General features: G+C 43.7%; 1 long non-coding RNA gene across 3 annotated transcripts; it reads right to left on the bottom strand.

Moving 5' to 3' along the window:
* Positions 1 to 23,581: 23,581 nt before the first annotated feature.
* On the bottom strand, positions 23,582 to 43,815 carry LOC139040020 (uncharacterized). Of its 3 annotated transcripts, none has more exons than XR_011493665.1 (3): positions 43,209 to 43,815; positions 42,916 to 43,075; positions 23,582 to 26,923 (listed from the first exon to the last, which is right to left on the bottom strand). It is a non-coding gene; the product is annotated as an uncharacterized lncRNA (long non-coding RNA). The 3 variants fall into 3 exon arrangements; XR_011493649.1 differs by having other exon boundaries at positions 23,582 to 26,845; positions 43,209 to 43,812; XR_011493655.1 differs by lacking the exon at positions 23,582 to 26,923 and adding an exon at positions 31,847 to 33,236 and having other exon boundaries at positions 43,209 to 43,812.
* Positions 43,816 to 72,089: the final 28,274 nt, after the last annotated feature.

Genomic DNA, 72,089 nt, shown 5'->3' with positions numbered 1-72,089 from the left:
GTATTATTCTTGCAACTTTTCCATCATTTCAAATCACGGAAATCATTTCAAACAATGGAGTATCATTTCAAAAATCATTTCATTTCAAAAAATGGAGTAAAAATAAAACCAAAAGAAACCAAACAAATTCTGAGGCTTCACTCTCAATTCGTGAGCTGAATCAACACAAATGTCCACTCTCAGTTCCTTTTTAAAGAAGTTGCCACAAGCAACATCACACCCAAAAGGCAAGTTACAAAACAATCACCTGTGTTATGCACTTCTTACACGTCATTATTGTCAATCGTCCTTCGCAAAGCCTTGTCTTGTTGCCATGACTAAACTGGGTACTTTCCAAGTCTCTGTCAGTGAGAGGCTAACAAATCCTCTCTTTAGGTAGGGAGCTTCTGCAGACGCTCAACCAAAAAGAAAAAAAAATTGAGAATTAACAAAGCTATATTGTAAAAGAGAAACCAAATTTACTGATAGCTCACTAGAAGACAAGGTATGTATTAGCCTAATGTTGCCAAAAATATTCCATAACCAATCTGTAAATCAAAATTGGGGTGAGTTTATTATGAGCCAGATCTGAGAACTAGCCGTGGCCTTCCTTCCCCAAGGAAGGAAGGGCACCAAAGAAGTAGGGTGTACGGAGTGGTTATATACCGTCTTGGAACAAAGAGCAGACATCACATATGATAGGAATGTCCCTTTTACAATACTCACAAGACTGCCTAGCTGGCACAGCTATTCTCACAGCAGGATAGCAGGTCTTCTGTCTCAAGCTGGTTGGTCACAGGGTGGGCACAGCAATCAATTCCTAGCCTAGGGAGAGATGCTCATGCTTAAGGAAATGCCCAAGTAGGGGAAGTCGTATCTTTATCTTAAGGCTATTTGTTCTTGTCTTTGGGACACAGCAAGGAAAGAAGGGCACAAAGCAGTGGGGTGTACAGAGTGGTTATATACTGTCTTGGAACAAAGAGCACACATCACGTATGACAGGAATGCCCCTTTTACAATAGTCACGAGATGCTTAGCTGGCACAACAGGTCTGTGGTCAGCAGGTCAGTGGTCACAAAGAGAGCACAGCTGGTCAGTAATTAATCCTCAGTTTCCAGGAAGAGATGCTTATCCTTAAAGAAATGCTGATATGGGAGGAAGTTATATCCCTATCTTTAAGGGCATCATTCTTGTCTTTGGGACATAGTAAATATTTAAAGCAGATGCGCAACACATGCTCAACAGGCTATGTCTGGCCCTTTTGGAAAAACAAGGTCAGGCCAAATTGATTTTGTACCAAATGGCTTCCTCATATACTCCAATATATCCTATTGCTTTTCATTTATTTATCACCTATGATCCAGGAGCAGCCACTTCTTGGAAAGAGCAGGCTGTGAAGGCAAGGCACCTCTGCCAGTGGAATCCCACATACTGTCACACAAACAGGAGAAAGGGTACCGGCTGAATTTCCTGATGTTCTACAAACCACACCACACAGGGCACTATCTACTGCACATTCCTCCCAAGCACGCAGAGCGCAGGGCTGCACCTGCTCAAAACGAGCTAGAGCCCCAGCTCACTGTTAGCACCAAGTCCAAAGGGCGCACTGCAGCTGGGGATGCGTGGGAACCCTGCGCATGCTCACGCCATCTCCATGCGCCTGTGCTTCCGGCCCCAGCAACGCATGGTGGTTGACAGAGGAGCATGGCACTTCTCCAGCTGCACCTTACGTCTTCAGGAGGCCCTTCAGAGCCTCCAGATGGTCTGAGTCTCACCATTTTTGTTTTCTCCACTCCTCTCCCCAGCAAAAGAGACAAAGATGCCAGCCAGAGGCACTGCTGCTGCCACTAGTGTCCCCTAGAGTGCCATGCTCCCTGGTCGCTGGCCCAATGGCCCTGCCAAGGCCTCTGGTGCCCAGTGCAGAAAGGGCTGGGTGTGGGCTCAGGGCACATCCTCAGGCCTGGACCGGGGGCTGGACCACAGCATCCGTGACACACACAAGGCGAGTAACAAGCTGTGGTCAATGCAGCCCATCGCTCCAGAGGGGCCTGTTGTCGCCAAACCTTTCGCTCCTTTCTTAGGATGAGTCTTTGCTGAGGACTTTTCCTGGTTGCTCAGTGAGCTGTCCTTGCTGGACTCCAGACCCATCCAGGCACAGACTCCTGAGTGAAAACAGCTCTTATGCCAAGCTGATTAAATTTCCCACCATGTCAGGACCTGGGCATGAGCTCCTGAAGCCATCGGCCAGCTCAGAACTCTGGGAATGAGAAGTGAAGTGAGCAAATACAGAGACTTCAAACACTTGCGTCCGGGAATGGAGGGCGCTCACTCCACCAGCCATGACCCAGGTGGACAGAACATCGGAATGTGCGAAGGTGTTGGGAGCTGGATAAGCTGACCTGGGCGAGGCAGCTCCCAAGAGTACATTTATGAGGCTACTTTCGCAGTCTAGGACCCTCTCTTTGGGGGCCTTCTTGGCCCCAGGCGGGAGTCAGTGTTCCCAGTCAGAGCAGGGCCTGCTAAAGACTTTCAGGAGGATGCCAGACCCATTTGTGTGCTCCTTTTTCCTTTAGGAAAGCAGACTCTTCTGGAATAACTAAGCCAACGTGAGCTCCTGCTCCACCCTCCCGAGTCTGGCCAGGCAGCCCGAGCCCATTGCCCACAGTGCACTCCTTGACCATTACCTCATCCCCAAACACCGTGGGCTGGGCCTCCCTGAGTGAGCACAGCGGGGATGGAAAGAAGCAAAGTTTCTGGAAAGACTTCACATGGGGCCCAGTTCAAGTATGCTCTCCTCCCCCGTGGGGCCCTCCAGGATGTCGTGCCCTGTCCCATCCTTCAGAGAGAGGCTCTCCAGGCTTAAGCACCCTCGTGCCCTGGCCTGGACAGCAGCAGGGCTGCCCTGACATGCCACAGCAGAGAGTGCCTGCCTGGGTGCACCAGAGCACCCCAGAATATTTCCATAATGTAGATGCCTGGTCACCTGCTGCCAGCTGGACTGAATCCTAACCTTCAGGGGAGTGACAGGGGTGGAGGAGAAGGCATGCACCTTTTTTAGAAGCCCCTCAGGTGACTTTAGAAGCTCCCCTGTCTTCCGGGTCAAGGGCTTCTGTGCTGTGGTGTAGATCGTCTGTGGAATGCGAACAGACACACCTCTGCCCTCACAGACCTCCCAGCCCCTCTTGTGCCTCCTGTCCACACCACCTCACCCATAATGAGGCCTCCTCAGAAGCCTTCTGGGAGGGGGAGAAAGGTGGGGCTGGGGCTTAGCCCAGCTGTGGGCGGGTGGATGGCACAGCTGAGTGTGGTCCGGAGGAGATGGAGGTGTAGCCGTGATGCAGAGTTGCCAAGGGAGACGAGGCTTCTTTCAGGTTGGACAAGGGACCCAGGGAGCCTCTGAGTTTTGGGGCATCTGCTTTCTAGGAGAAAGGTTATAGCTAGACAGATGACAGGGGCCATCCCAGCAGTTGACAGGTAGGACCAGACTTTGCTTTCAGTGAAGGCAGCAGGGAGCCTGTGTGACACACATCCCAGGCACATGGCAGTGGGGCCTTGGAGTCTCAAGGTTCACCCACTTGGCCCAGCTCAGACCTCTCCCTCATTACCTGCCTCAACCACCACCATCAGCACCAGGCACCATGGTCCCTGCCAACTAAAGTCAGACTGCTCTTCACCTTGGCCCGGCTCCATCTCAGCTGCTACAGGTCATGGGGGCTTGAGAGGAGATAAGGAGCTTCTGGGGGCCGGCCTTTTCCTGGAGCCCTCTTTCTGCTCCTTCTAGTCCTTATTAATAAACTAATCCTAAATCTTCTGCTTCTTCCAGAACTCCCAATCCTCCTCTTCCCGGCTAAGAGGTAAAACTAATCAGAATCCTTAGAAGGGACAGTTTTATTCTGGCCACATAAGCAGACAAGTCTGATAATTCTGAGATTGCGCTGGATCCCATCTATACTCGAATCGTAGCTATCGTCTTCAGGCCTTTGCGTGTGCTGACCGCCTGAAGACTCGTAGCAACTACTTGCCACGGTAGAAGAATCATTACTGTTTCAAGGAGAAAGAGACAGGGGTCAGAATTCTCAGCTGTAACAAGGCTCATAAAATCTCGCTTCATAATGTTTAGAAAATTAAATGAGATGGAAAGAGGGATGAATACTGGAGTAAGGGGATGTTTAGAGCAGAGAAGCTATTCTTTATGATACTGTTACACCGTTGTCTAAATCTATGGAAGTGCACAACACAGAGCATGAACCCTAATGGAAACTCTGCACTTCAGTTAATAATAATGTATCCATATAGGCTCATCAGTTGTAACAAATGCAACACACTAGTGCAAGATGTCAATCACAGGAAACTGTGGGGGGAGGGGCGGTGGTATATGGGAACTCTGTACTTTATACTCAACTTTTCAGTAAACCTAAAACTGCTCTAAAAAATAAAATGTAATTTTAAAAAATTAAATGAGATAACATCCCTAAAGCATTTTCAAGGTGCCTGACATATTAGCTACTATAGTTATCACCATTTTGCCTAGAGCCCAGGACTTGAATACGTTTTCCCGCGTGGCACCCAGGTGATGCAGTATAGCCCCACCCAGACTTTATAGCCCATAAGGATGTGTCCTTGCGTCTGCCATCCTCAGGGGCAGCCCTCCCTTTAGATACTGCTGAAATTATGTGTGCATGGCAGACCAATGTAGGAAATTGCTAAGTATTCACCAGACACCCTGTTTTTCTTGCCTACCAGCCATGCTGCCCGGTGAGTCGTTAAGAGATTTATTTTAAAGAATTGGCCTTTGCGATTGTGGGGGCTGACAAGCCTGAGATTTGTAGGGCAAACAGCAGGCTGGAAACTCAGACAGGGTTTCGGTGTTGCAGCCGTGAGGCAGAATTCCTTCACCTTAGGGAAACTTCAGTTTTTGCTCTTAAACTCTTAAGGCCTTCAATTGATCCGATGAGGCCCACCCACATTGTGAGTAATCTCCTTTACTTAAAGTCAATAGTACCATAGATGTTAATCACATCTACAAAATACCTTCACAGCAACATCTAGACTCATGTTTGGCAAAGCAGCTGGGCACCTGAGCCTAGCTAAGTTGACATATAAAATTTAACCATTGCAACTACTTTCCTAAACAAATGAGCAGTTGGAAAAGGATGTGTTTGGAAATGTTTGCATTTCAAGTGCTGTTAAAGAGATGCACAGCAGAATGTTGCCATCTGACTGCTGGGCTGATGAGTGGACTCTTTTGCACCCATCTTCGCTACCTCTGGGAAAAAGGACTTTGCCCTCTTGGGCGGCCTGCATCACCACACCACATGTGCATGAGGTTTTGGTGGTGGAGGATGCAGCACCCCCATTTAAGAACCTGCTCGCTTGGTGCAGAAACACACTTGCCTGTATGCATTATTTTGGACATTCCTTGCAGCAGCCAATCAGAGTTCTGTCCAGTTGCCCCAGTTGACTTATACAAGAACCTCTTCCCACCCAGACCCTGAACAACTAAAGTGTCCTGCCTTGAAGGGGGAAGAGAGCTAGCAGTCAATCCTAGTGTCCCAGGGCCAGGAGACACTGAGAGGACATAGTCTTTCCCATTGAGCACTTGGTCCTGGAACTCTCAGAACTGGTCAAGCAGGACAGAGAGAGTCTCTCCCTTTTGCTGCCCAGTGTGAGCTGCAACAGAGCAACTCTACAGAGACGAGGCAGAAAATCAAACTTGAAGCATGGAGAAAGATGATTAGGTCATTCTATGATGATGTTCTTTGTACTATGCCCTGGAAGAATGATGAGTGATCAGGAGTTGCTGGAACATGGCCTGAGAGCTAGGTGGGATTTAGGGGGTCAGCACTATCCAAACTTTCTGAGGATGCTCAGCCAAGACGGAGCATCTTTGTCTATAGGGCCATCCATAGGTGAACAAGAGAACCAGCAAAGATGGGAGCCCAGACAGAGATTGTTCTCAGGGGATCAAAACTAATCAGGGGTGGGGCTGGCCCCATGGCCTAGTGGCTAAGCTTGGCACACGCCACTTCAGGTTCACAGGTTCGGATCCCAGGTTTGGACCTACACCAATCATCAGCCATGTTGTGGCGGTGACCCATATATAAGGTGGAGGAAGATTGACACAGATGTTAGCTCAGGGCTAATCTTCCTCAGCAAAAATTAATAATAATAATAATCAGGGGTTCTGCCACTAACTGAGGCTTCCTACTCAGTCTCAAGCAGGCTAACATCCCTTGCCTCCAGCACAGCAGGGTCCCCTCCCAGAGGAAGCCTCTACTTGGTGACCTCTGAGGACGTTCCATCAGAGGGCGGCTCTTTGTACATATAGGTCTTGTTGGGTTGGCATACCACTTTCTGCTCCTGTCCCACTGCGGTGCCCACCAGACAAGCTCTGGATGCAAATCCCCACACCCGGAGCCAGAGGATGCTGACTATGAGTGTCCAAGGAGTCCTGGCACTTTGAGAGCCAATATGGCGTCCCCTTCAAAGAGTTGAAAACAAGAGCTCTCAGACCAGGTTAACCACAAAGGTCAACCTTTCTAAACCTGTTTCCTCACCTACCTGCCTACCTCAGTGTGAGGTTTGGAGGGTGAAACAAAAACCGCATCGATGGTGATGTTGGGAAGATGAAAATGTGTGTGGGAGAACCCTGAGATGCTAATGCAGGCAACACGGGCTACCAGTGAATTATCATCTTAACTAGACAGGGTAGGTTTAGGGCAACTGGATAATCTTTTTCCTAAAAAGAGAAAAATTGATCCAGACAATCATTGAGAACACAAAAGCTATCTGGGCTCATAGTTGCACGTATTTCATACGTTTTTCAATGCCATTAACTGAGGGTCTGCGACACAACTGACTGGCTCCTCCCCAGCTCGCCGTCTGTAGGCACTATTGTATAAATTCCTCTCCTCTGCTGGGCCAGTGACCTCACTCCTTCTTCTGAAGATGTGTTTAAACCTCTTGTCTACTGTTTTCTCTCCTCTGGCATTCTTTGTACTCAAAGCTTTTTAGGTTTGGGGGCTGGTTCCGTGGCCAAGAGCTTAAGTTGACCTACTCCACTTCCACAGCTTTTCACTGGTTCGGACCCCGGGCACGGACCTACACACCACTCATCAAGTCATGCTGTGGCGGCATGCCACATATAAGAACTAGAAGGACTTACAACTAGGATATACAGCTATGTAGTGGGGCTTTGTGCAGGGGGGAGAGGAAGATTGGCAACAGATGTTAGCTCAAGGCCAATCTTCCTCACCAAAAAGCATACCTTTAAAAAAAAAAGTTTTGTAGGTTTTTCCTATCCTTTTAGGAGGGTTTCAGTAGGAAGCGGGGTATATTCATGTAGCTTATCTGCCACATTTAAGTAAATATTGCATGAGTCTGTTACACCTGATTTCTGATCCCATGGTGCAGGTTTGATTATTCTGTGAATTTTCAGGGAATTTCTGCTGGTGGAAGTAAGAGGCATCTCAGGAAATTTTGAGGAACCATCTGCATTCTCTCACCCAGGGGAAGATCGTTCCAGAAAACTCCTGTTTCAGGCAACACAATCAAGACAATCTTACCTCTGAGGCAAGAAGGCAATGCTGGAGCAGGGGAAATGGAGACGCTTGGGGACATTTCCATCCCCACTAACCTGCACCACTCAGCAAAATATCCCCCAAGCAGTCATTCACACCAATCACTTACTCCATCATCACTGATTCAGACAAGCATTTGTCCCCAGAACCCCTTTTCCTGATTCATTGGTTGTTCCATTTATTCAGTGAACTTTTACCAAGTACTTCCTATGTGGCATGAATTGTGCAATGGACGATGGACACAAAAATGATTCAGATGGGATATTTGTTGCCATGGAACAAATATTGTAGCTGGAGAGACAGACATGTCAATGCATAATTTGCCCTTGTGGGAGCATAGTGGTTAGAAAGGTTAGTGCCACCTGGAATGGCTGAAGAAGCCGTCAAAGAAAAATGTCCTTGAAGAATGAGTCAGATAGGATCAGACAAGGCCAAGGAGTAGGGGGCAGAGGCAGCGTGTAGAAAAAAGCAAAGACCCCTGAAAGAAGTGACTTATATTAAGTCACCTTGGTGGGAATTACGATGAATAGTTTAATAAGTTAGATCCAGAAAGGGGCTTAGGATGTAGAATATCTACATATCAATAAAAATGATACACAGAAAGAGAAAACAGGAAGCATTGCATTTTTATATTTGGTAAAGAATATAGTTGACAGATGGCCAACAGGCACATAAAAGGATGTTCAACATCATTAACTATCAGGGAAATGCAAATCAAAACTACAATGAGATATCATCACTCTCGTCAGAATGGCTATAATTAACAAGACAGGAAACAAGTGTTGGAGAGAATGTGGAGAGAAGGGAACCCTCTTACACAGCTGGTGGGAGTGCAAACTGGTGCAGCCACTATGGAAAACGGTATGGAGATTCCTCAAAAAATTAAGAATAGATCTACCATATGATCCAGCTATTCCACCGCTGGGTATTTATTCAAAGAACTTGAAAACACAAATGCATAAAGATACATGCTCCCCTATGTTCATTGCAGCCTTGTTCACAATAGCCAAGACTTGGAAGCAACCTAGGTGCCCATCAAGGGATGAATGGATAAATAAGATGTGGTATTTATACACAATGAAATACTACTCATCCATAAGAAATGATGAAGTCAGGCCATTTGTGACAACATGGATGGACCTTGAGGGTATTATGCTAAACGAACTAAGTCAGAGGGAGAAAGTCAAATGCCATATGATCTCACTCATAAGTAGAAGATAAAAACAACAACAAACAAACACACAGAGACAGAGATTGGATTGGTGGTTACCATAGGGGAAAGGGGGGAGGGAGGAGGGCGAAAGGGGTGATTAGGGGTGTGTGTGGTGATGGATGGTAATTAGTCTCTGGGTGGTGAACATGATGTAATCTACACAGGAATTGAAATATAATGATGTACATCTGAAATTTATTTACAATTTTATAAACCAATGTTAATGCAATAAAAAAAGAATATAGTTGAAGACAGAAGCTACAAATTGCAAATCTCGAGAGAATGAGAAAGCAATTAACACAAGTATTATGAGAATACAGTAGTCCCCCCTGTATCTGTGTTTCACTTTTTGTGGTTTCAGTTACCTGTTGTCTAACGCAGTTCAAAAATGTTAAATGAAAAATTCCAGAAATAAACAATACATAAGTTTTAAATTGTGTGCTGTTCTGAGTAGTGTGATAAAATCTCACGCAGCCACATTCCATCCCACCCAGGAAGTAAATCATCCCTTTGTCCAATGTATCCACACCGTATACACTATCTGCTCAGTAGTCACTTAATAGCCATCTCGGTTATCAGATCGACTGTCAAAGATTCAGTACTATCTACTGGGGGTCTTGGAACAAATCCTTGCAGATAAGGGGGAACTGCTGTACACTGAGCTCATTGTTACATCTTACTACAAACTTACAGCAGGAGGTCGAGAATATTTATAAGTCAAACACCTCAAAGACACTCAAGGATATAAATACTAACTGGTTTGACAATTCTTATTCTGTATCTTGTTAAACTGAGTCTGGGCTAATTCGTTTATAAGAAATTCTCCTGCGATATTTCATTTTTAAGTTCTAAAAGCCTTATTATTGTCTCTTCTGGAATGTAACCCTTAATCTCTAGGCTATACTTGCTTTGTATGGTTGTTATGGAGAATTTCATTTCCCTGCTATTTTGTTTTAGGAAACTGTAATTGTTAGAAGACATTTATTGCAAGACATTAGTTTACTCATCTAAATTATAATGTGCACATCACCACTGTGGTAATTAACACACTGTCACGACCTCACTAACTTTCTTCTGGAAAGTTCATCTGTATGTAAGTGGCTTGACTTTACTTATGAATCAGAAAGCATCAAGAGTTTATCTTGGCTTCCACTCTACTGGCTGGTTTGAGAAATAAACTAGACTCTGATCAGATTCTTGCCTTTGAAAAAAATGCAAAGTGAATTTTCCACAATACAAACACATGAAAAGTTCAGAAGAGTAATGCTAGAGACAAATTTCACAAGCAACTCTGAATTGCATAGGCTTCTTCCTGACTGTGAGCCCCTTTTTCTACATCATACAGCCTTGCCCAGTGCTCCTGAGGGGTGCTTGGTTGGCCCTTAGTTGCGTCTGGATTAACCTGAGAAGGGGGACAGAGTTGTTTCTGGAGGTCTTCCTTTGCCCATCACCAACTGCTCAACTAGAGCAGAGAAAAATGGTAGTTCTCAGCATCTCCAGGCAACACACTCCATGGGCCGCAACCATGCCCATCTTACTACCTCTGTATTCCCAACATCGGTAGCAGTGGCTGGCACATAGAAAGTGTGCCATAAATATTTGTTGCATGAATGAACTTGAATGAGTAAACTAATTCCAACCTTCATTTCCTGTGGCATGTATTGAGCTGTAGAATATGTCTGTTTCTTTTTTTTCCCATGATTCACACAACCACAGTCTACCATGTTGAAGAAGGCATTGTATAATGGAGCTACCTTCTCACTGGGGGAAGTGGAAACTTAGACAATCATAAAGTATCATAGTTGTAACTGGTTATCTCCCTCATTTTACTGATGGTGCCACACAGCCCCAGCGAGAAGACACAGTTGCCTCTGGCTTTCTTTTTCACCACTCATGGAACACCTGTTATGAACTGGACAGTAAGCCCAATGCCGGGACTGGGCAGGGGGATAGATGAGGCTCTTCCCTCACAGAGCTCACTGTCCAGCAAGTGCAGAGGTTCCCAAGCACTGGTCCTCAGACCAGCCCACGCAGGACATGCCAGAATCCCCTGAAAGCCTTACTAAAGGTAGAAAGTCTCTATTAATGAATTCAGAAGCCAGTGGGTGCTAGTGGTTGAGATTACCAGAACTAATATTGTCTCAAAGTCTCTCTCCAAAAGATACTTATTAATTACAAAGGGGAAAATCTGTTTACAGTGGAGAAACTGGGCAGGGACCACCTTAACCAATGACCAAAGTTACCACTGCCAAGAATGGAGCTAATCAAGTGTGGGGGCCTCTGGACCTGATGTTCAGAGACACATCATCACGCCTGTGGTATGATGGATGGCCCCAAGGGCATACCCTGAATCCAATCATGGAATCATCAGACACACCCAAACTGAGGGACATGTTGCAAAATCACTGACCTGTACTCTTCAAAGTGCCAATGTCATAAAAAGTAAACAAACCTCAGGAACTGTTCCAGATTAAGAAAAACTAACAAGACATGACAGTGGAATGCAAGGCCTTGGATTTACTTTTTCTATAGAGAACATTCTTGTTGGAAGGTTGGCAAAATCTGTACAAAGCTTTTAAGTTAAATAACAGTATTGTATTAATGCTCCTTTCCTGATTTTGATAATTATATTGCGTATTATAGGGTAAGCCCTGTTTTTCAAGAAACAGGGATATTTAAGGGGAAAGGGGCATCATGTCCCATGTCTGTAACTTTCTCTTTAAATGGTTCAGAAAAAAATTTACACACACATAACCATAAACACACATATACGTGTGTGTGCATGCATGGAGAGAGAGAATGGAAAAGAGTGCAAATATAGTAAAATGCCAACACTGAGTTCATCTAGGTGAGGTTATTCAGGAATTCTTTGTATGATTCTTGCATCTTCTCTGTGCCTTTTAAATTATGCCAAAATTTTAAAACTTTAAATAGAGATATTTGGGCTCTCCTCTGGAAAATTTTGATTCAGCAGACCTAGGATGAGCAGGTGTTTTTATTTTTAATAAGCACCCAAGTAATTCCGATGCAGCTTGCCCACACCAAAGGATTTGGGAAACAATGTACTGAGATTTGCCTGTGATCACACAGCTAGTCAGGGCCCAAGCCACAATCAGAACTTCTCTTCCTCTTTCATCCAGGGCTCCTCCCACCACATCACATGATTTATTAAAGTAAAATTAAGCACATTTTAAAGATGATCTTCAGTCAGCAGGTATCAAAATTGCAAAAGAAGAAGAAGTAGAAGGAGAAGGAGGAGAAGGAGAAGAAGAAATGACCCCATTCGGGTCAAATCTACTCAACGTTAGTGCCAAAACTGAACTTTTCATCCTCTACTAAAACCTGCCCCAGTCTCCCGTGTTTCCCACTGAGTCATCACTGCCATCATCTACCCACTCACCTGGGCTAGACACCTGGGAGAAACCTGAGCCTCCTCTTCTCGGTCAGCCTTGGAACCCTCCTGTCCTCAGAGCTCACACTCTGTCTTCCATCCCCCCTAACCCCACCCCCTTATTTCAGGGCTGGTTTGGTTTCTCACCAGAACAACCACAAGAGGTTCTGAGTGGTCTTCCTGCCTCCACTCTCCCCCTGCCCCTCATCCTCCATTGACTGACAGAGCAAGCTTCTAAAATTCAAGCCTAGCCAGGCTGGCATGTCAGGAGCCTGGAAGTCATCACTCTGTCCTAACATGAAGTAAAAAGATGAACAGACTAAAATCAACAACTCTTCTCAGATTCATGCGAGAATCGAGGTCACAGAGCAAACTGCTGCCCCCAACATTGGAGAGACAGATGAGAAGATTGAGAAAATTACAACTTTCCAGAGCAGAAACCCACAAACAGAAACCTCTGCGGGAATTGGTACTGGATACATGATGTCCAGCTTTCAACAAAAATTACAAGGCACTCTTAAAGGCAAAAATATAGTTTGAACAGGCAAAGCAAGCATCAGAACCAACTCAGAAATGGCAGAGATGTTGGAATTATCAGACTGGGAATTTAAAATAACTATGACTAATAGGATTAGGGCTCTAATGGAAAAAAATAGACAACATGCAAGAACAGATGGGTAATGTAAGCAGAGAAATGGAAATTCTAAGAAAAAAATCAAAAAGAAATGCTTAGAAATCAAAAACAATGTAACAGAAATGAAGAATGCCTCTGACAGGCTCATTAGTAGAATGGACAGGACTAAGGAAAGAATCAGTGAACTGGAAAATAGATCAATAAGAAATTCCAAAACTGAAAAGTAAAGAAAAAAAGACTGAAAGAAACCCCCAAAACACAGAATATCAAATGCATGACCATGCCACTGGCCACTGACCTCTGCCAATAGTCCTTTGTAACAATTTCAGAGCAAATTCAAACTCTAGTCCACAAAACCTTCCTGTTTTGACTCTTTATCCTCTTTCTACCTTCTTCTTCCCCTACTTCACACACACTGTTCACGGCAGCCTGATGGAACTTCTACAGCTAATGAGAAAAGCAATTGAGAAAGATCAATGCTCTTTTCTGGTTTGCATTTTTTTTTTGGATGTTCCCTCCCCCCATTAGCTCAAAGGCATCTCAAATTAAACATTTCCAAGCCACCTGGAAGAACATTTGTTGAGAGAGAAAAAGAGCAGCCATTTGGAGACTCCTCCCCTATTTTGATCCGAGATTTCTCTCTGTAGCTTTTATTCCAAATCAATGGCATTCTTGAAATGCTATATTTCTGTAAAGCTGAAGTTTTGTCTTGGAAATAGCAAAAGGTCAAAAGTACCTATTTTGAGTGTTTGACTTTTTTTCTCGTTGCTATTATTGCTATTGTTGTGATTTGGTTTATTTGTTTATTTTAGAGGAAAGGAATTTGCAAACCTTGAATTTATCATTAGGTCATTTTCTCTCAGCAATCAACAAGCAAACAGAATCCAATTTTGAGGGAATGTTGATTGTCTTTGAATTCAAAGTTTAACATGAATCTAAAACTCAAAGAATCTAAAAGAGAACCAGAACTTCAGACAAAGCCTAAGGTTCATAATCCATAAATTTCATCTATTGGCTTCTTCTCTGCTTATATTTTTCTTTATTCCATGATTCTAGGTATTCTTCAACAATCCACAATTTCACCAATATCTTCAGAATATTTCAGACATTCAGGTTTATGGGGTCAGCTTTCCTTGAAAAATAGGATCCATCCTGGCTGTCATTTCCCACCCTACAAAGGAGAACTAAATTTGTTCTTGTTAAAAAAAATATATCCTTTGACAGAAATATTGCTCCTACTGCATAGGAAGAAGTTATGAGAACGTCTTACTAACTTGGTTCACCAGCAGTGTCCCCAGAAGCTGTTCCCCTCCACTTGAACACTTGCGGTTCCTTGAGCTTCTTGGATCTGTAGGTTTATAGTTTTCTCAAATCTGGGAAAGTTTTGGTCATGTTTCTTTAACTACTTTGTTGTCTTCCCTTCTCTCTCCTCTCCTTCAGGAACTCCAAGTGCATATATAGAGGTCCACGTAAAGTTGTCCCACAGCTTGCTGATGCTCTCTTCATTTTATTGCCAGACTCCTTCTCTGTGTGTTTCATTTTGCTATGTGAAGTTCATCAATCTTTCCTCCTGTGGTGTCTAATCTGCTGTTAGTCCCATCCAATGAATTTTTCATCTGAGATAATGTATTTTTCATCTTTAGATGTTCAGTTTGGGTTTTCTATATATCTTTCATGTCTCTATTAAATATGCTCAAGTATTCTTCTAGATTCTTAAATATAAGGAATACAATTACAATAACTGTTTTGATATCCTTGTCTACTAATTGAAATGTATTATCTGTGTCATTCTCAGGTTTGCTTCTGTGGACTGACTGTCTTTTCATTATGTGTTGTGCTTTCCTGCTTCTTTGTAGTTTGATTTTTTTTATTAGATAACAAATCATGTGAATTTTATCTTGCTGAGTGCTGTATATTTTTAAATTTCTGTAAATACTCTAGAGCTTTGTTCTGGGATGCAGTTACATTCCTTTGAAGTAGCCCAATCCTTTGAGGCTTGCTCTTAAACTTTGTTGAGAGAGATCAGAGCAGCCTCCAGTCTTGGGCTAGTTTCCGCCCCCCACTACTGAGTCAAAACTCTTCTGTGTAGTCTACCCCATGTCCCATGAATTCCAAAGCTCTTCCTCTCTTGCTGGAAGGAACACAAGTTATTCCTGCCCCTGGATGAGCTCTGTCACTTCTTCCTTCTGCTCCTTTCCAGTGGTTCTTTCCCCAGGCACTTGGTAGAGTGATGCTTGGGAAAATTTGTTTGATGATGGAACCTTGCATTACCTGTCAAATCCCAACACAGAGCAATGTCCAACTCCCTCCCAGGGAAGGGACAATCCTGGATAAACTAGCCCCTCACAATGTGGGCCTGCTAAGCTCAGGAGTTGGGCTGCAGGGTTATGTATTCTATTTCTGATGCCTCACCAATGAAAGTTCTTCAGAATGCACGGAGGTCAGAGCTCACACATACGAACTGCCAGGACTAACCACTGCTAGTGAGCCAGGGGTTGCAGGACCCCACATGCACCTATGAGGTCACATTTGCTCTGCCACAGTTATTTTCCCAGTGATCTGTTGGGTAAACTGGCTCTGTGTGGGTATGTGTGTGTGCACGTGTGTACACGTGTGTGTCTGCACCAGGAAGCTTTGTATCCAGAAACATCACTATGTACTTGGCCTGAACAAGACAGAGCAGCCCAACAAGCTCATTGTTTCGACCCCAAACTCCGGGGTTCACAGTTCACCAAAAAAAAAAAAAAAAAGGAAAAGATTGAAGTCTCATTGACCCCACGAGGGCTCTGGCTCCGTCTGTATTACATACGATGCAAAGATCATTAGAATCTTAAATTCTTAGAATTGGAGGCTCTTTCTGAAAGAACCTAGCCCCAAACCTCACCAATTTTTATAAACAGAGCCATTCTGGAATCGATAAATTTCTCAGTCATAAAGTTGAGTAGATGAATGTTCTAACATCAACCCTGCCCAATGTGATCTCAAATGCAACTTGCTAGAAGAAAACACAAACTAGCCATTGACAAACTAATAAGATGTTTTCCTCATCCTAAAAAAAGAGGACTGTGATTGTTTTTGAACTTGGGTATCCCAACCAGAATTGATTCAATTTCTGTAAAGTCAATTTATGGCCAGCGATGACAAGTGAAAGAGAGGACAATGAGGGTTTGAAGAAGAAATAGAAAAAACAAGTGATTTCCCTGGAGAGAAAGGAGGCAAGATGACTTGATGGGGAGTTCTTATTTCCTTATGAGCAGACACTTTCCTTTTGGAGACCAGAGGGATAAGAAGAGCGGTGTCCCATCACGCTGGTCTGTGAGAATGAGTGGGGGACATGGGGCACCTGCCTCTGGTCTGGGAAATCAGGAAATCGAGCATCGCGCTTCTGGTGCCAGATGGAAAAAGCACAGCCACTAGCATTTCCCCCACCTACTTCTAGTCATCCTCCGATCCCAATAACCTCCAATGCAGGAAAAGAGCAAAGAAGCAAGCACAAAACCTTGTTTAACTGCCTGGGTCATAAATTTCATTGAGAAAAAGCTCAGCTGGTAATGCATGCATCACAGAAAATGCAGGGACAATGGCCTCGACTGGAGCCAATGGACAAACAGCAATCGCCATGGAAGGGCCGAGTGAAAATACCCCAGTCTGGAGTGACCTTCCACTGTGCCCACTGAGGACAGGTGACCTGCCCTGACTTTCAGGGCTTTGCAGACATCAGTGAAAAGCTGGCTACCCTCGGACCCTCGCCCCAGAGGCCTGCGTGAAATCATCACTATTATTCTCGTTTTCAAAGGGAAAATTCCCTCTCCAGCATGGGGATCTTTGCCAGATTGCTTAGTTACCAAGTGTGTGTTTGCAGTTATATTTACAAACTCCGTCCCTCCCTTCTCTGTGTTAATCACCAGAAACCCTGCTGGTTTACCTCTGGGCAGGCTTCGAGATCAGGCTGCCAGGGACAATCTTGTCTGAGAGCCGCTCCAGGAGGGCTGCTCCTCTGCCGCAGGCCATTGTTTCCTTCGGCAGCCAAGGACATTTATCTCAAGCTGTGCGTCCATCACCTCTCTCCCTCCATCTCTCCCATAGACTTATATTGAGCACCTACTGCATGCCAGACACTCTGCTATGCATCTGGGGACACCTAAACAGCACGAAGTAGGCTCTTACTGTATACGAGGCTCAGCTCCAGTGACTTCACACTTCTTAATTTCTTTAATCCTCACAGTAACCACACGGAGAAGACATTAATGCTCCCATTTTACAGAAGAGCAAATGGAGGCACAGAGCACTTTAAGTAATGGGACCAATGTCACACTTTTCTTAAGTGCTGGAGCCAAGATTTGACCCAGGAATTCTGATCACAGGCCCAGGCTCTCCACCACTGCACTGTGATAAGACCTCACAGTGCAGGAGTGGAACAGCCCACGGATCACTAGCACATCACAGCACGCTGGGTGATGTCCCAGAGATGGGCTCCAGGAACCAAGGGGCACGGTGGGGCCACCTTACGCGGGGTCCTCTGCATTGAAGAAACAACATCCCCAATTTGTCTTACTGGCCTTTGAGCCCAGAACCATCATAGCAAGGTCTCAGACGTGCCCCGGGGTTCAAGGTCAACTTACGGAATAAAGTTGTGAGTGATTGAATGATAAATGGCCTCCACTCTGTGTGCTTTGTGGACAGAAGCATTGATTTGGCTGCTGCTCTGGGCGTTGGTTCAATGCCTGAACAGCCCCCTTCCTGCTGCAGTGGAGGGAACACACCCTCTAGAACCAATGCCATTGAAGGCTGCACCCCATTGAAGGCTGCACCCCAGCCCCACCCCACCACTCCCGAGGAGCTTGCAGGCCTGGCTCCCTTAGTACTAGAATTTTCTCATCTCATCCTGTTGCTGAATCTTGCCCTGGGTCCTGCCCTTGCTCCCCACCTACTCTCTTAATTACAGCACCTGCGGCTGTGGACACACAGCATTCACTCAGCAGACATTTATTAACCAGGCACTGGTCCAGGCGCTGGCAGTACTGCAGTAAACAAAAGAGGAGAAGTAACTGCCCTCATGAAGATGGTGGAGGAGAGATAACAAACAAAATTAGTGGGCAAAATTCACCTCTTGCTGAAGCCACTTCCTTGGTTCAGAGAGCAAGGCTCAGATCCTGAGGAACGCCTGGGTGTGGAGTGTTGGTGATGATAAACATTATGCAGAGATGCAAAGCAAAGAAGGGTGAGGGGTATGCAGGGTGGGGTCGGGCTGCAATTATAAACGGTCTTAAAAGGCTTCACTGAGAAGAAGATCCTTGAGTAAAGGACGAATCGAGCCATGCAAATAACTATGGGAAGCGTATTCTAGGCAGAGGGAACCACAAGTGCAAAGGTCCTGAGGCAGGCATGTATCTGACATGCCAAATGTTCGAAGGCTCTGCAGAACCATACGACTTCCCCCTGTGAGCACATCATCCCAGAATTTGAGCAACAGAACAGCTTTGTGGTCCAAAAGAGTTGGGTCTGAAGACTTGCTCTTCCGCATACCAACCATGCAAACCTGAACAAATTGCTTAATTTTTCTGAGTCTTTTCCCAGCCTGCCAAATGGGAAGCTCTCATATATAAAGTCACAGCACAGAGTTGGAGTAAAATAAATGGTAGTCATGTATGTGATTGAGGGAAAAGGAGAATGTCACTTTATTCTAGTGTACCACTTTCAGGGAGCGGGGGGCGATTTAGAAGCAGGACTCCAGAAGACCTGGCTTTCCTCTTCATGCTGTTATAAACCTGGGCACACCTGCTGCCTGGTGGTAATAATGATGAAGACCATCACCAACACCAGAAGAAGGATTTCCAGGCAACTAAGCGATGCCATCCCTGCTGCCTTGTTGGGACATCCCAGCAGCCTTCTAAGATTGGTAGCAGATGATCTTTACTTGCACATAAAGATGCTTGAAATGCAGAAAAGGGAAGCGACTTAGCTAGATAGTGACAGAATGGGGAAACCAAGGCCATAAGCTTGGATTTATTTGAGGGCACCCAAGGATACTTGGCCATCTGCCAAACACGGAGCTTGTTTCTATGTTGTTCCTGCTCAGGCAAGAGGTGAGAGGGGATGCACGCCTCTCTGATTGTCAATCTACCACCTTTTACCTCCTGGGAATGGACAGAGATGTCCTGGGTCTCCAGGAATCAGAGAAGCCTGGGCGGGAAGAAGGTGGAGCCCCAGGGTCCGGCTCCCTCTTGGGGGGCTCTATAGGGTCTTGGGAGCCACAGCGGGGAGCAGCTTGAGAGTATGGAGTAGCTGGTGGGGATGTTCAGGGCAGCAGGGCTCCAACAGAAAGGGTAGAGAGCAAACAAAATAAAAATAAAACAACTTCTTTCCCAATTTAGCTAAAGGTCAACCCCATCTGTAGTCAACTGAGATTCTTCCAATTTTGTGGCTTGTCTTGTTTTCATCCCCTTTTTACTTTATTCTCAGATTGCCTGCCTGGGGCTATGAATTCTATCTATAGAGTCAGGGAAAGCAGAATTTCCAAGTTAGAAAGGATGTTTGAGATCACTCAGGCCAACACCCCCAACTCACAGATGACGATGCCAACGCCCAAGGAGGTTTGATGACAAATTCAAGGTGACTGTCTACCAATGTGGAGCAGGAATTAATACACCTCTGCTGTCTTGCAGGTTGAACTTGTACTTTTGGAAGTACCTTCTACTTCCCAAACACTCAAGAATCTATTACCTAATGTCATGGCTATTTCTGTCCTAGACGTCGTATGCCCAGAGACAAATTTCTGACAAGGCTACACTTAGTTCAGTAATTTTAATCAAAACCTCCCATTGTTTTCTGCCTTTCTAAGAATGGTTTCTCTATCCACTTCTGTGACTCCTTCACCCTTGCATATTTTTTACTGCCTTTTATTCTCATTCTATCATTCAAGAGTTCCATCTATTTCTAAATGTGCCTTCTGTCTTTGACAGCTTCCATCGCCAACCATCCTGTGATCAGAGAGTCCACAGTGCCACCACTGGACTGCAGTATGTGTCAAGAGGGCTTATGGCATCGACTTTCATAGCGACTTGAGGGAGGAGCTGAGTTGAGAAGAAAATAATCATGATTACATATATTTGATTAGCCTTCCTTGCTCATTTGCTAAGAATCATGTTGAACTAGAATCTTCTAGTTTGGGAAGTTGCTTGCGAATGAAGCTTGGCATCACGCTTTTGAACATTCCTCTCCCAGCACTCACAGATGCATGCAACTTTCTACCTCAGTGACTGATGATGAATCATAGGGTAAAGGAAGTGCGGTCCAACCAAAGAGAGATCTGAGGACCCGCAGATCTAAAGTCTTCTGTTTGGCCCCGCTGCCAACAAATCCAAAGGAACGTGGTCCAATCACTGCAGGTTCTTCATTAAGAAGGACAGAAAGAATTCTTTTTCCTTTGTAAGCAGTTATATAAGAGCAAGCCTGTCATTATTTGGAAGGATTGCTAGGTATTCAACAGCTGCACCATTTTCTTTGTTCTAAAGACTTAGAGAGGGTGCAAAGAACTTGGCCAAGAGAGTGAGGATGGTGCGAGAAAAGACAGGACCCAGGAAGGCTTCCAGAGGGAGTTGGGTCTTGAAGAATGAGGAGGCATTCCCCAGGCAGAGAGTGAGGGACTGGGGTGTTCCAGACAGAAGCAGGCCACCGGGCAGCCGTGGGAACATGAAACAGTGCTGGGTGATAGGAGACTGCCCAGGTCTGGTGGGGCTGGAGCACAATGCTTGAGGCTGGGAGGGAGGGAAAGGAGGCAGGTCGGCAGACACAGGCTGGATCGTGACCATCTTTCCCTACCAAGCGAAGTGACTTGAGCCTGCAGACCAGGACATCTTAACCCAGGGTCCAGAAAGAGAGCTCCTTGGAATCTTGTGATTGTTTCCGCAATGTCTGTGTCTGTATATTTGTCGTAAACTTTTCAAAGACATATGTGATCCCCAAATATTTTCAAATCAACTGCTGGAGAGGATGAGAAGCCATTGGAAGATTTTTAAGGATGACAGCAACCTGGTTAGGTTTTTTCAGATGTCTCTAGCGACAACGTGGAGAACAGAACCCAGGGGAGAAGGGCTGGTGGCAGGAGACCAGCGAGAAGAATTATGAGGGAATTCAGGGGCGAGAGGACGAGCACCAAGCCAGACACAGCCTGGACGGTGGAGAGCAGCGGGATGGGTGGGAACGTTAGGAGGTTATGGTAGAAGAGTTTAGAAGTTGACTGGATATGGGAAGTGGGGGAAAGAGAAGAATCTGGCATGATCCCCTAGATTTCTAGCTTGAGTAAGTCACATGACCATGTCACCTAACGAAGCAGGGACTACAGGAGGAGGAGAACCCATTTTGAAGGGAAGATGGTGAATTCAGCTTTAAACTCTTTGTACTTAAGTTTTCTATGGAGAAAGATGCTCAGAGATGGTTAAAATGCATCCAAAGCTTGTGGGGTGATCAGGAATTTAGAAAGAAAATGCCATTGACGTTTATTTAGGTACCAGTTCAAGTGATGACAGGAAATAAGGTCATCTAAGGAGAAAACATGGCGGGAGAGTAGAGACAGGTAGGAGACAAAAGCCTGTGATAGACCAACATCTAACGAGTGGAGGGACGAGGAGGTGGTCATGAAGGAGGTGAAGGAGGAAATGATCCAGGAGGCTGAAGGAAGATCAAGAGGGTGCGAAAGAATTTGGTCAAGTAAGACGAGGCCTAGAAACTATCACTGGGTTCTACAAGTGAAAAGTAACAGGTTACCTTAGCTGGAACAGTTCCACCATCTTGATTCAGATGGAAGGAAAATGGTTATGGGTTTTTAAACGTTTGAAAGGTAATGAAGAGGAAACAGTGAGTATCTTAGTCCATTTGGGACTAACAAATTTACAACAAAATACCACCAACTGGGTGGCTTATAAACAATAGAAATTTCTTTCTCACAGTTCGGGAGGCTGGAAGTCCAAGATCAAGGCACTGGCAGATTCGGTGTCTGGTGAGAGCCCATTTCCAATTGCAGACTGCTGACTTTTCAGTGTCCTCACGTGGTGGAAAGGGTAAGGGAGCTCTCTGGGGTCTCTTTTATATGGCACTAATCCCATTCCTGAGGGCCCCACCCTCACGACCTAATCACCTTTCAAAGGCCCCACCTCCTAACACCATCACATTGGGGGTTAGGTTTCAACATTTGAGTTGAGGGGGAGCGGGACACAAACGTTCAGACCACAGCAGTGAGTGTAAACACCGCGTGGAGAACGTGAGGTCAAAAAGAGAGAGAGTGGTAGCTAGAGATCATGCAGAATCTAGGCAGACTTCTTTGGGTTTGCTTTCCACATGGAGACTGGAGCGTGTTTACACCTGAGAGGGGACAGTGAGAAGAGAGAGAAAGGGGGCAAATAAGGGAAAGAGGGTGAAGCCTGAAGACACGAGGCCTCTGAGGAGACCGTCACGTTTGTGATGCAGGTCAGTTTTCTTTCTCTTTTTCGTTTTGCATATATTTAAAGTGTGCAACATGATACGGATTCAATATCTGTGTACTCTGTGGAATAAGCATTACAGTCAACCTAAGTAACACATCACCACCTCACATAGTTACCGTGTGTGTGTGTGTGTGTGTGTGTGGCGAGAACACCCGGGTTCTACCCTCTTAGCAAATTTCAAGTATACGGGACACTCTTGTAACCTATAGTCACCAGGCTGTCCGTTAGATCTCCAGAGCGTATTCATTCTGCATCCCTGAAACTTTGTACCCTTTAACCAGTATCTTCCATTTCCCCTGCCCGCAGTCCTGGTAACCACCACTCTAGTTTTGGCTCCTATGAGGTCAGCTTTTTTCGATTTCACATATAAGTGAGATCATACGGTGTTTGACTTTCTGTGTCTGACTTATTTCACTTAGGATAATATCCTCCAGGTCTTTCCAAGTTGTCACAAATAGCAAGAGTTTTTTTCTTTTTCTAGGCTGACTAATATTCCCTTGTCTGTACATACCACTTTTTTTTTTTAAGATTTTATTTTTTTTCCTTTTTCTCCCCAAAGCCCCCCGGTACATAGTTGTATATTCTTTGTTGTGGGTCCTTCTAGTTGTGGCATGTGGGATGCTGCCTCAGCGTGGTTGGATGAGCAGTGCCATGTCTGCACCCAGGATCTGAACCAACGAAACACTGGGCTGCCTGCAGCAGAGCACAGAAACTTAACCACCTGGTCACGGGGCCAGCCCCATACCACATTTTTTTTAATCAACTGAGTAAATTTATTTCTCCTTCTTTTTGTTTATTTAGTTTTTTGAGACTGGCACCTGAGCTAACAATGGTTGCCAATCTTGTTTTTTTTTTCCTGCTTTTTCTCCCCAAATCCCTCCAGTACATAGTTGTATATTTTAGTTGTGGGTCCTTCTAGTTGTGTCATTGGGATGCTGCCTCAGCATGGCCTGATGAGCGGTGCCATGTCCACGCCCAGGATCCGAACCGGTGAAACCCTGGGCTGCCAAAGTGGAGCACACAAACTTAATCACTTGGTCATGGGGCCAGCCCCCCATACCACATTTTCTTTATCCATTCACCTGTCAATGGACACTTGGGCTGTTTCTGTATCTTGGCTATTGTGAATAGTGCTGCAGTGAATGTGGGAGTGCAGCTATCTCTTCAAGATCCTCATCAATTCTTTTAAATGAATACCCAAGAGAAGGATTGCTGGGTCATACGGTGCTATCTTTAATTTTTTGAAGACCCTCCACACTGTTTTCCATAATGGCTGTACCAATGTACATCCCTACCATGTGTGCAAGAGTTCCAGTTCCTCCACGTTCTTGTCAACGCTAGTTATCTTTTGGTTTTTTAATAATAGCCATCCTAACAGGTGTGAGGTGATATCTCACTGTGGTTTTGATTTGCATTTCCCTGATGATTAGTGATATCGAGCACCTTTTTGTATACCTGTTGGTCAACGTACATCTTTTGAAAAATGGGTCAGTTCTCAGCAGGAACTGAGGAGCTTTAGAACCAGGGAGAACTTCAGAGTAAAGCTGCCCAAGCCCTTCAATTGATGAGTGCAGCTAAGGCATAGAAAGGATCTGAGCTGCCCAAATAAACTAAGACATCGTTTTCAGGAAAAGCTCTTTTTCCTTCAATTGGAAAGAATTGCTGTTCCAACTCTGGTTCTTATGCTCCTGAAAATAAGCATCTGATTTGCTGATGGCAGCTTTCATGGGGCTGTAGTTGGCTGATAATCATACACCTTTGCATCCAAAGCTGAGTTATCCACGCATGGCTCATGATCGCTCCCCGGAGAACATGGCCAGCTACTTCTGCCAGCGGTCAGCCCACAATTAATGTGGTGTCATCTCATCGTCATTGGCCTGGAAGAAGGAATAAAGGATACACCCATCTAGCTTGGTGGATGCTGCCCAGGGAGGCAGGGGAGCTAACATCTTGGAAGAGAGATGCAGAATTCAGTCACTTGGATGAGTTACACAAATGGTTCAAAATGGGGGGAAAATGAAGTTGGCTAGAAATTAGGTTAAAAAATAGCACCACATATGCACAAAGGAAAAAGACTCAACAGGTATAGCTCAGCAGGAAGAAATGCAACTATGAGAAGAGGGCTGCTTTCAAAAGCCAGAAAATCATGTTTCCATTACCCTCAGTTTTGGCCTTATAATTCCTATAGCATTAGATCTAACTTAGGTCTTTGTATTTTTTAGAAACTGAGCTAAAAAGAGTCAAGAAAGAGAAAAAAAAATGGAAGGAAGATGGAAAATATACCTTACATAGGAAAGGTAAGTAATAGAAGGACAAAAAGGTTTGAAAACTAGTGTGACCATCCCAAAATATTTTTACAAAGTACTGTTTTATCATATTCAAAGAAGAAGTATGAAGGATATTGACTTGTTCTTCACTTCTTAAAAGAATTAATGAGGCCAACAGCCAGGTGGAACTCAGCTTAGCTACAAAGAAGAGTCTGTTGCCTGTAAAGTATTCTCAAAACCTAAAATGGACTATCAAGAGATGTTCTAGAACCTTCCTCTCTGGAAACTGTTAAAAACAAAGGCACTCGCTTCGCTAATGGTGTAAATTCACATCTGGAGAGTGATTTGATAATATGTCTCAAAAGGCTTAAAAATATTCATATCCCTGATCCAAAAATTCCATTTGTACGACTTTATCACAAAGCTTGACTCTTAATTCCCGCTCCTTTATTTATGGTTCTGCGACACTGGATATCTCCGAGCTTAATGGATCTTCTGATCCATGAAATGAGCTAATACTACCAAATTACAAATTGTATGAAGAAGTAATCAAAATAATGTATGTCCTATGTTGAGCATAGTCACAAAAAAATAAGTGCTTAATACATGATAGTTGCTTACAAGTCTCTTCTTGTAAGTGTCCATTTAATTATATAAACAACCAAGTAATATTAGGTACGTAGTTAAATATATATTGTTATATCCATACCATAACGTAACTGTTCAACTACTAAAATAATGTCATAAAAGATTTAAAAAGTAGAAAAGGTGCATGCTATATTTATCTGTGCTTTCTGCTACAATCCCAGCATAGTGCAAATTTCTAGATTGATCTAAAATGAGTACAATAAAATTTTCTTTTAGGTTATGTCCAGGTGGTGCAATAACAAGTCAACTTGTTTACCTTTATGTTTTTCTATATTTTTTGAATTATCTACAATGAACGCATATTGCTTTTGTAATCAAAGCTTACAAATTAAATGTTCTATTTAAAAACTAAGTTTAGAGAATCACCTGGCTTGCCTGGTATTATTAAACTAGCATAACTCTTTAAAAATTCCCTAAACTGTTCAAAATGATCTCTGGGAAGAGATTCAAGTTACCTTCAGAAATAATTCTGGGAGACTTTGCAAAGTTTATAAACCTTGCAAATGAGCTCTATCAGCTGCTAGAAAACTGGTAACAATAGTTTACACATGTGTGTCACCAGCTGCAGTTCTCAGAAATGTAACCTTTGGAGAGGAAAGGAGGTTCGACTCCTGAGGATTCCACATGAAAGATCTGGACCCTCTTTCCAGGAAAATATACATTCCCATATATACTTGGGATTTGGGGCTCTGTTCCAGAGAATACAAGGACTCTCTGCCATTAAGACCTCCATCAGTGGCTGTTAAGGAAGTGCCTATGACAGCGAGATGCTTCCCTCCAATTTAAGCATGAAGTGGAAAATCACTTCCTTCCTATTTCAGAGAGTAAGCCAGGAGCTTGGCATAGAGAAGTAGCTGAATGGCCAGCCCTGTCTCGCCCTTTTCATTTGCATGATGGGAAGAACAAATGAGAGTCATAGAAAGGGTTGGACCTCATGGTTGACATGTTATGTTAAAGATGCAAATTAAAATTAGTTTGAATAATCTGAGCATAGTCAATAAACCTCCTATAACTGAGTTGGGGGGCAGAATTTCACTGGTAGTTGTAGATCCCAGATCTATAACTAGGACCGGTTGAATTTTTGCCCTGAGATCAAATGTTACACCAGTTTGGGTTTCAGCTGTTCTAGATAATTATTGCTCTTTAGTGAGAGCAATATAGAAGCTAACAGAGTTAGGAGTTTATTGCTTTTAAAAGCTTACTGCGTAAGATTATCTACCCTACTCTTTAATGTTTGGATTTTTTAATATAGCTTTCCTTTTATAAGTATGGTTTGCAAAAGTCAAGGGTATTTCCATATCTCGGAATAGGCATACATCTTACAGTTCAGAAGGGGAGGGGGCCCTGATGGCTGCTGCCCCCTGGTGGCAAAGTTCCAGCACCGTAGAGAAAGCACCTGTTGCTGGGACACAGGTGACAGACGAAGCTTCAAGTTTAGAAACCACAGATTCAGCGTGACGTGGCAGCAGCTGTCGCATATCGATTTAGACGCTCGTCTTTATGAAACTTTGCCGTGATCCTTCCACATTTGCACCTGTGTTCACATACCCACGTCTCTTCGCTCTGTGAGGGGTCAGATGGATGCTGTGTTTGTGCTTGCAGCCTGGGGGGAGGCTGGCGAGCAGCCAGTTGGCAGAGCCCTCTGGTGTTTCTGTGAAAGAGAGAAGAGAGACGCTTCCAAGAAACATGGCAGAAAATGGCCACACACAGCTTAGTTGCCAAAGAAATACTGAAACACAAGATAAAGACAGAAGAGACAAAAGGTGGAGAGTCAGTGATCCACTGTGGGAGCTCCAAGTCTTCCCTTATCTCTCGCCCCTCCCATTCCATCTCTTCCTCTCCATGGCTCCAGATACACTCTCACAACGCGCCTACTTGAAGGCGTTGTGACCTGAAGTAATGACATCATCCCACACATCGCTCACCCACGAGAATGCATGGGCAAGGTGACTGGCCTCTCATGGGTCAAGGGAGTTGACTGAAGGGCACTGGACAGTCCATTCTGAGCCTGATCTACGCAGTGGAATGACTAAGGTCAGCAATCAAGACCATGACCCCAAGTGAATGAGAGGCCCAAGGGAAGTTCAGTGGGACAGCAGAGACTGTGGGGAGAGGTGGACTAACCCATAGGAACAGAGGCAGTCCAACAGTTCTGCCCAGCGTCAGAATTCATATAGCTTAGGACTGGAACGCAGGCTGGTGAGGAAGATGCATCATCAGAAAATAAGTCCCTTTATATTGTTTATAATAGAGGCAATAATAGTAGCAGCAGCATAGTACCTTCAGAGGACACTCGGCAGATTGCATGGGTGGCTGTAAATGAATCCAGGATTCAAGGTGAAATGGGTGGGCAGACAGCCTAGCTTGCCAGACAGAGAGGAATAAATCCTCAAACCAGGCTGATCTGGAATTGGAATTAAAGGTGAAAAGCGTCCCCAGGCACGCCGCTAGAAGTAGGATTCCTCATAACAAAGACTGAGAGACAGGAACGGAAAACTTGAGGCTCTGGGGGGTCACTGTCCAATCCTGATCCTTTAATAACACCAATAGTGTACATGTATCAAGAATTTACTCTGCATGAGCTTGACATTGACGATTTCATCCTCCCCACAAGAAGCAAGGTCTATGGGGATTCCCATTTTATAGATGAGGAAGATGAGCCTCAGAGAGTAGTTGGTGGTGACTTTGCTAATGAGAGGTGGGATGGAGATTTGAACCTGACTCTACAGCTTGACGCTTTTATTTTATTTTCCATCTTTATCAAGGTATAATTGACAAATAAAACTGTGTATATTTAAGGTGTACAATGTGATGATTTAATGTATGTATGCTTTGTGAAGTGATTACCACAATCAAGTTAATTAACACATCCATCACTTCACATAGTTATCATTTTTTTGGTGTGGTGAGAACACTTAAGATCTACTCTCTTAGCGACTTTCAAGCGTAAAATACAGTATTATGAACTGTAGCCACCATGCTGTCCCTTGGAACCCCAGAACGTCCTCATCTTATAACTGAAAGTCGATGCCTTTGATAACTCCACTCTACCACCCCCTTCGAGGGTCCTCCCCGCCACTCCTCTCCATTTCAATCACTTCAAAAGTGAACTCAAGGTCTGCTTGCTTTGCAGAAGCAGTTTTCAGTTAGATGGCAAAATCTGGTTTGTTTCCCCGCCGTCTTCTCCACTTCTCTCTGAACCCCAACACTGGGTACCTCCTGCCTCCAGGGACCTACGTCCACTATTGCTCAGAGGGCTGAGGAAAAGGTAAGCCACACATTATGACAGATGTAAAAAGAAGGGCAGGGTTAGATGCAAGTTCATTTCTTGTTTTTAAAAAGCAGAGCAGATTGGTGCATAATGCAGATAAAATGATATTAAATACGTGCAAGCTGAATAACCTTAAACTTGTGACAGCCCAGAACCTTCTAATGGTACAGTATTGGCCATTCTGGTGGTTTTCTCTACCATAAGGATTATGCAAGAAGCTAAAGAAAGACCCCTGGGCTAATCACTTCAGCCAATTATTACAGTAACTGAAGAACCAGTCCCACCATTTGTAGTTCTGTCACCAGTATCATTTCAAAACGAGGTCAAAACCATCCACTTCTTAGCCTGCTCAACGCCTCATACTCATCATACAACCTTCAGGTTTGTTTGCTTTTTGCCTCCCTCTGAAAACACGTTGTTCTAACTGGACCACTCTGCAGGATTCAGGCTGCGATAGAGGAGAGTGTCAAAGTAGCTGCAAATTTCTCTGAGGAACAAGAATGAATGACAAAAATTAAAGTAGCAAAACCCTCTCTTGATTCTCTCAAAAAAAAGTAAAAGGGGTAAAGCCTCTTGGGGCATTCATGCCAAAAATAAGGCTGCAGAAGAGGTAAAGAAATGGAAATTTGCAGAGCATTGATCTGTAGTAACGGGCCTGCACATTTGTCGTGACTGTCACAGGGAGTTACAGAAAAGGGGGCTGTGAAGAAGGGATTGGTGGGCCATTTGTGTATGGTGTGTATTGCCAGTCCGGCAAGTACCAGGAGAAGCAAAATCCAAAATACATGCCATGGCTGCAGTAACTACTGTGCCTTAGCAGCAGCACATGAGCCCCGTTATTCCCAGAAGAAATAGACCATCCTTGGCATTCAGTCCTGGACCACGCTCTTCATCCAACTCGGTAGGAATAACCCTATCTTGGACTCTGCAAGCTTGAATACACAATTCACTCCGGACAATTTCCACTGTACCACATGCTCGTTCATTTCAAAGCATTCACTCAAGCGCGTGGTCTTCTTCAGCAAAAGGCGATCATTGCCTAGGCTTGCCTTCTGCCAGACAAGGACGAGGCCGTTTAAGGAGCTCTTGCTGGGAACCATCGTCTCTAATCTTATTATAGCTCCTGGACTTTCATTCCTTGCTTTGTTGATAATGAACCAAAGACTCAATTGGAAATGTAGGTTTCCCAACCAATAAGTCTAGAAGAACAGGAAACTCGTCTCAAAAATCCCCTATTTATCACAGGACTACTTTCATGTTTGAAATGGCTCCATGTTGCTTGGCGAGTACTAAGAAATTTGTGTTTCTTTAAAAATGGAACTTTCCATGGAATATCCAGTACAGGGATGAATCTTCTCTATGGGAAAATTTAGCAACAAAATTCATAGAAGCCTGAACATCCAGGTGTGCCGGGTGTGTACACCTGTTGAGGAAATAGGCTGGTGCGTCCATTTCTCTATTTACAAAACAAGGTTGTTATCACCTTACCAGCTTCATTGCTCTTTCTATTTCTAGACAGAAAAAGGCTGATGTTGCCTTGTGGAAAGCAAATCGTGATGAAAAGCTCAGAAATAATACTGAGTAAAAAAGATAATATTACCGTGATTCAGGCAGCCATAACCAGCTTGTCCTAATGTAAGAACCACGAACATTATCAAGGAAAATGACAAACCACGACCATAACTGAAAATGTCTTAGAACTCCACTTTAGCCTCCATAAAAGGGCACAGCCTTACAGATGCCACTTTTTAAAAGTTACAATTTCACCTAGATTAGCTTCAGAAATCCCATGGATGGGATAAAGGAAATACAATTAGGTGGGGCAAACTCAACATTCCGATATATAGATTCCTGGTAAACTCTGAGGGTAGATACAGAACATTATGACCATCACATAATTCCTTCTCAGTGCCTTCCACTGGCTGCCTTTAGCTGTCTGTACTCCAATTCATCTTATTTCTTCATTGCTCCTTGAATTATCCACCCACCCTGTCTCCTTTGCTCTTCTTGGTCAAGCAAATCTGTTCTAAGCCATTTTTGACTTTCTCTTGCCCTGTAGAGTATGGAATTTTCCACTCTTTCTTGTGAACTGGAAGAATCAAACCCTCTCACCCAACAGAATGCTCCCTCATTTTACCAGGACCCTTTTCATGTAAGTCCCGTGCAAATGGGTTGATTTCACGAAGATGGTCAGACTCCAACAGAAAACTCTACCCCTGAAGCTCATTATAAAAAGCAGTCGTTAGGCTTGATCTTAGGCACTAGCCAATCAACTTTTGAGTCAACCAAGTGCCCTCCAGATTATTAATGCCACCATTTGATTATTCACATACAAAATGATTTTAGGTTTTTGGGGTTTTTTTAAGATTTTTTTTTCCTTTTTCTCCCCAAAGCCCCCCTGGTACATAGTTGTATATTCTTAGTTGTGGATCCTTCTAGTTGTGGCATGTGGGACACCGCTTCAGCGTGGCTTGATGAGTGGTACCATGTCCGTGCCCAGGAGTCAAACCACCAAAACACTGGGCAGCCTGCAGCGGAGCGCGCTAACTTAACCACTAGGCCACAGGGCCGGCCCCTGTTTTTAGGTTTTTTCAATGCTCTAGTTATCAGAGTGCTTGAGAACACCCCGCAGCCTCTGACCTCCTTTCCAGTGCTCCAGAAATAAGAAAACTCTAACCAATAGACAAGCTTTACTCCTAGATAAAGTGTCTGCCTGTGTCTGCTTCAAAACCTCCTAAGCAATCCCCCTTTCCCTCTCTCCAAGAGATGGTTGACATTTTCTTCACCTTCCTCCTCAAGTTCCCACCCAGGGCCTGAAACCTACAGGGATGGGCCAGCTTGGGTGTGACCAGGTGGCTCCCATCCCCCCGTTCTAGAAATGATACCTCCCTTTCCTAGTGTGCCCCCCGCCTTCCTCTCTCTCCCTGTGTTTCCTTCTGCAGGGAACTTCTCAGCCTTGGCCTCCATGCTGTACATTTGGAACTGGCTCCTTTTCAGCCCTGGCTCCTTTATGCTTCCAGTTTGGTTTCTCTGACAGGTCTCCAACTATCTGACCCAGGAGCTCCCTGCTTTTCCCACCTCTCCCTTCTCTGAGCATCACTGGAGCATCTCTATAAGACTACACGGTCACTGGAGGTAGAGCGGGTCAAGGAAATGGGAACACTTCACTGGGCATTTCCTATCTGCACATAGTACATTTTCTTATTTAATAGTCACAACTCATCAGAGTGGCTTGTAGACGCCACTTTGTAGATGAGAAAATTGAGGATTTGAGTGGATAGAAACTTGCCCCAGATCATAGCACATGCTAAAGTGAGCATTCAAATCCACATTTGTACGATTTCAAAGTACATCTGTCCACTATGGTTTAAAATAGTACATTTCCGACAAATACATTAGAAATTTTTAATAGTTACCTGAAAATGCAATTCTGGATCCATGGAATTAAGACAGTGAGGGAAGTAGTTTATCTAATTTGGAAAGGCTAGAAGGTTGCTTTGGGGTTTGTTTTTTTTAAGGTGAAGTTCCTTAAGAGAGTAGGATGCCAATTTTCAGGACCAACCTAAGAAAGAAGCATTTAAATCCTAATTTCATTTTAAAAGAATTAAGAGTTTCATTAAGGTCAAAAATAGGGCTAAGACACAGAATCCAAAGCTTAGCTCTCCTGAATTTTAGACAAGCACAATACAACCAAAAAGAATTGAAGTAATAATATACATAATTTGCGGAAACATTTTGTAAGTTTAATATAGAAAATAAAGTTTGGACTTTATAAAAAGTCCCCACTTCGTATTTATTATGCCAGTGGAGGCTTAGCCACATCTGTTTAAACTCATCCTTTTGTTTCTAGAATTGCCGACTTTCTCTAATACCAACACTTAAGAGAAAGGAAAACAACATTTGCTTTCTAACATGCACCTTCTTTGTTTAAAGGAAATGAAAGAAGGAAGGTTAACTTAGGTGGACATGGCGAAGATTCTTATTATGTGGAAAGTGGATCAAAACTGTCCAGAAATTGATTTATGTAAAACTGGGAGGTCCACAGGCAGGAGTGTCTGTGGATTTAGTCCTAGCAGTTGAAGTCACTGGCTTATCTTTTTTTATTAATTTTTCACCTTCAGCTTTCAGCACTGTTGCCAGTTTCCATGAGGAGATGCTCAAAGACACATTACTAGGAGCAACGGGCCTCTCTGTTGTCTGAAAGTAATCTCCCCATAACCCCCAAGGCCTGCAACAGACACGGAAAAAACATAAATTCCATTTCCGTGTGCTGCTTGGAATGCTGATTGTCATCACGCTATTGTGTCTGCTGTAAATATTTATGTTCTGGAAAAGTGCTCTAAGGAGCACTTACAGCTCCCTAGGAGGCACGCGGGATCCGTGGCCTTTTCTCTTTTCCCATTTTTATTATCGCCTCCATTTCCTTCCCCGCTGAGAAGCTTTGGGACCACAGGAAAGTGAGCACGTCTCTACTGCAGCAGGGAACATTCGGGTCGTCCCAACCCAAAGCACGGAGATGGGATGCGGACAGGGCGGCACCATGTGCTTGTGTTTTCTCTTCACCTCCTTGGGCTACAGCTCGCTCATGTCACACGGGAAGAGAGAAGGAAGAGAAAGCAGGTTGGGGAGGTCCTTATCTGGAATGGGCAGAGCAGTGCTGCCGTTAGTCCCGGGACTCCAAAAACTCTTCACTCGGTTCAGCTTGCCTGCCGGATTCCAAAATGCTGTCAGCTGTCGAACCGCACCAAGGTGCTGATTCCCGACATTCTTCCTTAAACGAGTAAATAAAAGACACTCTCATCATGTAAAGTAGAAAGAATAATATAACAAACATCCATGTACCCATCACCTGGATTGTTTTCAGGACACAGAAACATCTGGACTCGTGGACGTTCCAGATCAGCTTTGCAAGTCAACCCCGCCTGGGATTCACTTCAACGTCTGTGCGGAGATGTTCAGGGGTTTGCATCACACGCATCAGCTAGGACGTGTAAACAGCATGTAGAATTGTTTGAGGTGCTGTGTAATAATGGCATGCTTTTCTCAAACGGCGCCCACTCCTGCTTGTCACACCCAGAATATACACGGAGCATCTCGGGCAGCAGGCCCTGAGGAAGCAGCTCCTCCAGCAGACGCATCATAAATTTTGTTGAGTTCAGTGATCATAATTATGCTAATTTAGAGCTGAAAGAAATCCCAGGGCCCATCCAATTTGACTCCCTCCTTTTACAGATGGCAAAAGCTGAGTCTCAAAGGGATTAAGGGGTGCACCCAATGTCACACAAATACTTGATGGGATCAGGGCTAGAACCTCATTCTCTAGCATCACTCAGTCTAATGTTTTTTCCATCATCACCCCATATTGTTTTCATAAAAAACAAAGTGAAAGCCATACATATTTGCTTTAACCATTGGCAAGGCTGATTCAGGGGGCAACAGTGGTATTTCATGCCCCACCTCTCCTTACGATGTTTACTTCCTTTTGACCAGGTTCCAAGGGACCCCAGCTCTCTCCTGATCGCCCAGGACCCTGTCCCCTGTGCCTTGCCCCATTTACACATTGAACACCATCCTGGGTCCCAGTCCCTCTGCCCTTACCTGTGCTGGCTAATCTGAGCAAGGAGCTCTCCCTATGGATATTGCACTGCTATGCATGCTAGTGACCCACTGGTGGTCCCTAAATCCCAGTGCATTAATAGAACCCCTAAAACTCAACACCAATCTCCTCCCTGCCATCATGGACCAGGATCAGTTGACTGGGCCTTCTTCCATCCTCCTTCCTTCTGCTACCAAATAATGTAAGTGCACCATCCAAAATGCAAAACATAAAGACAAAATAGTATATGAGAATAAAGAAGGAAAGGACCTGGATCATCCACTAACAGAATAATCTAACACTGGAAAATAAAGAATAGGCTACAATTATCATTCTTCTAGAACAGATTTCCAAGAAACTGAATCTCCCGAACATTCGGTCAAGGCAGTGAAATCGAATCCAGCGATGCCAAGTAGGCTGTGTCTCCCACGTGTTTATGGCAGGGCCAGAAGAGGCATCTGGACTTCTAGTCACCTGCCGTCTCCGTACTCGACATGAATCCAAATCACATTTCTCAGATGCCTCCCTGAGAGGTCCCAGGCTCTGCTTTCAGCGCACAGTCCCACCTGAGAACGGCGCCAGTGCCTGGACTCCACGTGGCCTGAACAATATAAAGCAGCCAAAGAGTCTTGGTCCAGAAGGAGCTCTGCACACAGCACTCAGAGCTTCTGTATCGGCCTGCCCCAAGGAGACCTGACACTCCTGCAGTCGGGGAATCTGGCTTCAGGCAGCCGGCTGCTGGTTTCCCCTGGACTGATGTATTAGATTAGCTGAATGCAAAAATCCCTTCAACTTTAAAATCTTAAGACTCCTTGATTTCAAGGTCACTTTTCTGCAGAGCTGCAACTACTGACATTCCCAGAGGGGTTTCCCTGAATGGGGGTCAATGAGCCCTAGAAAATTCCTCACTGGCTCCCAAAGAAGCCCTCCTTTCTTCTTCTCACCTTAGTTCCCACTCCTCGCAGTTGGGCGTGAGAAAAGAAAGCATACACGTGTTTGTGAGAGGACACCCGTGAACTGGACAGCTCATCACCACCGGACTAGAATAGACTTGGCACCGGGTTGGTCTCTAGCTCCTCTCTGAATGCTGCGGAGACAGAAGCCCAGTGCCCTTCATCACTGCCTCAGTCCTCTTCAGAGAGGCAGATCCAGACTCGACGCTGCCTCCAGAACCTTCTACTTCTAGAATCTTCTAGGCCTGTGCAGCCTAGCGAGTTACTTAACATCGTCAAGACTCAATTTCCTCCTCTAAAATAAGGAAAATAGTTTCACTTACCACAGAGGGATATTTGCAAAAGAGTGAGAAAATAGATATTAATTCCCTTAGCACAGTGCCTGGTACACGGTGAGCCAACAATGCACATTGTTATTATTCACAGTGGGCCTGAGAAGCTGAGGACTAGAATAGTGTTGGGAATTGTATGTTCACAGGCCCCATCTAACACAGCAGAAAACAGAGACGTAGAAAGATAAATTATTCTCCCAAATTCGTGCCAGCAGAATCTGTGCCCGCCAGCCCACATCCAGCATGTGCCACAGTCCTCACAGCCTAAGGCAGTTTCCTTTCTCAGCTTGTCCTTTTTCTTAATGGCCACAAAGCCATCTTGAATGTTTGCTTGGTGTTCTTCTTCGTTAAACTAAAAACAGCACACCCTTGAGTGCCTATTAATCTTGATTCGCTTTTCTGAGCAAGCCATCTGACTTGTGTTGCATTTCACAAAGTCTCTCCATATGCTTGCCATAAAACATCCTTCCTCTTCTTTCTTTCTTTTTTTCCTTTTTCCAGCCCTTTGGACACTCAACGGAGCCTCCTCTAAAACGTACTTTGGAAATCCAAATGCTCGTAATGACTCACGTCAAAGAGCTTTCTCCTCACCTTCTCCCATGAATTGCAGCCTCCCTCCTGACAACTCACCTGTCTGCAAGAGGCATGGGCCTGGCCCTTGTAAGTCATCTCAGGTACAGAACTACGCTGGGGCCACAGCACTTGGCCCGAGTCACAGGGCAACAACTCACATGAGGACCATTTTACAGCTGAGCTGCAGAAATGTGACTTCTGCTCGGGAAATGAATTTGATAAGAGGGTTTTCTCACTTGGATTCTCATCCGGCTCTCCTGACATGTCTTATCATAAGACACATTTTTGGTATCCGTTGATCCTGAGTCAGTTAAACTCAAGGAATCCCAAAATAAGTTTGCTGAATTCTTGGGTGAAAAATGTACTTAGAGGCAGTGGCACAATTTATGAAACAGAAACTCTACTTTCAAAGTCATTTGAACTCAACACATATTTATTGAGTACCCTCTGCATGCACGGCCCTTGCTAGTATTTTCATCTACACATCTTGCTTAATCTTCACAGCTCCACAGTGAGTAGATTTTGTTCTGCTTCAGTATTTCAGGAAGAGAAAAGTGAACCACGGTATAACCCAGGGTTAGAGGCAAAAAAAGAAATGTCTGTGTCATCAGTTCAGTATAATATTTATACATTCTCTACTTATATGATCTATAGAATAAATGTTCCATTAATGGAACTAACATTCCGTATAGTTTTATGTAAGAAGGGTTAATGAAAGTGGTTTTATTCTGAGCAGATAAATTTATAATGAGCCTTAAGTTACTATTTTTATTTGTATTAATTATCCTTTAGGGTGCCAGGCAGGTGGTAGAAACTCAGAGAGTTCCCAGTGATTTGTCTGAGATTTTGAGATTTTAAAATTCTGCTCAGTGTGACCAAGGCAGAGCAGGGCGCAGCAAGGGGTCTTCTTGGAATGAATGTTAAACAGGACTGAATGTGGGACACACATGAATCTCTCCATCTCTCCAGGATGTCTGCATGGAGGGCTGATTGTGTCCCCGGGGTGACAGTCTCACGTGGTGACACCAAACTGTGAAATCCCACATAGACCCAGTGTGGGTCCACATCTGCGCTGTCAATTAAAAACAGCCCAAGGAAATTATCGTTCTTATTTCTAGGCAGTTTATAGCACTCTTTCTGATCTTCTGCCCTGGGAACCATGTGCTTCAAGACATCTTCCATTGGGATGAAAGCACTCTGCTGCAATAAAGCATTATTTACATTACTATTTACTGAGACGGCTTGAGGCCTCCCATGGGCACGAGCTGGTGGATTTCAGCAGGAGTTCATCGATGCTGGGAAAGCCGGCTCTTAGGCCTTGCCATGGTAAATAAAGAGGCATCTCCATATCATCCAGTCATGCGTTAGGCCTTTGATAATTTGCCTGCCCACAATCAAACACTCTGGGGGATTCCATATCCATGGGTGGTTTCCACTTCCCTCCACCTGAATGACATCCTCGCTTCTTATTCATCCCTTTTATCAAACTGGTGCATCCTCATATCATGCACGTTAATTTTTGATACTCGGCTAAATAAAGCATGAAAAGAAAGCAAACTTCCCGGTAAAGATGGACCAAAAGGGAAGAAATAATGTCAAAGTCTTTTGCAGATTATTCCTCTGCTTCCTGCCAATCGTGCTGTGGTGGAAAGCTGCCTGTGAATAAGTACGTATGTGTGAACTTAGCTTTGATGTTATTTCCAACACGTGGACGCAGCAGGGCCAATGGCCTGGCTTTGGATGAGATGTCTAGGACTGCATCCCCTTGGGGGCTACAGTGAAGGCAGAGAGGGCACCTCTTCCTCGGAGTCTATGCGCATCCAGCGACTTTCTGCTTACCATTGGTTTCTCCTGCATATTTTCTTATGGGAAAAAATGGCGGCTCTATTTCTCACTGTAAATTGAAATTTTAATCAAGATTCAATTGAATCTGTCTCTTGAGAGTATAGTCACGGAGAGTCAGCTCCCCTTAGGTGATTAGTTGTGGATTGTGTTGAGACCCAGACCTCAGGCAGAAGATAACCTTAATTATCTGCCCCAAGAGGCTGTGTCTGAACTGTTGGCCAGGCTCTTAATGTCTGGTGGCCTGACATCGAGGTCTGAGTCAACCTGAAGCAACCACACCATCTTCCATAGAGGGCCATGCTAGTCCAGCAAACCAGATATTGCAGGAGGCCAAGCGGCATGCTCTCTCTTTCCCCTACTCCCCAGTAGTGGAAGACATCTCAACAATTCTTGCTCTACAGGCTTCTCACTTATAAACTCTATGCAAACCGTCCCATGTATAAAGTACAATACAATTGGTTGGACTCTTTATTAATCACAACTTTAGTGCTGTCATATGTGCCTGAGTCACCTTGATCAGACTGTGTGATCCCAAGTCTCTCAGTTACACATTTATAAATTATTGGGAAAACATTCTTACAAAGTAATCTTATTTGCAATTAAATGCATTGCAATTAATAAGGGGCAAGGGGAATCGGGAATGCTAGTGGTGGGACACAAGCTGGAATTTTAAGTAGGATGATCAGTGTAGACCTTACCAGAAGGTACCATTTGAGTAAAGACTGTTACTTCACTGTAGATACCCAGATGAATCAGGCATAGCATCTGAGCTTAAGGAGTTTGTCATCTAATGATGGAAAATTTTCCAGAAGACAGACAACAGACTGAAGTCATTAAAGACTGATGAAAAGATGTATGTAAATAGCAATGAAAGGAAGAACATGTTAACTCTAATGAGATACATATAGGCAAATAGCTTTCGTGCGTCTCAGAATGAAGACAGGATGCTGAGAAAAGGGCAATTATCTATACCAGTCGCTTGATGAGGACGGGAGGAGGGCGATAGAGGCCAGCGTGACAGGGCCATTACTAGAAAAGCAGATGGTATAATGTTGGGAAGAGCTGAGTTTGTGTGAAGGCTGGAGGAGGTGGGAGAAAGCATTTTAACAGTCAACAGAATGAAAACTACTGCAGGTGATGCAATAAATGGATCCCTAAAAAGTGAAGGAGCAGAGACCAAATGGACATGTTGACCCTGGTGGCAAGGCACAGTTCTTTCTCTGAGATGAATGCAAAGCAGGACCAAAGCAAGGACTCAGAGAAGGTTGAGATGGAGAGGAGGAACGGGGCTCAGATGCCCGCATCAATTTCCTTTGGAAAGTAGGAAGCAAGGACATTTGCCAAGAATGAGCAAGTAGGGATGGAGATTAGGGTTTGGCAAGTCAGAAAAGATTTAGAAAAAGCACACTTAGAAATATGCTTACGAGTCAAATAAAGATAAATCAAAAGGAACATGAAGTATCAGCAATTGGAACCAAGAAGCCCTAGATTGGGACTCTCCCCAAGATGCTCAGCCACCTGGGACAAGGCAGAAGGACCAAAGGCGAGAGAACCAGGGGCGTGGACCAGAGAGAACAAAGCAAGGCGTCAGTGAGCTACCTCACAGCTCCGGGGCCACGAGGGCCATTCGACAGGACTGCGAGCTTCAATAACGTCTGCATTAAGAATCCATACAGTGTCTTTAGCAAACAGATGAAATCATCAGGAAAATCATTCAAATTTGGCTGGAATGGCTTCAGAATCTGTTTTAGGATTTTGGCACTGGACACTTAATTCAATTTGTCCCTAGGCCTCCAAGACCGTAGAATAAAACAGGAGAAATTCTCCCTACTTCTTATTCAAAGAACATTTAGAGTAATTAATATATTATCTGTCAATTGTGTTACTGTCGATTGTGCAGTAACACTTAAGTCTCAACTTCCTAATTCATAATCAGCTAACCAGACCAAATTGCATAGTTCTGAAGAAAATATAAACACAAGCATGGAAACAGTTTATCCATAAAGTACAGCATTTGATAAGTTCACCGTGAATAACTCAGACTTTGTGTTTCACAAAAGCACACCTCTTATACAACTCAATATGAATATGAATATATACACCCAAGCTCTGGCTTTTTTGTGGGGTGGGGTTTTGTGTGTGTGTGTGTGTGTGAGGAAGCTTGGCCCTGAGTTAACATCTATTGCCAATCTTCCTCTTTTTCGCTTGAGGAAGATTAGCCTTGAGCTAACATCTCTGCCAATCTTCCTCTCTTTTGTGTATGGGATGCCTCCACAGCATGGCTGATGAGTGAAGTAGGTCTGCACTCAGGATCCAAAGCTGTGATCCCAGGCCGCCAAAATGGAGCTTGTGTAACTTTACCCACTTGGCCACGGGCTCAGCCCCCCAAGCTCTGTATTTTGAAACATATATTGACAGAACATTGTCTGTTCATTTAATTTTAGTGTTTTATCTTCCTCAGGCCATGTTTCTTACATAAAATATTTGGGGTTCCCCAAAATAATGCTATTAAAATGATTCATTTGTGTATTCAAAATAAACTCTTCTCTGTACTTGGGCAAAGGGGACGTATTAGCCAACGTGTCGTTGAAATGACTATCAAAGGGCTCCAGGCTGTGTGGTGAGGCAGAGGAGGTCAGAAAAGGGCCTGAGAATGGTAAAGATTGGGATTATCTGAGGCCTGGGAAGAGATGGTGAGGATATGGAGAAGGAAGAGCAATTCCTGTGAGAGTGAGGAAGAGAAGGAGGACGCAGGGAAGAAGTGTCAGAGAGAATGTTCAGGAAGGGAAGGCCCAAGTTCACGTGTAGTGCAGATCCTAATGATAAGGGTCCAGCTATGGATGAGACAGCTAATTTCGACTGGAGGGGAAGGTCTTTGGAACCAGAAGGCTGAATTGCTGGGAGTCTAGTTTTCCTTCTCCAATCTGTTCTTCCTAAATTCACCAGAGGGATCTTTCCAAGAGCAAAATCTGAACTGAACTGTCGCATGTTTAATAAACGCCGTCTTGGCCACTTATTCCAACTAATAAATGCTTACTCGTCCTTCAAGCCTCTGCTCAAGTGCTAACCTCCTTTGAGGAGCCTTCCTGGGCTCTAGGCAAAGTCTGGCATTCGCTTCTCCACCATCCCATCGCACCGTACACAAGTGTCATTAGTGCTTATTGCTCTGTGTTGCAAATTCCACATTATGAGTTCTCTTCTAAAATACAAGATCCTTAAGGGTGAAAAGTCAGATTTATTCGTGGCTGCGCCCTACTGCCTAGCATGAAGCCTAGGACATTGTTTGTGCTCAACTAATTAATATTTAATAGTAGGGGTTTTTAAATGGGAATGAACATTTCAATCTTCTGGAGGGATTTTGCCAAATGCAGAGTCCATTGCCCTTCCCAAGACTTTATGGATCTAACCTCTGGGGCCGCATTTGGGCAATTGCATTCTGAAGATGCCTCCTCAGATGGCTCAGATCCTGCCCATGGTCGAAAGCCTCAGCCCTGAAGATGCTGCTCCAAATTCTATGCATTCACACTACTGACATCACTCATGGGGTCTGGAGGCAGGAGGTCACTGTGAAGAACCCAGGTTCCAGAGCCAGATGGATCTGGAGTCAATTCACAGCCCTAGTCTATGAGTCTATTGCCAACCAACCATGGGAACTTGGGCAAGTTCCTACACCTCTGAGCCTTGACTCAGTGGGTGGTTGTAAAAATTAAATGGGACTATGCACAGTACATAGCAGACATTCATGCTGGTCCTGATTATGTCTGGTAATGAATCAAAGTCTTGGGCATACTCTTTCCATTCCATCCTGTCTATTATAATAATGATGATCTTTTGTATATTTGCAAAGCTTATTATTCTTTCCATAAAACTTTCACATTGTTGACATCACTGAAATCTCTTAATAACTCTAAAAAAGGAGGCAGAGAATGCCTTGTTTACTCACTTTGTAGATGAGGGAATTGCACTGCATGGAAGCATAAAGATTAGCCTTGAGCACGTCTGAATGCCCGCGCCAGAACAAACGCCTTCCTGTTCTTCTCTCTTTGACCACCGACTCATCAGTGCGCATTTGCCCTGTCCCCAGGTAGTCACACAGGTGTACAGGGAACAGCCATTCATTAGGTCATCATCCGCTCAGGATAAAAGGAAAGCAGCTTGCCAGAAGTAAAACCTCTATCTAGAAGGATTAAAGTTCTGGCGACGAGAATGCCACGTGCTAAGATGCAGAGGCAGGAAAGAGACAGGTGCGTCTGGAGAATAAGCTCATGGTTGATTCTGATGAGTAAGAGAATATGCTGGAAGGAAGCATCCCAGCCAGATCATGAAGGGCCCTGAATGACATCTACACTTGTTTGGAGATGCAGAGTCATTGATGGTTGTTAGCAGGAAAATTGATGGTTTCAACGCTCTGGCTCCAGCTTTCGGAATAGATTAAAATGGGGATAATAATAATAATAACAAAACACATGCTGGGCACTGCCCTAAAGGCTTTACAAGAATTAATTCATTAACAAAAATAATAAAGAGGGGCTAGCCCAGTGGCACAGCAGTCAAGTTTGCATGTTGCACTTCAGCGGCCTGGGGTTCACTGGTTCGGATCCCAGGTACGGACCTATGCACTGCTTAACACGCTGTGGCAGGCGGCCCACATAAAAGGTAGAGGGAGATGGGCATAGACATTAGCTCAGGGCCAATCTTCCTCAGCAAAAAGAGGAGGCAGATGTTAGCTCAGGGCTAATCTTTCTCAAAAAAATAAGAGTTCATAGATAGAACAGTTGGGCAGTTGCTGGAGGCAGAGGAGAGGAGAAGCAGAAGTGGGTGAAGATGGTTAAAAGGTACAAACTTTCAGTTATAAAATAAATAAGTCTTAGGGATGTAATGTACAGCATGATGACTATAGTTAATAATACTATATTGCATATTTGAAAGTTGCTAAGAGATTAGACCTTAAATGTTCTCATCACAAGAAAAATAATTTTTTATAACTATATATGCTGATGCATGTTAATTAGACTTACAGTGGTGATCATTTTGCAATACACACAAATATTGAATTATTATGTTGTACACCTGAAACTAATATAAATCTTATATGTCAATTACACCTCACTTGTAAAAAGAAGAATTAACGCATTTAATCCTCATACCCACCCTTTCAGCATCATTTTCTTCATTTTACAGATGAGGAAATCAGGTCAAGGTGATTTTAAAGAACTTGCCACGATCACATAGCTGGAAAGTGGCAGAGCTGAGACCTGCTGGGCGTCTGGCTTGAGGGGCAAAGCTCTTAAACACTGCTCACTGGTACCTCCTAAGAAACAAAAAAACAGGCAGATCAGTCAAGAGATGGTAGCAGTGGGAATGAAAAAGAAGAGAAAGAAGCAAGAGCAAACAAATGTAGACTGTTAAAGACTATTATCTAGTATTTGTAGAAATCTACTTGCCAGGTGTATCAAAGACATCTTTCATTCATCGCCTTTATAAGTAGAAGGATAGTTGGCAAGAATGATTCATTTTCATCTTCATCCATATTTTGCAGGTCAGGAAACATTCAGAGGTGTTGTAAGAATTTTCCTCCTCTCTGTTGAGCCCTTATTTGGTCTGGGGGGATCGATGCCTTATGCCTCACAGACATCAAATAAGTAATGACTCAAGCAAAGAGAACCCAGGAAAGACAGACACCCAGGCCATGTTTGTTCTGAGCAACTTCATCTTGAGAGGCCATACTTTCTAGAAGATATTTGGCAATAAAAGATAGAAGAATGTAAAGATTGGAAGCATTAAGGAGAGGAGTGAAGAGAAAAAACAGATCCGAAAGGCTTCAGCTATCTTTGAAAATGACCAGAAATCTAAAAGCATAAAACATTTTCAAACTTGCAACTGAAATGGGAAAAAAAAAAAGGATAACCATAAAAGAAAGGATGCCCAAAGCATTGCCTAAGCTGTCCTGGGTGTCTTCCTGAAAGAGCCCTGGAAGACTCTGTGCCGAGAGAAAAGCCCCATCTGGATGCTTTGGAGACGGCCCTCACTGACCTCATGCTCTTTCCCTGAGCTCATCTTGGACGGCTTCACGGATAAGCAAATTATGTTTGATGTGCTGCTTTTAATATCTCTCCTTGTTTTCTGACTTCTCTTTGCATAACCCCTAGAGTGGTTTCAGTTCCAAACTTCCCTGAAAGACTATTTCCAGGGCACTCCCATTTTGCCGTTCCCAGTGTTTGTCAGTAGACTCTGCAGAAGTCACTCCTTAGGTGAATTTTGCTATGCAATATTCCCCATAGGTAGCTGGGATGGAGACTGGCCAGTTGTTCTTCCAGTTATGTCCTTTTTCCTCCTGGGCACCCAGTTATTCTTTTTCCCAGCCTCCCTTGCTGTCGGGACACCCCTGTGGCTGAATTCTAGGTGAAGAATGTGGACAGAATGATGTATGCCATTTTCAGGCTGGTCCATAAATCCCTCACCCACTCAGGGGTGACTTCTGCTTCAGTTATGTTGAGTGTGAGATGCCAATGAGACACCCCGCTCTGTGGGTTCAAAGCTCACAACAGATGTCTGAACTTGAGATAGAATCATTGATAGAGATGTGATTGCCCAGAGACTGGAGAATGAGAAAGGACCAAGGACAGACTCATGAAGACCACTAGCGCTTAATAAGTAACACTGTCCCAAGAAACTGGAGATATACTCTGAGAAGGAAAGAACAAGAGAAAAGCAGGGTGAAATTTTCATGAAAGTTAAGGAAGGAGAGAGTTTCCAAGAGGCAGTAATAGTGATCAGTGTTACTGCAAGTTCAATAAAATGAGGAAAGAAAAATATGTCTCAGATTTGCCAGTTCCCAAGTCTTTGACAGCATTTGCCAGTTTCTGGTGGGGGGTGGGACTGGGAGGTTTGGGGAGTGTAGAAGATAGTCTTCAAGAGTCTGAGGACTGAATGAGAGCAGAAGCGTAGACAGTGAGCGTAGACTTTCAATGTCTATGAGGGAAAAGAAGACAGAAGAAAGCAAAGCAACAAGACAGAAGAAACACGACAACAGGGAAAGGCATTTTAATGGGAAGACAAAGTAAACTAGAAGATAGATCTGCATTATCATCCCAACCTTGTATGTGGGAAAGAGGGTGGATAGATAAAAACAGACTGAAAAAGAACACACATACAAAAAAACACAAAAAAATAATATGCTAAAATGTTAAAGGTGGCAATCTTGTGGTGGCAAGTGTATATATGGATTTTATTTTTCTTCTTTGTAATTTTATGTATTTTCTAAATTTTCTACAGTAAATATTATATTAGATTTCTAATATATGTATGTAAATGTATGTAAATATAAATATGTAAAGGAGTTTTAGCTTTGTTTTTTAGTGAAAGAGACTCAAGCATGTTTATAAGCAAAAGAACAAAAAAGTAAGTGGTAAGAGGAAGGAGAAGGAGCAGTTTGTGAAGCAAGGTTCTGAGGGAAATGGGGATGTAAGGACTCAGGTGACTGGAGAAAGTTCTCATCTGATATTTTATTTTCTCAAGGCCACAGCTGAGGAAGAAACAGGAGGCATGGCTGAGGAATTTAGAGTTGGGAGTTGACAGGAACGTGGAAACATACGATCAGCACGCTCCCACCCATCACCACCACCAAGAACTGGAACCCTCTTGCTAGCAGGTTCTTGCCTAGACTGTCCCACCTTGTTTCCTCAGCCTGGACAGACTTCCTGGGCAGCGCTCCTCGCAAAGAATCTGTCCTCTTCTCTTACTTCTATCAAAAATTAATTTTCCTTTTCATCCCTGTGTGACCCCACTCCAAGCAGACATCATTATCCAGCCCAGCAGTGGAAAGCACTCCATGAATTAACCATATGAAGCTGATGGTGAATAATGACTAATATTATTCCTTCCTACTGCTGAGAAGTTGCGTTTTAATAGAAGACTTAAGAGCTATGTGCTCTAGTCAAAAAGTAGGCATTTCCAGCTCTGCGGCACTTGGGCAAGAGAGCATTTTTTTCAATGAAAGGGGGAGGGTTGTTCCAGTTTTCTTTAAACCCACCATCCAGGTAAAGGTGCAGCTTGTTTCCATGTAAGGATAGCCACACTGATAGGTGGATCCTAAATACTCACCTGTTATAGACCACTTTAACTAACAGAAAGATAAATAACGGCATAAGAAAAGACTGTATTCATCAAACATGTCTTTCAAGGACCAGGATAAAATAAAGATTTTTTAAGAAAAACAAAAACTGAGAGAGTTTGCTAGCAGCAGACCCTCGCTAAAGGAAATCCTTAAGTATTTATTTCAGGAAAAAACGATATTATTCCAGATGGAAAGAATGAGACACAGAAAGAAATTAAAAACAAAGAAAGGGGAAAATATGCGAGTAAATCTAGAAAAACATTGATAGATAAAATAAGAAGGAGAAGAATGAGATTATAATAATAATGTTCTTGGGGAGTAATGTTAAAAATAGAGTTAAAATACACAATAACAATAGCACAATGTTAGAAAGGGTGATTGAAACTGAAGCATTTTAAGGATTTCATGTTATTTGGAAAGAGGGTTTAGTATTGATTAACTTTATATTTTGATAAATTATGCATATTAAACTCCTGTAGTAGCTGTGAAAAGAATAACTTTTAAACTACTTTAGAAAAAAAGCAAAATGAGAAAAACTAACCAATAAATCCAAAACAGGGTAGGAAAGGAGAGAGGAAGGAACATAGAAATGGTAAAACAACTAGAAATCACAAAATAAGATACTAATATGGGAGCTATAAACACAAACATTTCAATAATTGCAAAAAATGTAAACAGATTAACTTATCCAATTAAAAGACAATAATCAACAGACATTTTTTAAAGGAACACATCAAAATCATATAGATACAGAAACATTGAAAGGAAAAGTATAAAAATATATATGCAGATGAATACTAGTCAAAAGAAAATATAGTGGTTATTTTATTTTAGGAAAAAATGGACTTTAAAGTAAAAAGAATTGCTAGAGATAAAGAGGGTCACTTCTTAATGATAAAAGGTTTAATTTGCTAGCAAGTTAAAATAATTCTAAACTGTTATGCATCTAATCACAAGGCCTCAAAATACATAAAGCAAAAATGGAAAGAACATGTAAAAATAGATAAATCTACCACAATTGCAATAGATTTTCATATAACACTCTCAGAAATTGTAAGTCCAAGCATTCAAAATATCAGTAAATAAAAGCTTTGAAAATAAAACAATTAAAAAGCTTGACCTAATGAGCAGATAGAATATTGCTCCTAATAGCTACTCAGAGTATTTATAATAACTGACCATATGCTGTGCCATAAAGCAAGTTTTAACACATTTAAAAGAATTGGTATCATACAGAACACATTTTATTATGGTGCTATCAGTAAAAATCAACAACCAAGAGATCACTAAAATTGTCACATGTTTGAAATTAAGACACACTTCTAAATAATTTATAGATCGACAAAATCAAGATGAAAATTGGAAATAACTGAGTAATAATGACAATGCTACATATCAAAACTTTCAGGATGCAGCTAAAGCAGAACTTAAGTGCAAACTAATGGCCGTAAACATTTATATTAGTAAAAAAGAAAGGCCAAAAATTAATGATTAAAGCATACATCTCCAGAAGCTAGAAAAGGAATTGCAAAATAAATTCAAATTCAGTAGAAAGAAGAAAACAAGTAGGATAAGAAGAAAAAGTTAACAAAACTAAAAAGAAACATATGAGAGAGGAACAAAGTCAGTCCTTCGGAAAGACAAATAAATGACAAACTTGAACAGATAATTACATTTTTGCACAAACTATTCTAGAATACAGACAATAAGAGAATGCCTCCCACTTTATTTTATGAGGTCAGTATGACATAGGTAGCTGAAAGGGAAAGAGAGAAAGATGATCCTATAGCATATGATTAAAAATGAGGAGTCTGGAGTTAAACCAACTGAATTTGAATCCTAGCTCTGATCATTTACAATCTAGTCATAAAGCAAGTTACTGAACCTCAGTTTTCTCATGTGTAAAATAAGTATCTGAGATCAACATACGTCATAGATATTTTTAGAGGATTAAATGAGTTGTTAAAAGGACTTAGAAAAAGAAGCATCCAATAATATATTGCTGCTATCATTATTATTATTATTAGCTATTGATATCAAAATCTGACAAGGATTGTATGAGAAAGGAAGATTACAGATCAATCTCAATCACGAAAATTGATACCAACAACCTCAACAAGATATTAGCAAAAGAAAAACAGATATATGTAAACAATATCATGGTATAATAGTGTTTATTCTAGAAATTCACATTAACATTTAATGTGAAATTCACATTCACATTTAACATTAGTACGTCAATTAATGTAACTCATCACATTAACAGCTTAAAGAAGAAAATCATACATGTATCTTAATAAATGTACAAAAACTTTCTGCCAATAATCAACATCTTTTCATGATTTAAAAAATTTCTTGGCAAACTTGGAACAAAGTAATTCCTTATTCTTCTGAAAAGTATCTAAAACAAAACCAACGGAGCCTCGTTTTCAATGGTGAAACACTGGAATTTCTTTAAGATCAAAAATGAGATCTAAATCCTAGGTCTACTGGGAAAGTAGCACTTCTGGAGAGTGCGTTGATCACTGCTTCACCTCTTCTTGCAGTTAACTCTCAGAAATGGACCACGGTGTTTCAGTCACTCGCCCCTGCTGGGTAGGCAGGCATGGAACCAGACTCCAGAACAGTCGAGAGAAACTGGAGGGTATAAAAACCCTGGTGTGAATGGAAGAGGGACTTCTTGGAGAGCCTGACAGTCTCTTCACTCCCAAATACGCAGCTACAGCTGGGCTTTCATGGGGCCAGGAAAGCGTGGGAAGCTCGTGCTTGCTCTCCGCTGCCTTCTCATTCCATCATCCGCCTGTGAGCTTTAGCTTTAATTGAAGGGAAATGGGAAAGCAAGTCACCAGCACCTAAGAGTACTTGATTTGGATACTGCGATGTAAAATGACTTAGTTTTTGTTGAGAAGAAACTTGAATGTTTACAACTAACGAAGGAAACAAAGAGTCTTGATCAACTGACTCGACTGAAGGTCCCAAGTAAGATAAAACTAGTCTGTGTCCTGGTCTCCACCACAAGTGGAAGGGTTTGTTTGTTTGTTTGTTTTCCTATTGCATTTTCCCCTGTTACATTGTTCTACTATAAGATACTGTGCTCACTCATCTGAAATACAAACCACTCCTACTTGAATGGACATCCAAGCGAGATAGAAAAGCTTATTATAAATAAATATGTGAAGGAAAAAAGAGATCATTTAGATACTGTGCTTATTGAACAATCTGAAAGAATATTTTGAAACTGTAGCTACGTCAGTGGTCCCCCCTCAGCAATGATTTCAGTAAAAGTGCTTCTGACAGTTTCAAATCCTAAAATTGAACACAAATCGATGTAATTCCAAGGAGGATTGGAAAGTTGGAGGGATCCTCTGCTCCACACAAGTTCTCACTAAGATATCTGTTTTCCCTCTACACGGGGCCCCTCTGCTCTGGAGCGTCATATTTGGGGGAGTGTAATTTTTTAACAAGGCTCAGAATACCTGTCCCATCACATCCCAAGACCATGCCTTTCTGGGGTCTTGCCATCTTCCTAGGGAGATGTCGGGAACTCAAAGATCTCTCCATGTTTTTATTCCAGGGTGACGTCTGCTCCTGTTTCTCCAAAATAACTGCTTCTCCCCTCAACCCTTTTCCTCTCTCTTGCTCTTGCCACAGTAGACATTAATGGCCTGTTAAATCCAGAGTTATAACCATTAGCTACCAAAAAAACAAGTTGCCTTATCCTCAAAGGCAAAAAGAATTTAATTTTTAAAATCTCCCATGAGGTAGAGAGACCTATTTGCATTCCATCCTCCTAGTGCATGGAAGAATGAACAGAAAAACAAAACTGTTTCACTTCCTATTAAAATACTTCACATTAAAATAGTCCAAGTGTTCATTTGTTACCACTGTAGGGTCATTTACTGAACATTTACTGAAACCAGCAGTGTGGGAGCCACAGAGCAATCGTACCCTCCTGCTCTTTGTGATGGGGTGACTGAGGGAGCGTGGGGTGAGCGAATTCTTGTGGCAGGAACAACTCCATCCTGTGGCTTGTGCTGCTGAGTAAGCCTGGGAAGACAAGTGGGCAAGGATAGATTCTACCAAAATCACACTAAACAGATTTGTAAACTTTTCTCCACTTAAAATGTATTGTTGACATTTTCTCATCATTAAATAATCTTCAACATTACTCTTAATGGCTGCTTAGTAATCCACATATGTATGTCACTTAGTTTTCTCACCAATTCCTTGTTGCTAGATATTTTTGTTGCTTCTTATTTCTGGCTATTCTATGTAATGCGTCACTGACCGCCTTTGTAAATAAATGTGGCTTGCATCCTTGACATTTCATTTGGATGCACTCCTAGAAGTAAAATCAGTGGGCCAAAGGATATAAGCATTTTCTTTTAAAAACTGATAAGCATTACCAAATGCCCTCTAAAGGCTTGTGCCAATTTACATTCCCACAATCAATAGAGAATGCTGGACTGTAATTCTCAAAAGGCGATGTCTTTGTGCTCGTGAAATATGAATTAAAAAAATAACAATGACTGATGAAAGCCAACCTGTAGGTATCAAACACTTCATCCCAGGGCTCATTCTAAGCACTACTCATGAATATATATAAATTCCTCACAACCCAGTTGAGTAGGTGCTGCTATTGTTTACAGATAAGGAATCTGAGGCCCAAAGAGGTCAAATGGCTGAGCTGAGGTTAAAACCCAAGCATTCTGGTTCCAGAGTCCAGAGTTTAACCATCATATTATACTGCCTCTCTGATATCAAAATTAGATATAAATTGACCTCTTATAACCTTTTTGACTGATTACTTCCTAAACATCAAGGGCACAAAAATTTATCCAAAGGAAAAGTATTCATATGCCATCCAGATATTCCAGCCCACAAAGTTCTTCCAGCCATTCTACTCACGAGCTACAACTGTCCAGATTGAAGTTTATTCCTCTAAATCTTAAGCTTTGATTTAAATATATATATCATGCAGATGGCTGCAAACTTTAGGTAACCGTATGAGGTCTTGCCCTTTCCCCACAGGTACCAGCAATGGTTTCCAATGTGCTTAGTATATACTGGCTAAATTAAGGGAGATGAAGGATAACCTCAAGTTGTTATAGAGCATATTCCTATTTTATCCATGAAGGACCTTTCCCTGCCCATTGGAGACAAGACTATATCTGGAAAAAGCAGGGGGTCCTTCTCTATGGTATTTATTCCAGACAAAGTATAAATAATCACCAAGAAACAAAAGCACATTGATCAGAACCCAGGGGGTTTGCAGGGTCTTGTAGGCAACTGTTAAGCAGGATTCATCCTGGGACAACCCTTAGAACATCTGATGTGGAGAAGACTCGAAGAAAGGAACACATTCTGCAGTAAGCACCAAATAACTAAGGGAAAGTCCTGGAGAGACAAGAGATCTGTGGCCAGAAGCACCCTTTGCCTCTAAAAATGAGCACCAAGGGCAGAGAATCTTGGAGACCCTGGTGCACAAACTCCTGACAGGAGCTATTGGCCTTCCCAGAAGGTCAACTGACCATCCCTCAAAAGTGATGAAGGAAAGCTCAGGCTGGGACAGCATCTGTTCCCACTTCCAATGTTATCTTCCCTGGCCCTGCTTGGGTGCTACAACCAGAGGGGAGAAGGGCAAACATGGAATGGAAATTCCACAGCAGAAGCCAAGAGAAGAGACTGACCTTCAACACCATCTGGGTGCAGCTGGGTCCCTGAAACTATGGGTGGAACTTGAGTGAAAGTGACAAAGTGATTCCTATTTCAGACTAGCCGGGAGCAAAGACTATAGAGTATATGTTCTGTTTTGTGCCAGTCACCCAGGTATCCTGACAGCACTCTCTTTCACTCTCAAAAGTGGTACTATCAGGCTGTGTTCCAGTCAAGATGGAATGGCCCCACTCCTTACTAGTCTTCCCTCTTACAACTCAAAACTCCTGGACATAATACAACAAACAAACATAGGAAGACTAAGTGGTGGAAATAAAAGAGAGAGCTGGCTAGGGACCTGAGGACTTGAGGAGGTGCAGAGGTGAGTTCCCTGGGTTTCTTTCAGCCTCTCATATGCATATCCTGGGGAGGCACTAGAGAAGTCTGCAAGCAAAATGCATCAATAGGTATAGACAAAGAAACTTGCCCCTCTAGCCAAAGGGATAAGAAAAGGGCACAACAAAAATCTTTTTGGTAATACCCAACCACCCAAACACCAAAGGGAAAGCTGTCCACAAGCGCACCAACAAGATGTCAGCAAGGCTGAATGAGGAGCTGAAATTCCACCCACCCATGTGGTGGCAAAAAGCCAGAGTGGAGGGTGTGCGTTGGTGCTCTGCTTTTGCAAGGGTAGTGTCAGCAGGACCCATCAGGGAATTGAACTTTCACCATCACGCCGCAGCAACAAGGTCGCATGAGGCAGTGCAAAGCAGTGCTAGCCAACATTTGCTTCCCTTCTATTCTGACACCAATTGGTGTATTGCAATTCACTTCTGACACTAACATGCTGAGTTAGCACAGACTCCGTAAGTTAAAGGACCCGCTCCTCAACCAGACTGCCCTCACTTCAGATGCCAACTACACTTTCACAGATCCCCAGGCCACCCGCAATCATGACCAACTGGTTACAAATTCAAGGGGTCCCACAACCCTCTCAGGATGGATAATTACTAGAATGACTCACAGAACTCAGGAAGGCACCATACATTTGGTTACAGTTTTATTATAAAGGATACAAATCAGGACCAGCCAAATGAAAAGACACAGAGGGCGAGGTCTGGGAGAGTCCCAAAGGCAGAGCTTCCATGTCCACTCCCCCTGGAGTCAGCTCCAGCACATCAACAAGTTCACTGACCAGGAAACTCCACTGAGCTTTGTGTCCAGAGTTTTTATTGGGATTTCATTACATGGACTTCACTGATTGAATTATTGGCCACATGACTCGACTCAATCTCCAGCCCCTCTCCACTCCCAGAGGTTGAGCTGGCTCAAAGCCCCACACTTCTAATCATATGGTGGGTCTTAGAAAGTCCCCATCCTGAGTCATCTCATCTTGTAGCATAAACTCAGGTGAGATCTCAGGGGCTGCTCATAAACAAAGATAATCCTATTACTGGAGAATTTCCAACGATTTGGAGTTTCCTCCCAGGAACCAGGGACAAAGGCCAGTCAAATTATTTAATATACAACACCCTCCCTCTGCCCCCATTTCACTCCTGGTATCAGAGGCCAAGCAAGGAGCTGAATTTCCACCACCACCCATCAGCTACAAGGCAGGGTGAGGCGAGCAAGGTGGGGCCCATTGGCACTCCACTTTGGGTGGAGTGATGTCAGCGAGCCCAGCTGGGAGCTGAATGTCGACTCCCATCCAGACCTGCATACTGCACTTCAACAGGGTGACTGAGTGCAAAAAGGAAGATTAAGTAGGATCCGTAGTCTCACAACATAATACCCAAAGTGTCCAGGATACAATAAAAAATTACTTGTTATACCAAGAACCAGGAAAATCTCCACTTGAGTGAGAAAAGACAATTAACAGACACCAACACTAAGATGACACAGACATGGGAAGGACTTTAAATTCTGTGATCATCCTAACTATAAACATAATGCAGATCAGCTCCCACCTGGAGAAAAGTTCTATTTTGGAAATAAGATAGCTATGAGGATTTTTAAGAGGTGGCAGTGTCAGCCTTAGAATTTTCTGGATGTTGAGTGAATTTGAGGGGGAAGAGAGGAAACAAAAAGCAACCATTGGGACAGAAGTGAGACCCCCTCCAATGACCAGGTCATGCAGCCGGTCATGTAACCAGATCTTATAGATTTTGTAGTATATGCTAAAGGCCCTAGAAGCAAAACAAAGAGATCGGTGGAGCCAAATATAGCAATCCTGGTACCAGGAATGACAACTTTCGTTTAATTTACTATAAAACCTGAATACACACACACACATCAGGTTGGGTCTCCCTGAGGATAAAGATTTTTGTGTTCTAGCTCATAGAAAACCTCTCAAACTACCCAACTGTCAAGCTGCTCCTCTGGTCCAAGTGAGTCACCTCCTGCGTGTGCTTGGTGTTCTTGATCTCTCTTCATCCCTAACTGAACTCTCTTCTCCAGGTAGCTGTCTGGTCTGCACCATCCCTGAGCATCACCTTGGCCCCATGTCACTTGCCCCCTCCCAGCTGATGCCTTAGAGATGGATCTGTGCAGACTTGGGGTGGAAGTCACTCACTGCCCTTGGCCTGAGATAGTGTCAACATCTGTGTCATCTTGGTATTGGCACCTGCTGGTTGTCTCTTCTCATTCAAGTGGAGATTTTCCTGTTTCTTGGTGTGATGAGTGGTCTTTGATTGTATCCTAGAAACTTTGGGTATTAGGTTTCCAAGAATATGTGATCTTGGGAGCAAGTGCCCATGCCACACTCCACATGAAAGACCCCTTTCAGATCTGTCATTGATTTACTATAGCTCTCCAAGGGACAGACACATCAATCTTCTCGTGAGATCTTCAAAGTGGAAAGATCGTAAGATAAGGATAATTTGTTCTTCCCCTCCAATGAGTGTCAAATATCTTAAGGAAAAACCTAAGAAAAATAACTTTAAATTACCCCAAGTTTCTCAAGTCTGAAACACACATTCCTCAAGGGAAAGCCTCCTGTTTCTTGTTTCCATACCTCCAACCCATAAAGCAGAGAAAACACAGAGTCCACCAGGCCTTTTGCTAAGAGCTATTTATTATAACAAAGCCAGTTGTCACTGTCCACATAAAGTCATCCGGGCCTGAGCACGTTAGGCATCTGGCTTGGAAGGCCTTGTCATTCCTTGAGCTATGGAATATTGTTTTGGCAAAAAGCAACAGGCTGAATGCTCTCACCCCTAGGAAACAATCCAATACCTCCTCTCATCCAGTTCATCAGAAGCACGCTATCCTCTTAGCCCCGCTCTCCGTGCCCTGGACATTGTCTGCAGACACGTTCTTCTCCTGCGGGGATGGGAAGGAGTGCTGTACCTCCTGTTGGAGCAGAAAGGTGTCAAGGTGACTGGACCCCAGATGAAGAAGCCTCCATCTGTGCAACAAGATGCAGCAGGGACCACAACCCCAGCCCATCCAAGTGATTAGTATGAGGGGCTCTCCAGAGGGACCCAGGACTCTGAAACCTTCCCCAAGCAGAAGTGCCTATGTGCATCCTGCCAGCATACTTTTTCAGCTGATTCTACTTTAGAGCAAACTTGCCAGAGAAAATGGAAAAACACATCTTCGAGATAAATCAACATCAGTTCCAAGTTTCTGTTTCCTGTTTTGCTTCGTGATCTGCCCTTGCTCATGATTCTGTTACAATGACCTACTGTTCCGTATTCCCTTAGGTCAAATGACGAGATGTGCACTAGAGAGTTAACTTTTCACCTGGGTGGTCTGTTATAAAATAGGTTCCCTTTTAGAGAATCATAGGATGTTAGATCTGGAAGGAATCTTAGAAATCAACTACTCCAATGCTCTACTTTTATTGATGAAAAGATGAGACCCCAAGAAGTTAAGTAGTTTGCCCAAGCTTACACAGTAATCCAGTTGCTGAGCCAGGAATGGTGCAGGGTCTCTAGAAGGTGCAGGATCCTTTCTATGTCAACTTGGTAAATCTCTATTCTCTCTATGGTTTTGGATTGAGCCTGATTTCAAAAGTGATTCAAAATATTTTCATTTTAAATGAGATACCCAAACACGATTCAAACCTCTGGGTACATTTCTGGATTTCTCAACTTCTTTGAAGGGAATAATGTACTATTTTAGAATTTAAGCTTTCAAAATTCGAAGAAAACCTAAGCTAACCCTATTCAACTAGACCAAAGGATTTCAAACTTTGAGATATTTAGAATGGCATTTCAAGTCAACTTCTGGTTTGAGTTTAGCATCATAAGGAAACATGTCATGTCTGTTATCTCCTTTGATGTTTTTGGAGCCCAGGATTTAGTTAGAAACTATTCACCCAGCACATCATCCTCATAATAGGAATCAATCAAATCATCATGGTAAAGATTGGATTGGTATGTCAAATATACTGATGATCCTAGACCAATAACACAAAGCCAAGAAAGCAGTTACTAGAAAGGACATATGTTCAACCTAATGTAGAACATTCTTAAACAATGCACAGGCGGTCCTGGATCTTGTATGTTTTCCATAAAGCACAATTGACCAACACCTATACTAACAGGAAGATAGCTTTCATATTTCTTAAAGAATATGTTCTTTAGATAAAGTCCAACTGCTCATTGAATAAAATCTTACAGAACTACCCAGCCCAGACTTGTATCAGAGACATTGGCATCTGTAGTGGGTTGAATGATGGCCCCCAAAAGATATGTCCACCCAGAACCTGTGAACATGAACTTCTTTGGAAAAAAGGTCTTTGCAGATGTGATTGAATTAGGATCTAGAGATGAAGAGACAATCCTTGATTATCTGGGTAAGCCCTCCCTCCAACCATGTGTCTTTATGAGAAGAGAAGACACAGACACGAGAGAGAAGACATAGAAGAGAAACTCAAGTGAAGACGAAGGTGGAGATTGGAGTTGTGCTGCCACAAGGTAAGGAATGCTTGGAACCACCAAGAAGTTAAAAAGTCAAGGAAGAATTTCCCCCTAGACCTCAAAGGGAACGTGGCCCTGCAAATGTCTTGATTTTGTCCCAGTGATACTGATTTCAGACTTCTGGCCTCCAGAATGTGAGAGAACAAATTTCCTTGGATTATGTCCAGTCTCTGCCTCCACGGTCTCATCGTCTCCTCTGTATATAGTCTAATCTTCCTCTGCCTCCCTCTTATAAGGACACTTTCAATGTCATTTAGGACTCAGCGAGATAATCTTGATTAATCTCCTCGTCCCAAGATTCTTAACTGAATCATACCTACAAAGACCCCTTTTCCATTTACACCTTCCAGGAATTAGGACCTAATATCTTGAGGGAGGGAGGGAATTAATCTGCTTACTACAACCCCCAAATTTCATTGGCTTCACACAGTAAAGACCAACATGGACAGGTAGCCTTCCTCCATCTTGTGTTATGCCATCTGGAACAGTTGGCTGCCAAAGTCTTAGCCAGGAAAGAAGAGAAATGGGGAAGGATTCCAGGCTCTTAATTACCTTAGCCTGAAATCGACTCACATCAATTCTGCTCACAGTCCATTGGCCAGAACTACTCGTGTGGTCCAAACCTAACTGTAAGGAAAGCTGGCATACATAAGGGGAGAAATGGATATTTGGTGGGCACTAATTGAGCTTGCAACATGCTGAGAGAGGTCATAAAATTACACAGGATCTGTGCCATGGGAGACAATTCCTGTTTCTGTCACCCAACACTGTTCCCCACTTCCTCCACTACAGCATCCCCCTCCTTTGCAGAACTGCTCCTCTTCATGCCAAGTGGTCCTGGTCTCAAAGGTGGCAGTGTTACTCAGTCTGTCCAATCAAAGTCTTAGTGTGGAATTTTCCATTTCAAGGTCAAGAGGAAAAGATATCTCCTCCTTTGCCAAGTTGGTGCAATGCAATTCTGACACTAACTACCCAGAGTTAGGTCAAATTCCACAGGTTAAGGACACAGTCCTCTACAGATCCCCTCACTTCAGACACCAGCTGAAAGTTGGGGGTCACCAGGCCGCCCATACTTCTGACTCACTGCGACAAATTCATGAGTTCCCACCACCTCTTCAGGTTCAATAATTCACCGGAACGACTCACAGAACTCAGGGAAACACTACACAGCTTTATTATAGCAAAAGGATACTAATCAGGACCAGCCAAATGAAGACACATAGGGTGATGTCTGGGAGGGTTCCAAATGCAAATTCCTGTGTCCTCAAGATTTGTCACTTTTCCAGCACTTTGACATATGATTACTAAAATTTTTATTGGGGTTTCATTCTATAGGTATGATTGATGCGATCATTGGCCTTGTGATTGAACTCAATGTCCACCCTCCTTCCCCTTAAAGGAGATCATGCTGATATCACCTGGTTCACAGTCCCAACCCTCTAATCACATGGTTGGTCTCTTGGCATGGCCAGCCCCTATCCTGAAACTCTCTAGGGGTGGACCATGAGTCATCTCATCATTATAAACTAAGGTGTGGTCCAAGCAACCCACGATGAATTACAAAGACATTCCTATCACTAGGGAAATTCTAAAGAGTTTACAGGCTTTTTCCTGGGAACCAGGGACAAACGGCAGCCAAATTCATCATACAGCAGCTGAGATGGTAAAAGTTTGTAGCCATTGCTACTAGGTCGCCTGCTCTCTACTCATTCCCTCTGCCCACCCCCATACCTACCACACAGAGGAAAACCGCTGTACTAAGAGAGAATAAAACCAACAGAGAGAAGATGAGATGAGAGATGGAGAGTGAGAACAAACCCTGACATATAGCTTGATTTCTTTGACACAGCCATGCCCTCCCAGTTACAGGAATCAGTAAATCCCAACTCTTGCGTAAGCTACATGGAGTGGAATTCCCATCATTTGAAACCCAAAGAAACTAATACGGCTGCCCTTCAGGAGCCTACTATTTGATTGAGGGGCAAGATATACAAATTAAAAAAAAGTCCGTTGTGGGTGTGGTGAGTGGAGACAGCCTGGCAGAGCCTCACTCTGGGAGTGTCTCGCCAGTGCGGTCCAGAAAGCTTCCTTCCATGGAAGTGAAGCTGTCAGCTTCACTGTGAGTTGGTGTGGTTCCCAGAGGCAGCTGCACCTCTAGCATCAGTCCATAGAGCTTCACAAGGAGCTTTGGTCCTCAGGGCATCCTTAAACCTGAGAAAGCTGGACAGGATCCCCAGAGGGCAAGTGAGAGTATAGTTATTGACAACTGAGAGGCTCAGAGACTGGCATGTAGTACCTGGCAAAATTATCTATTGAGTGAATCTTCCACCTGCACACTGGGATATCCTTTGTAGTGCAAAGGATCCTTTTGCTAAAAAATATCACCTCCACGAGCCCACGGTTTTGGTAAATTCTGAATCCTAGGAAAAATATACCCCACACCCACTTAGCTGATGTTTCAATAAGACAGAAATGAGTTTCCATGACGAACAAGTGTTTCCAATGCTGTGGTTTAGAAAAGTGAAACTTCAGAACATACCAACGGCACCTGGGAATGCTGGCCAAGGACAGCCTGCCCAGCGGCGGGCCGGCCAAGGCTTGAGAAATGAGGATAAGAACCATACCACCCATCTGTTTGTTGTCATACTGTGGCAGCTGCATGTCGCTGTGATGCTGAAAGCTATGCCACTGGTGTTTCAAATACCAGCAGGGTCACCTATGATGGACAGGTTTCAACAGAGCTTCCAGACTAACATGGACTAGGAAGAAAGACCTGGCCACCCCCTTCCAAAAAAACTGATCATGAAAATACTATAAATATCAGAAGGACATTGTCTGATACAGCACCAGAAGGTGAGAGGATGGTGCAGAAAGACCAGGCAGCATTCCGCTCTGCTGGACACAGGGTCGCTAGGAGTCAGAACTTGACGGCACTAACAACATCCAGACGATGGACTATGATTCAGAGTTAAAAAGCAATGAACCATCAAGCCATGAAAAGACATGGAAGAAACTTAAATGTGTATTACTAGGTGAAAGAAGCTAATCTGAAAAGGCAACATGCCACGTGACTTCAACCATTTGACCTCCTGGAAAAGGTTAAACAGTGAAAATATCAGTGGTTGCTAGGGGTTAGAGGGGAGGCAAGGATGAAGAGGACGAGCACAGAGGATTTTAAGAGCCATGAAACTACTCTGTATGTTACTATCGTGGTGGATGTATGTCATTATACATTTGTCCAAACCCACAGAATGTACAGCACCAAGAGTGAACTGTAATGTCAGCTATGGACTTAGGCTAATAATGAGGTGTCAGTGCAGGTTCATTGATTGTAACAAATGCCCCACTCTGGCGCCAGGTTGATAATGGAGGAGGCTGTGCATGGGGGAGTGGGTCTATGGGACCTCTCTGTGCTGCCTGTTTAATTTTGCTGTGAACCTAAAACTACTCTAAAAAATGAAGTCTATTAAATTAAAAGAAAGAGAGAGAAAGACAAGCTCAGGTTTGCTTCAGTTCAAGCAAGTTTTCTTTTAATGTTAGTAAAATAGTTGCGTCTTCTCTGTTGCCTCCTTTTCCTCTTTCTGCTCCGCTATTCACAGTCCGAGCTTCTAGGATCTGTCCTCCAACGTTTTTCTCCTTTTCCTCCTGCTTTCCATCTCTTTTCATCTTTGCTCTATGCCAAGATATTTCTTCCCTTTGATTTTCCAGGATGCTGATTCCGATCTCCAGGGCGATCTTCCTCTTTCCATTAGTCTACTGAATTATATTGCTAGGAAATCATGACTTTAGCTCCAGAAAGTCTTTTTGGAATATATTTAAACCTCCTCCAATGCTCTAATTTTTGTTTTAGATTCAACTTGTCTTGTGTCTCCTCCAACACGTCTGTTTGTGCTGCCTCATCTTCCTGTCTCTAGTGCAAGGCTATTAGAGGGGCTCTTGTTTTCATTGATGGCTCCTGGTTTCATGTACCCTGATGGCAGCTGTCTCAAAGGCAGAGCACTCGCATCTGTGTGGTCCAGGTCACAAAAGCAGAGGCGTTCAGTCTCCTCTGAGGCCCCTGGACAAAGCTTCCACATTCAAGCTTCAGGGGCAGGAAAGACCCCGCCGTCTATTTAGTTGCCTCTTGTCCTCTGCAAGCCACAGAGCTCACGCATACTCACATAGAACTTATGTCAACCTTCCCCCCGGGACACCCTCACACCCAAAGTAGCCTTGCACCAGTTACCCACTAAGCCCTGCAGTCATCTGCCTCAGAAAAAGTGAAGAGAGACTAGAAGGGAGCAGAGAGTAGGCAATTTATGTTTGCTGGGGGCTACCCAGAGTCCCCGCATGAACCCTCAGATGAATCATGGCTTCCAATCGAAGTCCAGACAGGGGGCAGCTTCAGGGGATGAGGAAATAGGCTTCTGGGCATATTGCATCCCTCTCAAAAGAAGGAAAATTAAACCAAATATAGCAGCAGTTAAAGCAGCCAACTTGGGTGCTGCAGGACACTCCTCGTCAGAATATACCAGACCAAAGTTACAGGCTCACATCGCGGCCAGCAGGTCAGCAGCCTTGTCATCTTTTGACCCCAGGCACAAACAGATATCACTTAGGGCCCTTTTCTGGTGGCTCAACCAGTAGGTCCACATCCAAAGACTGCACAAAGAGAGGCCCCCTCAGACCATCCTTTCATTGGGAGCCAGGAGGGTATCCGAATCCATAGCCCTCAACTCTAGGATATGCACTTAGACTTTATCTTCCAAACAGCTCTCAAATCCACCCCCTTCTCCCCATCTCTGCCTCTATCATCCTAATTCTAGCCGCCTAGACCATCTCTCACCTAGACCGTGCACTGGGCTTCTAAGTGGCCCCCTCCATTCATTCTGTCTTCTTCCAATCCATTCTGTCCTCTGATTAAAACACTGCAACAGTTTCCCATTGCTCTTAGAAAGCAAAACTCTTGGCATGGCCTACCAGGGCCCATGTGGCTCCTTTCTACACTGTAGCCCCATCTCCCCAAAGCCCACTGGGCTTCAGTCTCACTGGCCCTTCTTCTGTCCCTTGTAGACACCACATGCTCTTTCCTCCACTTGGTACATTTCTCCCTCCAGCCTGCCTCCTGATGTCTGCTTGAATCTCATTTTATAGCAGAACCGTCTTTGAGTAGGTTATGCCGCCATCAGAAGCTCTCATTACACAATGTATGTCTCCTTTGCCACATACATTGATTTGGGTCATACTGGATAGACATTATTATTGTGTTATTATTAATGTCTGCCACTCCTATAGAAAGTTCCAAGAAGGCGTTGTACCCACAATGCCAGGCATTCCCTGGTATAGACAAAGTAATTAGTAAATATATGGTGAATAAATGAAATAAAGATGGAAGCACATATGGATTGTTCGCTTTTGTACAGAACGTGACGTGACCTTTACAACTTTACTCTGAAGGTGATATTAGCACCTCCTTTCTATAAATAAGAAAATTTAATTTCCTCAAATTTGGTTTTGTTTTATTCCCCTGTGGATTTTTTTAAATGTCATTTCATCATTCCTGCTCTTATCATCATTACTTCTGTCCTTAGCTTTTTGGGATTTGCTCTATTGCCCTTTTCCTTACTTTTCAAATTGAAATTCAGCTCACTGATTTACTCAACTTTTTTTATATACCTTTAAAGACAAACTCTTCTCTCTACATATTACCTTAGCTATGTCCCACAATTTTCAATAATGTTTTTATTGCTACTCAGTTCAAAATATTTAAATTCCCCATTATAATATAGTCTTTGACTTATCAATCATTTAAAAGTATTGGTTTAATTTTTTAAAGGCTATTTAACACAGGAACTTTGGCAGATATCTTTTTAGTTGTTGCTCTCAAATTTTATTGTATTTTGGTCAGACTTTTTATTATTGATGATATCAATTCTTTGGTTATATTGAGATTTCCATTATGGTCAAGTATGTGGCTAATTATTTTTAAATGTCCCGTGAGTGCTTGGAGCCTGAAAGTTACATTGGGTGGCCCACTCGGGGGTCATGGTGGGGATGCTGTGGGGCTTAGAGAGACCTTCTATCTCTGTTAAAAAATATGGGTTCATAAAGGCTTTTTTTGCTTTCTTTCTAATAACACTGTAACAAAATACAATATCTACTTCTGCTGATGTTAATACATTCGTGCCTTCCTCGGTGTTAATTAATGGTTTTATAAACATCATCCTAGTTAATTTTTACAATACCCTTAGAGGGTAGATTTATTAGTGTTCCCATTTCACAGATGAGCGTATGTGGCTTATGGAGATGAATTAACTCCCCAGGCAACTCTGTGGTAGAGCTGTTTTTCATCTGGCTTCATATCGCTCAAAAGTCTGCCCTTATAAGTATGAGATGCCAGGCTGTTCAGGGCAGCGAGCTGCCAGGCCTGGCGGAGCCTTGAGCAGTGGGAAGTAGGTAACCCCTCCTCTCCAGCTAAAGGACTCTGGACCTTTTAGACTATGGACAGCTCAGAAAAAAGATACACATGGCTCCAGCAGGGTCTATTTTCCCCTAATTGGTGGTACAGCAGCAAATTCTTTTCTCCTAATTGTTTTCAGTTGGAGTTAAATCAAATTGCAATTGCTCACCAAAATCAGAAGCAGTGTGGGTTTGGGGATGAGGGCAGCTGGTTGAGAGGCCTTGGAGCTCCGGGCCTGGAGGTGCCCCACACTGTCCCAGGCGACGCCCTTCACCTTCTCAAGCAAGGAGGGCTCTTCCCTGTCGGGGCTACCAGAGCAGTCAAGTGCATTCTCTCTGTTTGAAAAAGTGTCCAGGCCAGGGTTGCATACACAGTCATGCATCACATAACGACATTTCAGTCAACAACGGAGTGCATCCAACGGTGGTCCCTTAAGATCAGTACCATACAGCCTGGGTGTGTAGTAGGCTGTGCCATCTAGGTTTGTGTAAGTGCACTCTATGATGTTCGCACAACGACAAAATTGCCTAACAACACGTTTCTCAGAACATATCCCAGTCGTTAAGCAACGCATGACTGCACTCGTGAGGACATGGAAAACTAGAGCCTCATACTCCTGCATTCTGGTTGCAGGGTGAAATGGTACAATCATGTTGGAAAAGTATTTGGCAGTATCTTATAAAGTTAAACATAAACCTGCTCTATGACCCAGCAATTCCACTCCTAGGTATTTATCCAAGAGGAATGAAAATTATATTGCAGTAAATACGACCAGGATAAACATAATCCAGTATAGATATAATAATACCATTAAGACAGAAACAGACAGCATATGAAATGAGAAATATCGATATACTAAAAACCTAAGTCGACACACTTAAAGTGAGTATTCAGATTCACTATGAGCTTTTTGGTAACTTTGGCAAAAAAGGAGATATGGTAGGTTCCGTAGTTGGAAATAAGTGAGAAAAAAAGGCATACTAGTTCAACCCAGAGAGACTTTTTCTCTGATAGACAATCTCTAAGATCTCTTCTGGCTATGGAGTTTATAAGTGCTCAAAGCAAATGAAATTATTCCACCTCATTGGGTTAGACTTATTCATATTGCTTATCTGTTATTGACTGTAAACTTCACCTAATAGATATTAAACATAACAAGCCTTCCAGAGAGCTAAGAAACTCAAAATAAAGCAACTCTGAGCCAATGCTATATACTGTAGGATAGTGGTCAAAATTACAGGCTATGTAGTCAGAAAGATCTGAGATTGTTACCATAGAGGCTCGCATATAGTCGGTTCTCAATAAACTATTATTTTTACTTAGTGATGCAGTTGCATTTCATTTTGGCATGCTATAATACCAGTTACAACCCAACCATCCCACCATCTGTGTGAAAATCCAGGGACTGAGAGTACTCCTGACCCAGACTGCTTGGCTGCAAGGCTTGGCTCCACCATCTGCCAGCTGTGTGTCCTTGGGAATGTCCTTTAACCTCTCTGGGCCTCAATTTCCTTACCTGTAAGATGGAGATAATAATAGTACCCAACTTACCGGATTGTTGTGATGATTAAATGAGTGACTATATATAAAGCACATAAGGCAGTGTAAGGGCTATGTAAATACTAGCTACCGTTACGGTTGTTTCCCAACGGAAGAGAAACTACGCCAACAAATAAAATACATGTCCAAAATACAAGTATATTTTGGAAGCTCTTTCCCAGGAGAAAAAGAGCCAGGAATTGAGGTGGGAACTTGACCAATATTCGTGTTTTCAATGGAGTTTTTGGTAGGCCAAATAAGATGTCCATATTCCAAATGCTGAAAGTTTGTGTTCTGGAGCTGCAACTAGTCTCATATTTGAATGATTATTGAAATCAACCTGGAATGCTATGTGAACACACAGAACTGTTTTCAGTCATTAATTAACAGGTGCTTAAAGTGGGCATGTGGAGTTAGACTCCATTTGTTTTCTCCAAATAATTTACCTGCCACAGTTCCATCCAGAAGCTGGCTGGATGGACAGCTCTCCCGCGGTTAGTGGTTAATCAACAAGATTTAGAGCGAAGCCACCCCACTTTGGAGATCCCTGGAATGCAATACAACCTTCCACAAGTTTTTTCGTCTTTCTGACTCTCTCTTTCTCCTTTTATGTAATTGAAACAATCATCTCTGCCTCACAGGGTCATACGTAGGTGGTGAAATGAGATTTACACATCAGGAAAGATTCCTCCTCGCACAGTGCCTGGCCCAGAGCAGCCACTTGAGAGCTGCGTTTTCCATCTCTTTCCTTTCCTAACAGGAGGTGGCCTCTGCGGGGAAGTGGGCCTTGCGGCGGTCGACCATTCTGAACCCAGCAGGGGCTGCAGTCCGGGGCAAGAGATTAGGGGGCTGCCAGGTGTGACTGAGCTCATGAACAGCCTCTTGGGTGGGTCTGTGGGCCCTGGGAAGGCCGAAGTTGACGTTGGCAACATGGAGGAAGGGGCGTCTGAGCCACTCTCAGGAAGGACGAGAGTCTGCATCAAGAGCAGCAGTGAGGTGGGTCTGGGACAGCAGGGGATCTTCAGGGATGCTCATCCCACGGAGTCATTGCTATCGTTTCTAATTAATTCCATGACTCCATCAAGGTCGCTGAGGTGACGTTGAACGGAAGCACTGGAGAAGTGGGTGGCTTTCTTCTTTCATCGTTGGGTGACTAATAGAACAATCTTGCTTTGTTTTCTGGCATGGGATTTGGCGAATATTTTGAGAAAGAATAGAGACCTTTTCCTACAACACACAGCCTCTGTTTTTAAGCTCCTCAGGAGCTCCCGGGAGGAAAGCACCTCCCTCCACAGCTCTCTTTCCCACCCAAGCAAGAAAACAAGAGCAGTGCTGGACGTAAGCTTCCATGTAAAAGGGAGACGTTGACTGCATTCATGATTTTTAAAGCATGATCTGAAAACTGCTCAGAAAATGGAGCTAATGGCCCACGTGCCCTACCTTGGTCTTTAGAGGAAAACAGGAAAGGAGCATCTTTGATAAAATGAAACCCTTTGAGTTCTGGGTGCTTCACAGTGTTGGGGAGCCCTCCAGTGCGGATCCTGCAGTGGGAGCTGCAGTAACTCAAGAGATGCAGGAAATCACCAGGCAGGAGGAGGATTCAGCCTAAAGGGAGGGGAAGTGCTGCCCCAGGACATTTGCACCAGGCTGGGAGGAGTTTCAAAAGCTAAGCAGTGACTGAGGCAGTATTGCTGAGTTCCCAGAATCTTACTCACCCTCATGGCTGGGGGTACAAAACATAATTCGTGGGCCTGGAAGGAGACACATATTCATGTCACAGTGAGAATTATGTTTAATTATCCAGAGCTATAAAAACCTTGTGATTGCTGAAAACAGGGTTCAAATCAAATGACCCCATTGCCGGAGAAACCACCGCATTTTTCCTGAAATATTCCCTTTTCAGTTGTCGGCTTCTAATTTATCATTCCTTCTTCCCAAAATCACTTAAATTGGAAGTTTGATTTCAACCAATCAGTAACTTCTAAAGGAAGTACGGCCTTAATCCTTCGCTTATTTTCCCAAAAATGCCACAACCCACCCAATGTGACATTCAATCAACAAATAGTTTTGCACACATCCATTATCCCCAGAAGACTGGGCCAAGAACAGAGTAATGTAAACAAAACATAGACACATGCAAAGTTCAAGAACCAGGCCAAACAATGAACACTGGAGGTACAATAAGAAATCGATGTTTAATTCACAAACAGAACTAGGAAAGATACAGCCCTGCGTTCAGCGTGGAGAATCGGCAAGGTTGCCTGGAGTGCGCTGGAAGTCTAGTGGGAGAGATGAGTTTTGGTTCGAGACTTAAGAAACAAGGAGAAGTTGGAAAATCAGAGAGGCTAGGAGAATACATTCCAGGGCAGAAAATGAAGTGAATAAAGGCCAAAAATCTGAACAGTGTCAATAAAGCTTCTTAAAAGAAAGGTTCATCGGTTGATATGAGTCAACCAGCGATGAAATAAATAAGAAGAGTGTATCTGCTACCCGACCTCCCCTCCTTAGTTGCTTCCGGGACCCAGGTTCCTGACATGCAGGGCCAGATACAGAATTTTTGGAATTCAATGCAAAATGAAAATGCAGAGCCCCACTGGGGTGGAGAAGGGAGACTCCTTTTCCCTTGGGCCCATTGCCCCAACCCACAGGGAATGGGTGACCCCAAGGGATTGCAAACTTTGTGCGGAGTACCTGGACCAGGAGCAGGTGAGAGGCCCCACCAAAGTTGGGCGTGGCCAACCCAGGGCAGAACGGCCACTGCCTTGCCCAGTCTGAGACCCCAAAGGGCCCCTCCAGGGGTGGAGGGTGACAGAGGTGCATGGGAACATGGGCCTTCCCCACCAACACCCCAGGACAGAGGGCAGCAGGGGTCCAGGGCAGGGATGGGGAGAGACAGCTGGGCAGGGTCCAGGCTCCAGGAGGCAGGATCTAAGAGCACGTGCCAGGGAGGCAGTGGGAGGCTCCTGCACACGCTGCATTGTCCCATTGAACTTCACTTACAAAACACAAACTCAGATAAAAGAATTAAGCATTTCAAGATGGCAACCGCAGAGCAAGGTCCTCTGAGTGCCAGTCCCTGTGTGACTGACAGGTCTCTGGTCCGTGAAGCCAACCCTGCTGGCGTGCCACAAGGGCCTGCCCTCCCCAGACATCTCCCCATCCTGCAGAACATTCTGTCCAATCCCACCCCAATTTACGTTACAATCACATTCAAATCTGGTCTGACCTGTGAAAGGATGCGGGTTTCAGTAAATTATCAGTTCTCCTATGTGAACCTCACAGTGCTTGGCAAACCCAAGTGAATTATGCAGTCCAGCAGTCTTAGGAGGCAATGATGGAGGGGCACTTCCTGTGTGCCCCTGAACCTGCACAGTCATCCATTGACACTGGAGGGCTTCAACCTTTGCGCTTTATACCCTTCCCGCTGATATTAACCAGCTGTCATTCTTCATCGTCAGTGAGCACTCTTCCTTGTCCAAGGTCACACCACCAACAGGAGGTCTCTGCAGGCGGGCACCCACCAGCCCTCATTTTTCTAACTACCACTGAGGCCCGGTCTTCCTTGCTGCCTGAGCAGTCATCCGGCTCAGCTCCCATTTCTCTATTTGGATGTGAATGTCACTTAGCCGGTTTGCCCACATGATTTCCCTGACCCAGGAGGGGACATGCCTTGATGCAGAGAGATGCAATTAGTGCTACCACTGTGGGAAGGAAAGTCCATCCTTGGTACTGCTTATGTGCCTTTCTTCTTATTTTTTACATCAGAAGCTGTTGTCACGTCACCTATTTTGGCGGGGCATTTCACTCCCTCTGATGAATGCCCCTTCGCCTTGGATTCTTCGAGGATACAATTTTCCAGAAAAATGGGACTCCTGTTTATGCTGAGGATTCCAGACTTGATGAACATGGCTTAATCCAACATCTTTGCCTCCAGAGGATGACTTTTTCCAGACAATCAAAGAAATTCTGTGCATTCTTAAAACAAAAAGTTGAGATTTTTTAAAAAACCCCAAAAAACTGGTCTGAAAAGCCCATCCTGCTAAACCTTTATGAGCAGAGGTCCCCACTTGTGCTTAACGTACGTTCACTCTGTTAGAGAAAAGTGTCCAAGACATGTCTGCAGAGCCAGGAGCAATCGCCCAATAGTATTTTCTGGAGAGAATGAGGAACCTGCTAGGAAGGAACACTTCCCGAGGAGCCAGGTGGTTCAGCAGCAATGCACCAAGTCCTGGGAAGAGAGATCCTTGGAATTTCTGCCATTTGTGACAAAGGGTTTGCCTGCAGCGTCTGCAATGACCAGTGAAGGCTGAGATGGTTTGTTCTTGCATGAACATGAGTCACCCTTGAACATCCCAAGAAGCAGTTGGGGGAGCCTTTGAAAGGAGCTGGAGTTGCAACAAGTTCACCAGTAGTTACCAGAGTCAGAGAAACCCTTTGGTTCGTGTGTCCACGAGTTTCTGGAATTCCAGCCAACCCATTCACCATATAATAAGGGCCTTCTAGAGGCAAAAGTTTCCTAACAGAGTCGGGTGAGCATTTGTGGGAATGAGAGGCATTATTGCATTTTGGTAAGAAGGATCATTTTTTAAGTAAAGCTTCATGCTTCATCAAATTATAGCAGAGGTGGCCTCCAGTTACAGAAAAATTGATGCTCTATGACACAGAGACACATCATAACTCAAGAGCAATTTCTCTCTCAGACACGGAAGAAGAAACACAACACAATGGGTTCTGGTCGTTCCTTTCCACTCCAGAGAGCACCAGACAGTGAATCTCTCAGCCTGACTGGCCACATCCTGTCACTCTGTAAGAAAAACCACCTACTAGTTAAGAGGTGATGGACAAAATCAGATCCTTTTCACGCATGATGAAGTCATTCAATGTACAAAGCCCACAAGCATAATGTCAAACCTCAGCTTTCCCTGTCACGATTTACGTAACATTAAGAATTTCCCCATTTTTGTGCCTCTCCTCTTACTTAGACTACCAGGACAAAAGGCCAAATATCATATTTGGAACAAAAGTCCTTAAGAAAAATGAGTATTGATCTTTTTGAGCTCCATCTTTCATGTCCTTCCATTATCGGTGCACTGCTTAATTTTTAGACCATTTCATATCTTCCAAGAGAAATTTTTTTAATTTTTATTCACCACTCCTGAGAGAATTCTAGACTTTCACTCTTTGTTTCAGTTGCCCAGAGAGGAGAACCAGAAGCCCAGTAGGTTCCTGAAAGTGGGGCAGATCTTAAACACAAAACGAAAAGCCCTGAGTCACAAGTCTGGTGAGAGTAAGGTCATTGGTTCCCCACCAGTTGTATTTCTCTGACTCTAGTAGCTACTGGTGAACTTGTCACCTGACACAATTCCAGGAGGAGCACCAGAAACACACCTGAAGTTCCACACAGGCCGGATCCTCTGCAAAAGGCCCTGGGAGCTGAGGGTCCCTGGGCGGACACCTCCAAGTGCCCTTCACCCATGGCAAGCACAGCTTGGGTTTTCCACAGCAGGTACAGGACATACCTGTGGCATGCGCATTTTGCCCTGTTTTGTTGCAAAGACCTCTGACTGAACTTAAAAATACAAAATAGACATATCGGCCGATAAATGCATTATATTCTTGAATTAAGCAAACCTTTTAGAGTCAAACCTCTGATACAAACCTGCTGTTAGTCCTTCGATCTTAAAACAGAAAGTTTTTCTGAAGGTAATTTGAAATTGTGCGGCATTTTTTTTGGCTGATTTTTTCCCAACTTTTACTTTGAAAATTTTCAAACCCAGAGTAAGATGACAGAATGTTACAGTGGATACCCTTACACCCTTCACCTAGATGTACTGACTGTTAGCTCTTTGTCATATTTGCTTGATCAAGCAGTATTTAACCTGTAGTCTCGCGGTATGACCTCGAGAAGGTGACATGAGCCTTGCTCAGATCAAGACACTCTTGTTTCATGACAGACAGGTGTTTCCTCAGTCATTAGGTTTGTTGAGACGTCTGTGGGCCTCCCCCTGGCTGAGTTGACTGCTCTTTCTGAATTTAGAAACAAGGGAGATGAATTGAGGAGAAGCATGATTTGCGCTGATCCAAGCATACTCAAGAAAATGTAAGTGAATTCAGTAAACATAAAATTTATTTTTATTTTCTGATGTCCATAATAGAAGCAAAACACTTTTTTAAACATCTGCACATATCATACATTCACTCACCAAACAAACACAAAGTTCCCACTCTAGTGGTGCCGCGTCCTGTTCTGGATGCTGCGGACACAGCAAGCACGGACTGGGGCTCAGATCTCGCGAGCTTTACCAGAGAGGGGCGGGCACAAATACTGAGCTAGTACAGAAAGGTCAGGTCAGGTTAGGTGCACAGGAGGAAGTGAAGCAGAGAAACACGTGGGGCAAGGTTAGTGACTCCAGCTGATTCCTTGGGGACCACAGGAGCAGCAAATGAAATGTTCCCCCCGTCAGCAAGTCCCATTCCAGTTACAAACCTAAGGAAGCAGGAGGAGGAGGTAAGAGACGAGACCAGAAATCATGGGGCCAGATGCGTAAGGCCTCGCTGGCCCTGGCACAGAGTTTGGATTCTATCCTAAATTCAGAGGAAAATCAATAGAGGTTTTATGCAGAGGAAGGGCACAATCCAAATTAGGTTTTAAAAGGTCCTTTCAGCCATTGTATGAAAAAGTGACTATAGGGCCTGTGTCAACTTCCTAAGACTGCCATAACAAAGGACCACTGACCGGGAAGCTTCAAACCACAGAAATTTATCGTCTGGCAGTTCTAGAGGCCAGATGTCCAAAATCAAGGTGTGGGCAGAGCCATGCTCCCTCTGAAGCCTCAAGGGGAAGATGCTTCTCTTCAGCTTCTGGGGGTGCCAGGCGTTCCTGAGCTGTGGCAGCATCACGCCAGTCTCTGCTTCTGTCTTCACATGGCTGTCTTCCCTGTGTGTCCTTGTCTCTTCTCCTCTTCTTATGAGGACATCAGTCAGCTGGGATTAGGGCTCACCCTAATGACGTCATCTTACTTGATTGCACCCTCAAAGACGCTATTTCTAAGTAGGTCCCATTCAAAATTCCTGGGAGTTAGGACTTCAACATGTCTTTCTTGGGGACGCCATTCAACTCATAGCAGGGGCCCAGGAACAAAGGCGGGGGGCTGTTACGGGCTCCTGCAGTGTGCAGGTAGGAGAATGGCAGCGGTGACGGCTTGGGGAATGAAGAGGGAAAAAAGAGATGAGATTTGAGTTACGTTTTGTAACTCTACCCGCATGACATGTGGAGGGTGAAAGCAAGAGAGCAATTGAGAGTGACTTCTAGAATTTTGTACAAGACAACTGGGGAGGCGGTGGCACCATTTACTGAATGGGAAAGTTAAGAGGAGGACCACATTTGGAGGGCAAATCCATAGTTGTATTGGGAACACATTAAATTTGAGCTGCCTTCTAGACATGCATCTAGAACTGTCAAGAAAACACTTGGATCTCCGTGTCTGGATCTCATATGAGAGGTCAGGACTGGACATGTAAATTTGGAAATTAGCAGCACATGAATCTTCATTTGAATTTGAATTTCGTCATGAGTAGGACAGTTGAGACTTTGAATGAGGAAATAATTTGGAAATAAATAATAAAGACTGTTTTAATGATCTCGTGATTC

This window comes from Equus asinus, chromosome 1 (assembly GCF_041296235.1).
Source record: "Equus asinus isolate D_3611 breed Donkey chromosome 1, EquAss-T2T_v2, whole genome shotgun sequence".
NCBI classification, from domain to species: Eukaryota; Metazoa; Chordata; class Mammalia; order Perissodactyla; family Equidae; genus Equus; species Equus asinus.
This window is presented reverse-complemented; position numbering and strand designations above follow the sequence as displayed.